The sequence below is a fragment of the Lolium perenne genome, chromosome 3 (assembly GCF_019359855.2).
Source record: "Lolium perenne isolate Kyuss_39 chromosome 3, Kyuss_2.0, whole genome shotgun sequence".
Lineage (NCBI taxonomy): Eukaryota > Viridiplantae > Streptophyta > Magnoliopsida > Poales > Poaceae > Lolium > Lolium perenne.
In genome coordinates, this window is record NC_067246.2 from 19,041,338 (window position 1) to 19,113,426 (window position 72,089).

The 72,089-nt window shown below is 46.4% G+C and overlaps 3 protein-coding genes and 1 long non-coding RNA gene across 4 annotated transcripts; all 4 read left to right on the forward strand.

Annotated features, from left to right (window-relative positions):
* The first annotated feature begins 4,118 nt into the window (after positions 1-4,118).
* On the forward strand, positions 4,119-5,544 carry LOC127338122 (uncharacterized). Its single transcript, XR_007874204.2, has 3 exons — positions 4,119-4,333; positions 4,436-4,576; positions 5,316-5,544. It is a non-coding gene; the product is annotated as an uncharacterized lncRNA (long non-coding RNA).
* Positions 5,545-10,873: 5,329 nt separating this feature from the next.
* LOC127341082 (endo-1,4-beta-xylanase 1) lies at positions 10,874-13,741 on the forward strand. The gene is made up of 2 exons (XM_051366856.2): positions 10,874-10,995; positions 11,663-13,741. The coding sequence occupies exons 1-2, from the start codon at positions 10,981-10,983 to the stop codon at positions 13,487-13,489; spliced, it is 1,842 nt and encodes a 613-aa protein (XP_051222816.1). The 5' UTR covers positions 10,874-10,980; the 3' UTR covers positions 13,490-13,741.
* A 10,107-nt stretch (positions 13,742-23,848) lies between these two features.
* On the forward strand, positions 23,849-24,340 carry LOC139837808 (aspartyl protease 37-like). Its single transcript, XM_071827093.1, has one exon. The coding sequence runs from the start codon at positions 23,849-23,851 to the stop codon at positions 24,338-24,340; it is 492 nt and encodes a 163-aa protein (XP_071683194.1).
* A 5,787-nt stretch (positions 24,341-30,127) lies between these two features.
* Positions 30,128-32,079, forward strand: LOC127339196 (aspartic proteinase nepenthesin-1). Its single transcript, XM_071827095.1, has 2 exons — positions 30,128-30,208; positions 31,171-32,079. Exons 1-2 carry the CDS (start codon positions 30,128-30,130, stop codon positions 32,077-32,079), a joined length of 990 nt encoding a protein of 329 aa, XP_071683196.1.
* Positions 32,080-72,089: the final 40,010 nt, after the last annotated feature.

The following is a 72,089-nucleotide window of genomic DNA, read 5'->3' on the forward strand; positions in this document are numbered from 1 at the left end:
CGAATTTGAACAATTTTATGTTTGAACATTTTTCATTTTGAGCATTTTTAAATCTGAACATTTTTTAGTTTGAACTATTTTCAGATTTGATCTTTTTTGAAATTTGAACAATTATCACTCTGAATATTTTTCAATTTGAAATTTTTAATATTTTGAAAACATTTCCATTTGAAAATTTTCATTTGTTCAACGTTTTTTGAAATTGAATTTTTTTAAATTTTCAATTTGGGAAATTGTTTTCATTGAAAATCATTCGATTTTGAATTTTTTCATTTTAGATTTTGTATAGATTTTTTTATTTTTGTTTTAGGTTTTTAGGTGTTTTCATTGAAAATCATTCGAGTGGTTTTCATTGAAAATCACTCGGTTGTTTAGGTTTTTCCCGAGATCGTGAATAAATAGGCAGAAGGACGAGGTCGGTGGAGGCCAGGGGACCCCACACCTGCCCTAGGCGCGACCAGGGCCTGGGCCGCACCTAGGGCTGGTTTGGCCGCCCTGTGGCACCTCCTCGACTCTCCTCTAGACTCCAGCTTCGTTACAGTAAAATATTGACTTCGGCTTTTGTTTCATCCAATTCCGAGAATATTTTTCTGTACAACTTTTCTGAAACCAAAAATAGCAGAAAACAGGGAACTGGCACTCTGGTATCTTGTCAATAGGTTAGTGCCGGAAAATATATAAAAGTGCAACGAAGTGTAAGCCAAATATATAAAAATTGGTGTAAAATAAGCATGGAGCATCAAAATTTATAGATACGTTTGAGACGTATCAGGCCCCACCGGAATATCTGGGGCCACACAAAATATCCGACCAAATATCTGGGTGCTATCCAGTGGCCTCGGAAGCTAAATCCTTAGCCGATTTTCATGGGCCGGATATTCTGCAAATATCCAGCGCCGGATTATCTGGCCTAGGGCTGATTTTCTGCTCCCCTTCTCTTGCTTTTCAACATGAGTTCGATCACACTTAAGCTCTGCACCATTTCAACGCACATCAATATATCACACATGTCGTCGTCAAAGACAGAAAACCATAAAATTAGAGAGATGTCTTTCATTCGCCGCTCAAAGCGGGTGCTATCTGGCGCGCCGATCAGAGCGGGATAGAGCTGGGCCATCCTAATAGCGAGGGTAAGGGTTTCCTTCGTTTTTTCTTCTTTAGTTTTGTTTGATTTCTATCGGTTTTTTCTTTCGTTTTGCTGGTTTTTTTCCTTCCCGTTTATGGTTTTTGCTGGTCCGTTTTGCCTGAACTTTTTAGAATTCTTTCTAATATTTTTTTAGATTTGAACTTTTTTCGAATTTGAACAATTTTATGTTTGAACATTTTTAAATCTGAACATTTTTTGAGTTTGAACTATTTTTAGATTTGATCTTTTTTGAAATCTGAACATTTTTCAATTTGAAATTTTTAATATTTTGAACATTTTTCCATTTGAAATTTTCATATTTTTTATATTTTTGAAATTTGAATTTTTTTAAAATTTTGTTTGATTTGGAAAATTGTTTTCATTGAAAATCCTTCTATTTTGAAATTGTTTGGTTTAGATTTTTTATAGATTTTTTTTATTTTGGTTGGTTCTGAATTTGTATAAATTTTGAAACCTAAACAATTGTGCAAGTGCGACTCCCGCTATCACCCCTGAGACAAAAAAAAAAGAGAAGAGCGATAGAGAAATGGGACTGGCCCAGCTTAGGTTTCTTGAAGCGGAGCGCCGATCGCTCCTGCTTAAAGCGGATAATAGGGACATGTGCAGCTTTTTTTTTTGATCGAGGCCCTCCTGCTGCAACTCGGTCGATGGAGAGGACATGGCGAAATCATATACGCCGCCCGCAGCGGCGCGGACATGTTTCTGGGCCTGGCATGTTTATTCACTCTGGCCGTTCGTTCAGGTTTTCTTTTTTTGAACTGGTCGTTCATTCAAGAACAAAGGACGCGTTTGGTTGGCTGGCCTCGCCCTTGCCTCGCATCAGCCTAGTAATTTTCGGCCTGCTTGGTTGCCTGGGCTGAGTCGCGTTGTTGCACGAATCAGGTATCAAAACACCCTTGGGTTAGGCCCTGGAGGAACGCCAGTTCGGCTGTTTCTAGCGATGCAGGAAAATCTCGTATGCAGCTGTTGCAAAAGGGGATCTTCGGCGCACGCGCGGAGACGAGCAGGGAGATGGCGGGAGCTACGGCGCGCATCGGCCAAAAGCGAAAAGGAGGCGGGAAGGATTCTGTCACCTCCCACCGCGCCCCATCACCTATTTCTACCCCCTACTCCTGTAACATTCCAAATTTACAAAATTTTAAAACATGCATTGCATTTTTCCCTAGGAAAATTTGAAGGAAATTCAAATTTTATAAAGAAACCTAAAACCCGAAGTAATGCAAATAAAAACATATAGGCCTTTGTGCCAAATTTGAATTTATCAAAACGTTTTAAAAGTGTTTCCAAAATGTTTTGTTTATATTTTTCTGACTTGTTTTGAACTAGTTTTGACTCAAATTGATTTCAAGTATTAAAGAGAAAAAAAGAGAGAGAGAGAGAGAGCGGGGCAGTAGCCAGACCCACACAGCCAAGAACAGCGTCCGCATTTGTTGTTTCTCTTTCCTCACTAGTAATATTGCACGTGCAATGCACGTGTTTCCAAAATACCCCATTCACATATCTCATGACTTTTAGTATACATCCTAAAACAATAAAAGTTATGAATCCCAAAAAAAATAGACTAACAATTATTATCATCCATACCATTCAAGTTCAATGAGATATAATAATAGGCTACTTATAGCACAAATGAAATTTCTCTTGAATTAGTGCACTGCAGTCCATCTAATCCTAAAGAAAAGAGGTATTTGGACACGACCATGGCCCCGAACATATAATTTGGTACAACAATTTTTTTCATGTGCTAGTACATCAAAATTATATTATTATGGTAAGATGAAATTATTTTTCATGACAATATAACCAATTGGAATTTCCCGGTGAGATAATCTTGGTACTCATTTGTAAGATATGAACCAAATTTGACTTCACGCTATCTAATCTTCCATCTGCTTCAGAAATGTGCAATACGGCAATACCTGGTAGCATTGGGCTCCTGCATTACGACTGTATGGGCACAACAAAACATTCACGCAAGAAGTAACGGCGCCAAGAAAAGCCATCTCTGCTCCCTCCTAAGAATTCCATACAACTACCCTGAATATATTGTAGGCCATCTCTGAAACTGCTCCCTCCTAAGCATTCCAAACACTATCCTGAATATATATGATATCTCATATCTGAAACTGCTCCCTCCTAAGAATTCCATTAACTACCTTGAATATATGGTACGTCAACTGGATCACATTCGGTTCCAGCGGATAGGGCATCTGATTGGAGGATAAATTCCCCAAAGCAACTGCAGTTTAAGATGATTTTCAAAGAGAGGACCAAAACTTGTTTCAGAGAAAATCATCTCCATCTCCACCTTCCCATCAATAGAGGTTGATCCCGACCGAGATTAAATTAGTACAAGACATACCAATGAAGCCTAATCAAGATTAAATTAACATACCAATGACGACTCAGTACATGGAGTGGGCTGGCTGTGACGGCAATGGATAAGGGAGAGTAGGGACACCGAGACCGGCCAGATCGGAACCTGCTGGCCGCGACGACCATGTCTAGTGTGTCCTGCGGCCGCGAAGACGGGAACGTGGCGGCTGTCCTGCTGGATCTGGGGACTGATGGGGAGAGAAGGACGGTGCGACGGCGGCGTCAACTACACGTCGATCTCGGGGAGCGGATAACAGCGTGCCATCGCCGACGACAAACGGGGGAGGAGTGCGGGGGCATGCGGGCTGCCAAGGGTGACGGCCGAGGACGATGCTATTGGCGGCGGAGGCGTGGACATGGACACAGGGTGCGGTTGGTCGATGAGATTATCGTGGGGCAAAACAGTTTGCATGACGTGCGATTTGCGGGGCGTCTGACACTGTTTTACCGCAAATCACGGGCTAATCTTTTAGCGTTGATGCAAGGTTGTGCGGTCACGATGTATTGGATCTGCCTCCTCTCGCTCTTTTTATATTGGTATAGATGAACGGGCCCCACTGCCACGTCAGCGTCTTCAAGGCTCAGCCCAGGAATTACAAGCACGAACGTATACGTTTTGCAGTTTCGTGACGTTTTCTTCTCCAATTGATTCAGAGCAAATTAACCGTCATTTAACGAGCCGTTTGTTCCTACTTAATCCTCACACCCTCCTCTCCATTTCCCCTCAAACCACACAGATCGAGAGTCCCCAGGCTGCTCAAATTCGAGGTCGCAATTCTGCGGTACCGCTGCAGTATATCGTCGATTCCGGTGAGCTCGGTCCGCCGTTTTATCTCTTGTTTTTCTCCAAACTTCCTATTTCTTCATTGCGCATCTCTGAGGCTTTGTTTCGCAATTTTTGGTGCACCACAGCGACGGCTGCAATTTCATCTATGAGCGCCGTCCGCGGAAAGAATTTTTGGCGAGCGATTCCGGCGAGAAACTCCGGCGAACCAGTGCGCCTCGATGTCCACGTTTTCTTCACCATCTCTTCCCGACGACGCACTTCATCTGGTATAACCCACCGCGATCAAATCTTTTCTATAGAGCCTAGAATTGCTAATACCATGTCGCAGCTACGTTCTTGTTCTTTTTATTTTTATTTTTTTTCTCACCTTTGTTCAATTCACTTGCAACCACGGGATGTTGACCCTAAGACCAGAATCTGATCACTTAAACGAAGGGGTATCCCCAAATAGAAACATGCCACTTGTCATATGTGTTCTAATTTTCGAATTTTCTGGACAAGATTTACTCCAATCTTTAGAAAATCATAACTTTAGTTCTGTTTATCAAAATTTAACAAATGAGATGTCCTTAGATTCACAAAAATGTGTAGAATACAGTAGACACATAATATTGCACTTTTGCATCATATTTATACACAGTTTTTGCAGAAACTCAAATAGAGTATTTTGGATACAAATAATTCTACAAATTATTTTTGAGTAATTCCTTTTGCTATTAGCAGAGAATTGAACCCTCTGTACAGTAGCATTAGAAAATAAAAACGTGACCTATACAATTCTCTTGTAGTATTTTGTTTAAGTGTTGTAGATCTTTTCTAACAATAGAAAATGTTTTTAATTATTAATTCAACACTAAAATTTTGCCATGGCATCATGCATATAGTTGAAAACCAGAGAACATGTTAAGTGTGTTGTTCATGTTTAATCCACATATCGCATCCATATTTTATTTGTGGTTGTCTATATGTTGCTATGTGTTTATGGAGTGAAATTTTTGTTTGTAGATTGTGGTTGTGCTGATTGCAACGAGTGTTTCTGCGAAGAGTGTACCAACTCCTCCTCTCACCAAGGCAAGTGACACACCAATCACAAATGTCCCAGTTTTATAAATGCACTGTAGTATTTTTTTGTAGTATACATGTGTAGGGTTTTATGCTTGCTATGCAATCCCAGTAGTCTAGATACCCCTACTTGACTTTCTCTGTTGCCATTAAATTTAGTTGTAGCTCAGCTATGCTATAAAAAGATTTTGTTAGTGAGTTATGAAAAAACAAACTAAGTTTAATGAACTACCTGGGATGGAATTTGTATTGCTTGGTTTATGTTGAGTGGTTGCAACGGAGTCATGTCTATGAACCGCCGTGTGCATCGCACTTGTGGACAGCCACCCAGGAACAAAGAGATATTAGACAAACTTGCTCATTAGCTTACCGTACAACCAGATGCTAATATGGGCTCTGACTTGACAGAGTATGTTGTGTGAACCTGGGCCCTACGTGACATGATGATGTAGGGGAATGTAGGTTGGAGCGGGTCCGTAGAGGATGGTCTGGGTGATCACTTCGGAAAAGTCTCGTCCTAGTCGACATCTGTCCATTTGAGAAAATGTGCATCATGGAAGAAGAACATACTAGGTCATATGGGTAAATTTGTACAACCTCTGCAGAGTGTTAAATCTAAGTACTTAGCCGTGTCCCCGGTTACGGACAATTTGAGCGAACTGACAAGGATCTTGTTCGAAAGTCTCCTCATCCCAACTTCTTAAATTAAAATTTGATGGGTGAACAAGAGTAGGAGGAATTCGCTAGTTTCCATCGGTGGTATTCCAGGTTCAGAGTTCCCCTAGAACTAGCTTTGCAGATTGATCCCTCCTTTTTTTCCCCGTGCCCTCCTGCGTCGCTCCCGTGGGCGACGGGGAGGGAACCCTAGCCTCCCCCACCTCCAGCCCCCCTCCTCCTCCCCTCCCCTCTCCTCGCCGCCGCCGGACGGCGTCGCCGGGCAAAGCCTGGGCGCTGGCGGCGGCGGGGCTCTCCTTCCCCCTCGCGCGGAGAAACGGCACGGGTCGTGGCGGCCGTCGAGGCGGCGTGCTGGCGAGGCGCGGCGGCGCGGCCGGATCTCCGGTGGTGTGGTGACCTCGTGCTCGGGCGGGCGTGCTCGGGAGGGCGTGCTGCCGGCTGCAGCCGCGGCGGCGGTGGCTTCTCTCGAGCGGCGCGGGCTCGGCCCCATTCTCTGGCGGCGGGGGTCGGCCTAGCAGCAGTGGCGGCGGAGCTGCGGGGTCTGGTTGGGACGGCGGCGCGGTGCGGCAGTAGGGCGACGCGGGTGAGATCTGGGCCCGATCTGGGCCAGGCGGGCAAGATCTGGGCCCGATCTGGGCCTCGCGGGCCCCTGCTGTGTGCGCTGGTCGGCATCTCGCGGTGGCGCCGGGAGTCTGGGAGGTGGCAGTGCCTCTCCTCCGACTGCCGCGCGACCGGAGGCCATACCGGGGCCAGGCGAGCCTTCGGTTGGCAGCCACAGCGTGTCGGGTTGGGTTGCTCTCTGTTCCCTGTCCGGTCACTGCCGCTCTTGCCCTCACTACTCGTCTGGCTGGAGGTTGCTGCCGGCAGATGGGATGAGCTTGGATGCCGGGGCGGCGGCCCTGGAAACTGCACGGTCGGCTTTACGACGGGCAACGTAGCGGTGGTGGTGGCTTTACTCCTAGGTCATGGGGATGGCGTGGAGTGGGCGGCGGGGTTTCCGGGCGTTGGTGCTGCTTCGGCAGTGGCAGCTCCCAGACCATGTCTCGGAGGCTTTGTTTGGTGTCGGCGGGCTGCCCATGGTTCCTTTGGTGTGGTGGGAGTTGATTTCGGGCGAAAGCCCATCGCTTTTGCGCCAACGGTGACGGCGCCTGTGGGTGTCGTGTCCCTCTTGGGGGCACCGTTGTGGTCGCTCCCCCAGGCTAGAGCTCCGGGTGAAAACCTTTGACTGTTCTCGGTCTCGACGGCGGCGGCGCCTAGCGTCGTCACCCTCTTGGGGGCGTCGTCGTGGAGCTTGGGTACCTTTGGCTTGCCCTCGTCGTCATCGGCGGGCAAGCTCAGATCCTCTTTTGGTGCTCCCCATCCCGGCGTAGGGCGGACTCGGCGGCCTCTTATCTTTTACACGTGACATTGTGGTCTTCGTTCTCGGTACTTGTTGGCTGCTGGCAGGATCGGCGCTCCACGGCCCGGAGCGGGACCGCAGGCGGCCCTTCCCAGCAGCAACTTGGTGGTACGAGATGACGATGTCCGGTGGCTTCACAAGGAGGCGGGGTCTCAACTGTAGTCGGTTGTTTCGGTTGTATTGTGGAGGGTGTGGCATCTCCTGTACTTTCTTTTTATTTTTGTGGTATGCTTTGTAAGAGGTTTCCCTCTCTACCTTGTATCGGTTTGGCCGTGTGTGGCTTTATTTATAAAGCGGGGCGAAAGCCTATTTCGATGAGGTATTCCAGGTTCATTGATTTCTATCAATGGTACCGCCTAATTAGTAAGGAAGAAAATGATTTGACAAATGATAGGAGAAAACTGGCTTTATGCAAATCATACCTGAGCTCTACCAGCCAAATGATCACGTATATGTTAGGTTGCCACTTGTGTCCACCAAAGTGTCATCTTGCCAATACAATTCCAAATATATTGACCATTCGTGGCTGCAACATTTTATGTTGCAAGTTACAACTCTGATTGAAGAACGTTGGATTAGGGTTACGAGTCTTCGCTCAACATGTCTGCATGTGGCATCATGAAGAAAGATGGCTCCATGCTTTATGTTTTACTTTCCGCTGTGAACTCTGAATAAGTGCTAGCCTGAGAGCTATGCAAGTTGTAATGAACAATTTTATTTTCGCTGGATCATACGTTGTAATAATGACCTTTGCTATTTAATATTACATCTTAAATTGTGTGTGCTAGCAGTTCGATCCGGGACTAGCACTATTGCACAGGGATCGGCACCCTACCGGGTGAGGTCACTTCAACTCCACTCTCCCAACGAATTTCGAGCTCCTCCTCCCGTTGGCAGGCAGGTAGGCGCACACATCTTCGGTCGGCGACGGTGGTAGCGGCGACGACTTCATTTGGGCGGCTTCATCTTCTTCCTGGTGCAGCACTTCGTCACCTCCGGCGATGATGGTAAGGATTTCCTTTCCCCGGTACCTCGGTTATGTTTAGATCTAGGTTAAGAGTTATCAGATCTTGGCTAATAAGTTTCAATCTTGTAGCAGGGGTTTTCTGGATTGTGCTGAGCTATCATGATCTTGCTAGGGTGCCACATTTATGGTTCCTTGTTTGTCCCAAAAAGGGCGCCTTCACAAAGGGAACGGCGTGCGAGCACCGCTACGATCCACACAAGCACGCCGAACCAATACCCTCCAAGAGGTTTTTATTTTCCTTCTAGTAGTAATTCTTAATCGCCCGAGAATTTCTTAAATCCAAGTTGACGGTGAGAACCGTCTCTCTAACCTTGACAGCCGTGTAAGAATTCATTTTTGTATTTTTTTGAACTCAAGGAAAACAAGCATCGTATTTTATTGCACTATATGAATAAAAAAATTACATCATACTCTTTGACATGTATATTTTTCTAAAAAATTTGACCGAGACCTAGTGAAATATCAGACATAGACACCCTCGTTTCTTTTCTAAAGGCACTAGCTCAGAGAAGATACTTGATGTGATAGCTAGCCACTATTGAATCGTCTTTTCGGACATAGAGATACACGTTTGTCAGCGCACGGAAACGATTTATTGTGGAAGATACAAAGTTATTGCAATTTGCAGATTGCATGATCCTTCGTTAGGCGCATTAACTAATTTCTCGTGGACGTGTTTCCATGCTTTTTTTTTTTTGACGTGACGTGTTTCCATGCTTTTGAAGCGACTAAGGATGCCCATGCATTCTGGTCCTCCATATCTTTGGGTCGGCATGCATGCTGATGAGCTTGCTTGTGCCGTCAAGATTCACGAATGGACGTCACGGATCACTCGATAGTCCAAGATTGATATGCATGCCTGCCTCGGCCGATTTCTGTAGCTTCACGCCATGGCCGGCCTTGCGACTTATACATCGTTTATTTTTCGAGCTGAACAGCAAGATCAAAGTGGAGATGCCCATCACGTACGTCATGGGACGGCTGCGAGTAGCCCCTCCAATGGCGAAACACTCCATGCAAGATCTGGAAACATATTGTATCTTCTAGCTAGCTAGTGCCTGTAGATGTACCACCATGGGCTAAAAGCACATTTGTACTTCCAAAAGCTTTCAAAAAGTACATGTGTACGGCTACTGGCTATGTTGTTAACTAGCTTATCGGCCATCATATTCACATATCTATAAATATAATACTACGTACTAGCACGCACTAGCGTACCGACGAGCGAAGGAAGGATTGACCAAAATTTACTCCTCCGAAAGCAAAGAAAAAGATCCAGGTTGGGAGATGCTGCAAATGATGATTAACGTCGTCATAACAAGAGTAATTATGAAGCTAATCAAGAGAGGCTGAGCACCGATCAATCTAAGAGTATCTCCGGCGGCTTTCTTCTATGGGCACCGGAGCCTAGCCGCACCCCCCAAACAACCGATTTGCCTAGAGTTTTTCAAAAAAGAAATTGGAATTTGAACCATGATTCTAAATAATTGAATAAATTTGATGCAAACATGAATAGCTTAACACACAAATATATAGTTTTACAATAACTAAAATGGAAATAAAACAAAGTTTAACTTAATCAAACAGTGTCTTCTCTTTAAGCCTCCAGAGATGCACCGGTGCACCATGAGATCATTTTGCAATTGCGCTTCCACTTGAACCTCCACATTTGACAGCGGCGTTCTCATCCGCTTGTAATTGAAGAAGAGCAGCCAGAACATAAAGTCTCCTCTTGGTAACGGCTTCCTCATCCATAAACTGATGCATCATCATTTCATCATCGCTATTCATATTTTATAAATCAAAAAATGGAGAAAATCAATCAACAAAATGACAGCGATAGAGGCAAATGCCGTCACAAGTAAACAGCCAAACACCTTGCTAGCTAGTCATCCGATGTTGTTAATTACCTTATTGGCCATCGATCACATTCACATGTATTGCAAATATAATAGTAGAACGCAATGGCGTACCAACGACCGAAGAAGGATTGATCAACTTTTACTCCTCCGAAAGCCAAGAAAAGGACCGTAGTTGGGAGATGCTTCGGATCGATGCTGCAAATGATGATTAACGTCATAACAAAACTAATTATGAAGCTAATCAACCGGCTGATCCTCTTGATATCACAGTATAGGTCCGGAATGTCGGCGAACCGATCCGGGCGGCTCGGGCTGATTGACTAATCCTGCGTTGCCCAAACTTGAGTGTTGCACAAAAGATAGGGAGAAAGATACGAGTTTGGTAGCCCAGATTGGCCGTGGCATGGAGCACCTAAGGTTTGCTTTCCTACAGCTAGCTAGCAACGGGTTTCTGCCACCTTTTCCCCCTCTGTCGCCATGGAAGTGGATGGCCGGCCAAACTGCCTATAAATTGCACCCACTGCATGCCCATCATCCCTCACTCACAACCCAAACAACAACAACATCATCATCATCTTCAGCACCAGAGCGATCGACAACGCGTTTCGCCTCCTAGCTACGACGTTGTCCTTTGGCTTCATCGACATGGCATTTGCTGAGGTATGTGACCTGCCCTTGTCATGGCTATCTTCTGATCTCAGGATTACAATCTATGAGTACGTTTCAAATTATAAGATGTTTTAGCTTTTTGTGTAGCATATGTATCTAGATTTCCAGGCACATTCAACTATGTATGCTTGCTCGTTTCAGTTCGTATATATGTAGTTCACGTTGAAATATCCGATACAATCTTATAACTGGGAACCGAGGGAACATGCACATGGTGTTTTCCATGGATGAAAGCTTGGATAAAATGTCCTTATATGTATGTCCAGTGCTGCATGTGGTGTACGCAGCTCGTGCAATAGTAGTGGTGCAAATTTGAAGGTTGGTCGAAAAGTTCCACCAGTTCCGCTGTGGACGAAATGTGGGTTCCAAGTAATATTCATCATAGATTCATGCTCTGTCGTTCTGCCGCCGCCCATTGTTTTCCCAGATCGATTCTCATCTTCAAAGCCAAGCAACTGGTCGAACAAGCTAAGGATATATGTCTCGTTACACTTGTCGTGCTTGCATTGCATGGCTGTCCGATCCCAACAAGAACAGGGCTAGGACTTCTCCAACCACACATCTCGGCATTGCAACATTTTCTTAATTTTTCTTTCTTCCCCAAAAGCCAACGTGCACGACATGCTTCAACGATGTATGAACGTGCGTACATGTGCAGGAGGAGGTGGCACTGGCGATGAAGCTAATGGCGGACGGTGGCAACAGCACCGACGAACAGGCGGCGGCCAGCACCGTGAACGTGATAGAGGACGGCAGCAGCTCGGAGGAGGAGGACGCGGCGGCCCACGCCGTGAACCTTCTCTGGTTCGGCTGCTCGGAGGAGGCCGAGGGCGACCTGGCCGGCTGGGCGCCGGCCGGCTCGAGCAAGCTGTCCACGCACAGCGACCCGGCGCCGCCCCCGCTCTCGGCCACGGCGGAGGACGTGCCTGGCGAGTGCAAGCAGAAGCCGAGCGGCCGGTACGTACTCGCCGCGCACCGCACCGACGAGAAGGACGGGCTCTCCCGGGAGATCACGCAGGCGCCGAAGCCCAAGATCACGTACCGGGTGTCCGGGTGGGTGTCCATACAGGGCGCCGCCGCCTGCACGGACGGCGGCCACGCCGTGCATGTGGAAGTCCGCACTGGGGATGGCTCCGCGGCCGGTGGCGGCGTGGTTCTGGCGGAGGCGGGGAAGTGGGCCGAGATCAAGGGCGCATTCCGGGTTGACGAGCATCCGCGCCGTGCCCAGGTCTACGTGCACGGTCCGCCGGCCGGGGTGGACATCAAGGTCATGGACCTGCGCGTGTGCGCCGTGGACAGGATTGCCAGGCTGAGGCACCTCAGGAAGAAGACGGACAAGGTTCGGAAGCGCGACGTGGTGCTCAAGTTCAAGCCGCGGTCGGAGGACGGCGCGAACGACCACGAGGCGGCGGTGAGCGTGAATGGGGCGTCCATCCGGGTGGTCCAGGTAGACAACGCCGTGCCGATCGGCGCGTGCATCAGCAAGTCGGCCGTCCAGAACCCGGCCTTCGTGGACTTCTTCGCCAAGCACTTCGACTGGGCGGTGCTGGAGAACGAGCTCAAGTGGTACTACACGGAGGCGATCCAGGGCCAGGTGAGCTACGCAGACGCCGACGAGCTCATCGCCCTCTGCGACCGGCACAAGAAGCCGGTGCGCGGGCACTGCATCTTCTGGGCGGTGGAGAACTCCGTCCAGCCGTGGGTGCGCGCCCTGAACCCCGGCCAGCTCAAGGCCGCCGTGGAGTCCCGGATCAAGAGCCTCGTGTCCCGCTACAACGGCCGCTTCCCGTGCTACGAGGTGAACAACGAGATGCTCCACGGCAGCTTCTTCCGGCAGCGGCTCGGCGACGACATCGACGCGCACATGTTCCGGGAGACGGCGGCGATCGACCCGGCGCCGGCGCTGTTCGTGAACGACTACAACGTGGAGAACGCCAACGACCCCAACGCGACGCCGGAGAAGTACGTCGCGCTGATCACCGACCTGCAGAAGCGGGGCGCGTCGGTGGGCGGGATCGGGGTGCAGGGCCACGTGACGCACCCCGTCGGCGACGTGATCTGCGACGCGCTCGACAAGCTGGCGGCCACGGAGCTCCCCGTGTGGATCACGGAGCTGGACGTGTCGGCGGCGGACGAGGCCGTGCGCGCCGACGACCTGGAGACGGTGCTGCGGGAGGCGTTCGCGCACCCGGCCGTGGAGGGGATCATGCTCTGGGGGTTCATGCAGGGCCACATGTGGCGCGCCAACGGCCAGCTGCTCAACGCCGACGGCTCGCTCAGCGAGGCCGGCCGGAGGTACGTCGGGCTCAGGACGGAGTGGACGTCGCATGCGCGCGGGACGGTGGATGCCAACGGCAACTTCAAGTTCAGGGGCTTCCACGGCAAGTACGTGCTGGAGCTGGCCGCCGGCGCCGGCGGGAAGGTCCGGCGCGCCTTCGACGTGCAGAAGGGTGACGCCCCGCTTGTGCTCGACATGAACCTCTGAGCAGTGACCGACTCGACGCACTTACACGTGTACGTGCGTGCGATACAGAATACCACTATTATTGGCTACTATTGGGATTGGGATTGGGATGATTTATGACGTAAGCTAGCGATAGAAGAGATGGGGTTATGTTTTGCCATTAGGCATATCATATGATTTATATTTATTAAGAGTGTGTGCAAAAGGGAAGGTATTGTAGCATTTGTTACATATACATGGATTGTGGTAAATAAAGAACAGATTTATACTGTACATTAATTTGATATAGTTATGAACAATTATTTTTACAAGATTCTATAAAAAAAATCATTAAGCAAGACATGATGTGTTAGTGATTTTTATCCTTGTGACCATCTTATTATGTAAATTAAGTGGTCTCGGGACTAAGTCAAAACTCACGCACGTCAAAACAGGAGTCAATTTATGTCATAATCTCTACTACTTAAAAGGAGAAACTTCCTTTGTTTTCTCCGGTCGATGTGTTTCGTCGAACGTGAGAGAAACACGTATGCGTCGCTCTGTAGGGGTACGGCCTGGGTGGGAACCGCAGCTACCGCCGCCCCCGGACCATTCTCGCTCGTCTCGTCTCCCCACTGCCACTGGAGGACGCCGACGGCAAAGCCCTTCGTTCGACGGCGGCGTTAGGGTGGTCTCCTAACACATACATGGATTGGGGTAAATAATGAACGGATTTATACTGTATAACAATTTACTATAGTTATGAACAATTAAGTTAACAATTATAGGACTTCCTTACGTAGATTCTCAAGGACTACTCTTCAATCCAGGGGAACCCACTGGCCGACCACACCATGTGGTGGCGCGAGGCACACCCTGACCGCGCTAAGGCCAGGTGTGGGGCCCCCCTGGCGCTCCACTTGCTTCCTCCTCTGCCATTTCACTCACTCACCCCAGAAAACACTCCACCATTGTTCAAACCCGTGCTCTTGCTGTTCTTCGTCGCGAATTTTCGATCTCCTTACTCAGCCCATATTTTCTGCTGAAATTTGAAGCATTTGCTCTCCGGTATGTGACTCCTCCGATTATCCAAATAGAATTTTGATTAGTGGAGTATATCTTGAATATTTTGCTGCTGTAGATGATATGATAAGTGAGCTTGCATGCTTGTATTATGATGAGATAATTTGTTTTGATGCATGTTTAGTCCTCTTATAAGTCTCCATAGTGTTCTCCTTCATTTGTTTGTCTTAAAAACATTTTTTATGAGGTTTGTTAAAAATTTCAGAGAACAAGGATGGACAACCACACATATGGAGAAATCTTTGAGAGGGAAGCACCTGGACCAAGGAGGTCTTCAAGATCATCTACCCAATATAGGCAAACTTACAATGAAGATCTCATTGCTCAAGACTTTGGTGAAAGGGATGATGGAGATGCACATCCATCCACTTTTAATTGCGCTAACTTCATGATAGATGCAGGGATTCATGATGATTTCTTGTTCCTTGTTGACAGTGTTGGCTTAACCACTTACATGAATGATGGGAGTGAACAATATGCTTCGCTCACTAAAACATTTATTGAGAGTTTCCACTTTAGCAACACTAACCTCAATCCGACTGTTGCATTTAAAATCTATAACAAGTCTATCACTTTGCCTTTGTCAAAATTTTGTGCAATCCTAGGTATTCCTACTACAGGGACAGCGAGGAAGATTAAGGACAACCCCGCGGATTTGTTGGAGCTTTACAGGGAGGTGACGAATGATGATGACCGCAAGGCCCAGCGTTGCAAGATAAGAAACATTCAACTCCCAGCTATTAGATATTTTACTTATTACCTTGCCACTAGTATTCTTGGTAGGAAAAATACTAGTAACATTTCCCATTATCACTTGGCTTTTCTAGCTACTGCACTCAATGATAGTACTAAGTATAATCTTGGTGCTCTTATTGCTCGTCGCTTGTCTGCTAAAGGACTCATTTATGGGGGAATTGTTGCTGCACGTGTTGTAGCTGCCTTGGATCTTACTATTGATCCAAATGATGTGTTGTTGAAACCATAAAGACTTGATCTTGCTGCTATGAAACACCATCAATTTGTTACTGCTAACTCTTGTGCAGGAAGTTTAGTATATAGAATGTTATTTGTTGATGGGGAAGAAAGGAAGGTTCCCCTACCACAACCTAGTTTGTTTAGTGTTCACAGGAAGCCGTGGTCTCGCTCAAAGGAGGAGTTGGACGAGCAGCTTCGACTGCTTGGATTCCATGGCCAGCAGCAGGAGGAAGAGGAGGCGGCCACTGAGAACTACACCACGCACTACACCGAGCCGTCCTCGAGTTCATACTAGGACGAAGGTGCCTCTTCGTCGTATTACAAGGGCAACATTTTTTTCCATGCTTGGTCACCATGGGGTTGATCTCCACTTAGGCCAAAAGCCTAAACTTGGGGGGAGGTATACCGACATCTCGCTCATCTACATATCATATTCCGTCGGAACTTTGTATATCCATGTTTCGCTTTTTTTTTGTTTTTGTTAATTTATTTCTGTAATTTATCTTTATTTGAATCTTGGAAGTTGTTACTACTGTAATAACCTCTCCTTAGCTTATTTATTTTGTTTTTATACCAAGAATAGCCTCTAATGGGAAGGAGGTAAGAATTTGGGGAGTTGCTGTCTAAAAACAGATTCTGTGCTGTCACTATAAAAATTCGTATAAATAGCCAGAATGGAATTGTGAGCTGCCAATTTTTGGGCATATGCCCCAGGTTGTTATCTAACTTTCGTTAGTTGAGAACTTTTCGTGATGAGCTACAGAAAATTTTCAGAAAAATCGAACTTTGCCTGCTGTTCTAGGTTGGCGGATTTCTGTCACTTGTTGCATTTGTGTGCTTTTGTTAGTTTTCTTTCTTTTTGTCGTTCTTGCTTTTGTTTCTACTTTCCAAAACACAAAAAGATCAAAATTATTTTTGTTGTTTCTCTTCATTTTCTTCTTTAGTTTGCTTCATTTTCCCTTTATGGTTTGCTATTCGAAAATCCAAAAAGATTTTGCTTTGTGTGTTGATTAAAAATCGAAAAACCAAAAATATTTGTTGTTCTTCTTTGGTTTTGTAAAGTTGCTGCAGGGTCAACGGTCTTCCGTGACTTCATTGGAGCTTGGTTATCATTTTATATTATTCAAGTCACATAAGTGAAGAGCAATAATGACGGTCACGACAATTCGAGTTGTGGTGAGAGGCAGGTATGAACTCTATTTGTTTTCATTTTTGTACATATACTCATTTATGTGGACATGCTTAGTTTTTTTGTGTAAGGTGTATGCTACTTAATGATGCTCAGTAGTTTATGCTCTCTCATGATTAGTTCCAATTTACTAATATTAGGTAACATGTCATATAGATGTTTGCTTGCATTGCTCTATTCATATAACGGTATGACATTGTGGTATCCTCCTCTGAATGCTTCATCTGAATCGACTTGCCACATGCTCAAGCATGCATAAGACTAAAACAAAAGTCATTTAAGCCTCGATGATTTATCTTGCCTCGGAGTTCTTGTATTACTTTTATGCTTCCGTTAATTTTATCTGTCGCAAGCATGATTATGATAGCTACTGCTTTCTTGATTGTCACTTCCTAGTCTATTGCTAGCCTTCGCTTGCACTGAGCTCTACTCGTGCATCCAACCACTAAAAATCAAAGTGCCAGTTGTGTCCACCATACATACCTATATGTGGTATTTTGCTGCCACTCCAAAGTGAATTGCTTGTGTGCTACCTTTAAACCTTCAAAAAAATTATCACTTGCCAATTGACGAGGGGGCTCCTCGGCAACGCCCACCATGAGGGGTTTAGGGTTGACGAAATCCTGCAAGTTAGCACGAGCCATCGGATACCAAACGAACAGAAGGAGAGATTTTACCCAGGTTCGGGGCCCTCAATGAGGTAAAACCCTTACTCCTGCTTGTCTGATCTTGATTTATCAATGAAAAAGGATACAATGGGGCAGCCGATAGACTGCGTTGTGGTGAACTCGCCGGAAGGCAAGGTTTCTAGGGTTTGGTGCATGCGGGATTGTGTAGGATGATTCGATGTCCTCCGGCAGGCCCTCTCCTGGCCTTTATATAGGAGGGCAGGTCCCGAGAGTCCTGCTCGGATTCGACTATGTTACAATGAGATCTAATTTAATCTTCCTTTATTCGATGTTTCCTCACCTTTTCCATCAAGAATCCGTCTCCTTCTACCTTTCCTTTATCGCCACCGATGTATTGGTCCATCATGGGCTGCAATGACCTTCATGGATCCCTTGTTGGGCCGAAGGAGGTAGGCCAATGCTGGGTACCCGAGGGGTAATATGCCCACGTCACCAAGTACACCCGAAGTACAGATGTGATAGTTTTGAAAGTACACCCAAAAAATCACTAAACCTATCAACATGGGGTATAGTTTTGAAGATCTCGCGTCGAGGTCTCAAAAGTGAAGACATTCTGTGATTTGGACAAATGTATTCCCAAGATGTTTAGTTTTGAAAAATTGTATGCCTGAAATAGGGGAAAAAGTGAAACAAAACCACCCCTTTCTTGTGAACTAAATATATTAATATCAAGAAGATGTCACTCACACCCAGCCTCTGCACCAACAAGATGCCCGAAGACATCAAGAATGCACATGGCCAAAAAAAGAAGTGAAAAAATGCCCCATCATGGTGAAGAAACACTCAAAACAACACCACTCAAAACACCACCGAATACAACACCACCACTACAAAAGATATTTTTCAAAAGCAACGTCTTCATGAAGAAAAGCAGTGCACAACATTATCGTCACCCGATCGAAGATCTTAGATTTTTACCGTGGAGAAAACTCACCCCTTTCTCTCGTTCCCATTTTAGTTTCACTTACGACAAGTGGCGAGTAGAAATACTACTTTCCAAGAGTTTCTTAGCACCACAGTTAACAGCGTGCCAGGCTGAAAACACGTTGCTGAACCTTCCAAAAGGTTGGCATTTTTTAAACTATAGCTGCGTATATCAGGCTATAAATTACTTGTCACCCCCAATTGATGGCCAACAAGTTATCTGCCCAGCCGAGACTATTTGTCATCGGCCGGCTTTGTCCTCTCCTCCGTGATGCCCATACCAGTGTATTATTACTCGACAGCTAGTTTTTCGAATTGAAAATATGATGTTTTGCTTGTTCTGTGACTTTTTCTACATAAGTCCACTTGTTTCTAGTAGCCGGTCATGTGCCGGAGAAAAAGCGGAGGATGGAAAAACCGGCCGAGCACGGTACAAGTAAGGAAGTAGCTCATGAGTAATTTTTTCGTATATATACATATATATATCCTAAGGATGTACGCCTAACAACATCCATGCATGTGCAGATACTTATTAGTAACACTTTCGTTAATTGTTGCATGGGTGGGCAGTGCCGTAGTAGTACTATTGTTTTGCCAAATGCTAAGACGGCATCGATCGACGTTGGATACGAGTACGACTGGGTCGTCGAACCAAAACCAGGCCGGAAAGCGCGCGTTCAGTACGAGGACGTACCAATGTAGCGTGGTTTAGGGTTTGGTCCTTGAGAGGCAGAGAAATGGCAACAATGTAACCGATCGCGTGTTCGGTAATACTCCACGTACCCGTGTCCACTAAAAAATGTTTCAATTTATTAAAATGTAGATGTAGATGTGTACATATGTACTAAATCGACTCTATATATATTTAAATTTAGACGATCTTAAGATATCATTTTATGGACGGAGCAGTAGATGAGTTTCTACCTTAGCCCACCTTAGATAATGAAACATCGATTAGTTTTTGTATACTTGTCACGAAGCAGTTTTAGCAGTAGATGAGTTTCTACCTTAGCCCACCTTAGATAATGAAACATGGATTAGTTTTCCCCGGGAAAAAAACTCTTCCCAATATATACTTACATTAAGCCTAGAAGAAATTTGTTGACATTTGCCATTCTCTTCCATTCTTTCGTCACGCGGATCATTCCGCGTGACTTTACACCATAGATTAAAATAGCAGGCTATTGCATTTAGCCGCGATACTTTTAGAGGCTAAGAAAGGCAATATTATAGTTATAGTAGGCTAAACCATTTAGGAGTTTTTAAAAAAAGTAAATTTCAGTTATATCTTGTAAGAAAGGGGGAATGAGTTAATATGTTTTGAGCTGCAACTCATTCAACTGTTTAGCACAAACAAGTACTCAACCTTTATTTATTTCAAATTACAAGTTTCATCAAAATTTGAAATTAACCTCTAGAGTTAGCCATTGAACATTCAACCTAAGAGGTTTTAGCCAATAAAATTAAACGAAAATTTCATTCAACTGCTCAATGCCTACCTGTTTTTTTTTCGAAAGGGGGAAAAAGTCTCAGCCTCTGCATCAAAGTGATGCATACGGCATTTATTTCATTATTGAAAAATCCAGTCACGAACCCTACAACCAAGAGTGCTTATTACAAATCATGGATCACACAAAGTCTCAATGTGGATCAGCCAACTAAAGAGAGATGACTTGGCTAAGCTTATTGGAGATATCAACAAGTGAGCCGGCGATCAAGCTGCCAGCCGCACCGGCTGAATAAATCCCGAGCGACCATCTCCAAACGGTTGCACCCAATATACATGTCCTGGCGCCGTGCCACCGGCTGGAGACATAACCACGAACGGGTCCAATGGGTAGCAAGAGGAATAACCTGCAAAAATGAAACATTCTTTTTTTTGTTAAAAGTAAGATCATTTCTCACATGCCACATGGCCCATAAAAGAGCAGATATGCCAACTCTCAGCTGACTCTTCACTCTCTTGTCAACCCCTTGCAACCAATTCCCAAAAAGATTGGTGATATTTTTAGGGGCCGAAACACCAAAGGCCATATGCACAATGCGCCAAATAACTTTTGCAAATGGACATTGGAAGAAAAGATGCTGAATTGTTTCATCCTGATCACAAAAACAACACGTTTTAGGGCCCTGACAATTTCTTCTAGCGAGGTTATCTTTTGTTAGAATGACTTTTCTATGAAGAAACCACAAAAAAATCCTAATTTTCAGTGGCACTTTAATTTTCCAAATATATTTGCGAAGGAACCTCGTGTAGCCATTCATATAATCAAGATACATGGATTTAACAGTAAACTCCTTTGATGCCGTTATGTTCCAAACAAAATTATCTTTAGTGTTCGTTAAATTTACTTCAATTAACCTATGCACTAAATGCATCCATCTTGTCCATTTATACTCATCAAGATTTCTCCTAAATGCTATATTCAGATGAAAACCTTGCAGCACATTAGCAACTAGCACATCTTTATGTTGCACAATGCGATATAGAGAGGGATATTGTTCAGCAAGTGGTCTGTCCCTAACCAACAATCCTCCCAAAATCGAGTATCCAACCCATTACCTAATTCAAAAGAACCTTTTGAAAAGAATTCATCTTTCACTTTCATTAACCCCTTCCAAAAAGGTGAGTCATTAGGTTTAACTTTAACCTGGGACATCGTTTTAGAATGTAGGTATTTATTTTGAATGAGTTCTTGCCAAACCCCTTCCTCATTTAACAATTTGAACAACCATTTACTAAGCAAGCACTTATTCTTTAACTCAAGGACCTCAACCCCAAGACCCCCTTGATCTTTCGGGCGGCAAATAATACTCCACTTAGTTACCCTATGATGGGATTCGTAGCATAGAAAACAAAAATTTTCCTACCGCAAGAACGAAAACCAAGCCAAGATGCAATCTAGAAGATGGTAGCAACGAGGGGATCACGAGACTAACCCTTGAAGATTTCCAAAGCCTACGAGATTAGATCTCGTTGTTGCAGAAGATGATCACTTGCCGCTTTCAAAAGCGCGTAGAAGATCTTGACGGTGCCACAATCGGGTAGCACCTCCGTACTCGGTCACACGTTCGGTGTTGATGATGACGTCCTTCTCCCCGTTCCAGCGGGCAGCGGAAGTAGTAGATCCTCCTCAGAATCCCGACAGCACGACGGCGTGGTGGCGGTGGTGGTGGAGATCTCCGGCAGGGCTTCGCCGTAAGCACTGCGGGAGAAGAAGGAGGAGGGAGAAGCTAGGGTTTGGGAGAGAGGGGATGGCTAGGGGCGCCGGCCAGGGGGCCCGTTTGGTGGTGCGGCCAGGTGTGTCCAGCCCCCTCCCTCTCCTCCTCATTATATAGGTGGAATCCCTAGGGTTTGCCCAAAAGATCTGAATAAGACCCCAATTCAAAAACTGCCATATGGACGAAACCTAGAGGGACAGGGACTCTCCCTTTCCCCCTTTAGTTGGCCGGCCAAGGAGGTGGAGTCCACCATGGACTCCACCTTCCCACTTGGTTGGCTGGTTAGGGTTGGTGGAGTCCTTCCGGGACTCCACCTTCCATGGTGATTTCTTCTGGAAGGTTCTAGAACATTCTAGCGCCTTCCATAAATGCACCGAATCATTTTCCAAACTTGGAAAGTGACTTCCTATATATGAATCTTATTCTCCGGACCATTCCGGACCTCCTCGTGATGTCCTGGATCCCATCCGAGACTCCGAACAACATTCGAACTCCATTCCATATTCCATATCTACTTAAAACGACATCAAACCTTAAGTGTGTCACCCTACGGTTCGTGAACTATGCAGACATGGTTTAGACTCCTCTCCGACCAATAACCAATAGCAGGATCTGGAGATCCATAATGGCTCCCACACATTCAACGATAACTTAGTGATCGATTGAACCAATTACATACAATACCGATTCCCTTTGTCACGCGATACTTTACTTGTCCGAGGTTCGATCATCGGTATCTCCATACCTTGTTCAACCTCGTTACCGACAAGTACTCTTTACTCATACCGTGGTATGTCATCTCTTGTGAACTATTCACATGCTTGCAAGCTAATTAGATGACATTCCACCGAGAGGGCCCAGAGTATATCTATCCGTCATCGGGATGGACAAATCCCACTCTTGATCCATATGCTTCAACTCACACTTTCCGAATAACTTAATCCCATCTTTATAACCACCCATTTACGCAGTGGCGTTTGATGTAATCAAAGCATCCTTCCGGTGTAAGTGATTTACATGATCTCATGGTCGAAGGATTTAGGGAACTATGTATCGAAAGCTTATAGCAAGTTGAACTTAATGACTTGATCTTATGCTATGCTTACTATGGGTGTGTCAATCACATCATTCACCTAATGATATGATCTTGTTATTAATAACATCCGATGTTCATGATCAGGAAACCATGATCATCTATTAATCAACAAGCTAGTTAAATGAGAGGCTTACTAGGGACTCTGGTTGTTTACACAACACAGATGTATCAATGTTTCCGGTTAATACAATTATAGCATGGAGTGTAAACATTTATCATGAACACTAAGATATAACAATAACTATTTTATTATTGCCTCTCGGGCATATCTCCAACACCCTATGCTTCTTTTTGTGGTTATCATATTGCCAAAAGAAACGAGATCTAAAGAAGTCCAGCCTTTTACATACCCCTTTAGGTATTTCAAAGAAAGACAACATAAACATAGGTAAACTAGTAAGAACAGAGTTGATGAGAACTAAACGATCACCGTAAGACAGAAGCTTGCCTATCCAACAACTTAACTTTTTCTCAAATCTATCCTCCACCGACTTCCATTCACCATTTGTTAATTTTCTGTAATGTATAGGTAACCCGAGATATCTAAAAGGGAGTGACCCTGCCTCGCACCCAAAAAGATCCCTATATTGATCTTCAACTTCTTTGGCCTTACCAAAACAGAAAATTTCACTTTTATGAAAATTGATCTTTAATCCAGAAAGCTGCTCGAAGATACATAAAACTAACTTCATATTTAAAGCCTTCTCCAAATTGTGATCCATAAAAATAATAGTGTCGTCCGCATACTGCAAGATGGAAATACCCCCATCCACTAGGTGAGGTATAAGTCCGTCAACCTGACCATCTTCTTTAGCTGTATACCTGTAGAGTTTTATTTCAAAATTTTATAAAACTTTGAAATATGAATTCCGAGCGTTTAAAAAAATAAAAGGCTACATGTACCTCGGCCTCAGTTTTGAGTTTTCCGGCAAAGTTCAAACATATAAAGATAATAATGTCGCTATTTATTACTCCAAATCGTAAAACATTTCGGATTTCGCTCATTCAAATTTTGAAAATTTTGAACAAATTCAGATATAAATTTTAACCTAGTTTAAATGTGATCCAATAGGGAAAAATTCGCACCGAACTTTCAGGAATTGCGTTTGTTTTTCCCCTGAGTACTCCTATATATAGGGTTAACTAGGGCCTCTTGCTGATACGGAAGCTAGCTACCTCTATAACACTCCTAGTCTAGTATGGCAGTGGCATTGACGATAGCAATGACAGCCTCACTTGTTATTCTTCTTCTTCTACCTCTGGCTCAGGCGACCGTGTCCTCGGCTGTCATCCCAGCGAATCCAAAGACCATTAAGTTCATGGCCAAAGACATGCGTGCATTCATCAAGGAGTCCGCCAAGAATTACATGGAACAGAACGCGGAGCAGGGCGGCTCCGGCGCCCTAGTCTTCGACCTCTCCATGGGGACCTCGCCGCAGACCCTCCCCGTGGTCATGGACATCACCAGCGAGCTCGTCTGGGCGCAGTGCGTGCCCTGCGCCACGTGCACCAGGCTGACGCCGCCCGGGACGCCAACTTTCCTTCCCAACAACTCCGACTCCGTCGACAGGGTCCACTGCGCTTCCAAGACCTGCGGGCTTATGATCCCCGGTGACCACGGCTGCGACCATGACAGCGACCTGTGCAGGTACGCTGCGGACTTCTACGGCGCCGCCAACACGTCGGGCTTGTTAGACCTAATACCTCAGCAGTGACACAAGATCGACATGATAGCAATCTAGAACACCTATTGCACATGAAGAATAGAGATGTATTACGCATTGCAGGAGTTGCCATCGTCGCCTGCTCGTTGCAGGCGTGAAGCAGAGAGGTCGTTGATGATCTGGGGATCCTCCTGATCCCCTCAGGCCTCCAGCGGCACTGCCCTGGCACCGCCGGGGTGTAGGCTGGTCTTCCCGTCGTTCTGCGCTTCCCTAGATCGGTAGGGCTTTAGGAGTTGTGGGGAAAGCAGCGAGCTGATCGTAAAACTGGCCGTGATCGATAGCAGCCAGGCTCCCCCCCTTTTATATGGCGCAGGCGACAGGGGACCAAACCATCGAGTTGGTTTTGGTGCCCCCGATCAGGGCGCGTGAGATGCGAACGAGGTGGTCACGAACGTTGGTTCGTGGGCCTCCTCCTTAACGTTATTTGACTAGAACGTTTTTGTCAATGTTTATCTCTTAAACCTGACGTTATTTGACTAGAACGTTTTTGTCTCTTAAACCTGACAGGTCAACCAACATTCTCCCCCTTGATCGTTAGGTTTAACATCATTTGCCCATTCTCCATAGGAATAATAAACCAAAGTGAGGTGTTACAACAACCAATGAAATGCTATTGAACCTCAACACTTATGGCATACCCGCCTATCTTGAAATGGATAACATAATACTTATTGGGAGTGGTTCTTATTATGGTCCCTTTATTCCAGAATCATAAGGCTTCCAGTAATCCCATGCCGGCAACATGCTCACGAAAGATTCTGGGTGGTAAGCCTTTCGTTAGCGGATCCGCAAGCATACGAGTCGTACTTATATGCTTAACCTTAGTTGTTTGATCCTGGATCCTATGCATCACAACATGATACTTAATGTCAATGTGTTTAGCAGCATCACTTGACTTGTTGTTATTCGCATAGAAAACTGCGGGTTCATTATCGCAGTACAATAGAAGTGGGTTCGAAATGCTTTGTCGACCACTTTAAGTCCGGAATGAAATTCTTTAGCCATACAGCCTGCCCGGTGGCCTCGTAACATGCTATAAACTCTGCTTGCATCGTAGATGAAGCAACTATAGTTTGTTTGGAGCTTTTCCACGATATAGCTCCTCGGCAAGTGTGAATACATAACTTTGACGTGGATTTCTTACTATCCACACAACCGGCATGATCAGAATCTGAATAACCAACAACTTGTAGGTTATCGGACCTTACGTACGTAAGCATGTACCCTTTTGTCTCTTGCATATAACGCAAGACTTTCTTTGCGGCCTTCAGGTGGTCTAGTCCTGGATTTGATTGGAATACGCCAAGCATCCCGGTTATAAAAGCCAAATCAGGGCGTGTACAAACTTGTGCATACATGATGCTTCCGACAACTGAAGCATAAGGAACCGACTTCATCTGATCAGTTTCAATTTGGTTCCTCGGACATTGAAAAGTCCCAAACTTATCGCCCTTGACTACTGGGGCAGGTGAGCGAGCACTTATGCATATTGAATTTCTTTAGTACTCGCTCAAAGTATGCCTTTTGTGATAGTCCCAACACACCTTTAGACCTATCTCGATGAATCTCAATGCCGAGGACATATGAAGCTTCACCGAGATCTTTCATATCAAAATTGGAAGACAGAAAATTCTTGGTCTCGTGCAGCATATCCTTATCACTGCAGGCCAATAATATGTCATCCACATACAGGACTAATATTGTGAACCTACTGCCCTTAAACTTAACATAAATGCAGTTGTCCTTAACATTTTCAGTAAAACCAAAAGTTCTAATAATCTTATCGAACTTGAGGTACCACTGTCTTGAAGCTTGCTTCAAGCCATAGATGGATTTCTTCAGACGACATGCTAAATGTTCCTTTCCTTCCACAACAAAACCTTCCGGCTGAGTCATGTACACGTCTTCATCAAGGTCGCCATTTAGAAATGCCGTCTTAACGTCCATTTGATGCAATTCTAGGTCGAAATGAGCTACCAGAGCCATGACGATCCTAAAAGAATCTTTAGATGACACAGGAGAGAAAGTCTCATTATAATCGATTCCTTCTCTCTGTGTGAAACCTTTTGCCACAAGTCTAGCTTTGAACCTTTCGATGTTCCCTTTGGGGTCGTACTTAGTTTTGTAGATCCATTTGGAGCCTACTCTTTTGGCGTCATTAGGAACTTCTACTAGGTCCCAAACATCATTTGAGCTCATAGATTTCAACTCGTCTTCCATGGCGATTTGCCACTTAGACGAATTCAAACTCTTAATGGCCTCCTTGTATGAGGTTGGATCCTCCACCTTTCCTATATCGTCTACATCCTCACTCATGTAGGTGATATAATCATCTGAGATGGCTTTTCTTCTTTCTCGATGTGATCTTCTCACAGGCGATGGTGGTGGAGGGGCATTATTATTTTGAGGATCTTCTTCATTATCCGACTGGTGATTTTCTTCACCTTACGGATTTGCGTTATCATTAGTTTCAGGATCACCATCAGGTTGAGGACCAGCACTGTGAGGTTCAGTCTCAACATTAGAAGTGATTCTCCTCTGCATTGGTAGAACGACCTTTTGGATAATCGGGGATGGAGCACACACCCTCTTTTCCTCAAGATCGATCTTCCTTATTTCATTAACTTCATTATCCTCAAAAAATACCGCTTGCCGGGTCTCCACGTACTTGGTGGTATGACCTGGGCAATAGAAACGATATCCCTTTCCCCTGTGCGGGTATCCGACGAAGAAACAACTAACCGTTTTTGGGTCTAACTTCTTAAGTTGTGGATTGAAAATTCTAGCTTCAGCAGGACAGCCCCACACACGTAAATAGTTCAAGCTCGGTTTCTTTCCCGTCCACATCTCGTGAGGTGTGTTCGGTGCTGACTTAGTGGGAGCAAGATTTAAAATATGTGCAGCCGTCTTCAATGCCTCCATCCATAGGCTTACCGGCAAACTTGCATGACTGAGCATGCTACGCACCATATCCAAAAGCGTGCGATTGCGGCGCTCAGCCACACCATTTTGTTGAGGTTCACCAGGCATTGAATAATGGGCAACAATTCCATTCTCAGCTAGGAACTTAGCAAAAGGTCCTGGAATTTGCCCATAAGGAGCGTGCCTACCGTAATACTCTCCCCCGCGATCAGATCGTACAACTTTAATTTTTGCATTCAGTTGGTTCTCAACTTCGGCTTTGAACACTTTAAATTTGTCCAAAGCTTCCGATCGATCACGTATAGGGTAAATGTACCCATAACGGGAAAAGTCGTCTGTGAAGGTGATGAACGAATCAAAACCATCTATAGACTTAACATTAAGAGGTCCGCATATGTCAGTATGTATGAGTTCGAGGACACTCGTGGCTCTTACCGCTCCTTTCTTAATTGTTTTTGCATATTTACCTTTGATGCAATCAACACATTTGTCCGCATCAGAGAAGTCTAATGGGAGGAGTACATCATTTTTAATAAGTCTATCCATTCTCCCCCTCGAAATGTGGCCTAAACGACAGTGCCACAATTTCGAAGAAGTGCTAGTACCCTTCCATTTCTTCTCAACATTTGAAACATTACTCACATGCAAAACATAATCATTCATAGATAACATATATAGTTTGCCTCGTCTGACACCGAGGCCAACATCTTTATTACAATAATTTAAAACAAATTGTTTGTTGCCAAACTTGCACTCAAACATGTTATCATCGAGACAAGAAACTGAAATCAAATTCCTACTTAAAGTAGGTACATAAAGAACATTATTTAAATGAAGGTGAAAGCCGGTGTGGAGCTCCAAGGTGAGTGACCCAACAGCTTCAACATCAACTTCAACTCCATTTGCAACTCTAAGTCGTCTTGCCCCGCTTGTTACGGTTTGGATCAAATTTAATCCCTGCATAGAATTAGCAACGTGAGCAGTTGCACCTGAATCAATCCACCATGATGTACAAGAGAAAACAGTATATAACATTTCATCAACAAAAGTGATTTCATCTGTACCTTTCTTCATCATCCACTTGAGGTATTCATGACAGTCCTTCCTGTAATGGCCTTCCTTCTTACAAAAGAAACACACATTATCAGTAGGCTCTGAAGACTGTCCATTATCCTTTTCCTTTTCCTTTCCTTTAAACTTTGGCATTTCCTTCTTGAAGGTTTTCTTTGGCGACTTTGAAGGGCCTGACCCGTCATGCTTTCTCTTTGAGGAGCCAACATGAAAAGCCTGATCCTTGTTCTGCCTCATCATCCTTTCTTCTTCCTGGACAATCCGAGGGGATATCTCAGCAAGTGTCCACTTCTCCTTCATGGAATTGTAGTTGATCTTGAGCGATCGAACTCTTCGGGGAGGGACTCCAAGATCATGATGATAAGGAGGTTGTCCGAGCACACACTTTAGGTGCTTCAGTTTATTTGAAGCATTTATCATTCTCAGTATGTGTCCCCTAACATCACCATCATTTTTATACTTGCCAAGTAGCTTGTGAAAAAGCTCATGAGCATAAACCTTTTCAGAGCCTTTGAATTGCTCCTCCAAGGCTTCCATAAATTCCTTAGCAGTATCTTTCTTGGGGAGAGCCCCAATAATCTCAGGTGAAATGGAAGAATTCATCACGAGCATTGCAACGTGATTGGATTTGTCCCACTTCTCCATCTTGGAGTCATAAGTTTTCTTTAGTTCATCATACCCCGTAGCACCAGCAACTGGCGCCACGGGCTTATCCTCCCTTAAGGCATAATCAAACTCGTTGAAAGCCAAACATAGCTCAATGGAGTTCTTCCAACGAGGAAAGTTGCTGCCGGTCAACTGCTCGACAGCATCATAACGCATCGCAGCGGAAGCTGAAATTTGACATGGACATTCATTAGTAAAATTGCATGCATATAAAATAAACATGCCATAAATTTCTTATTCTATGTCAAACACCGTTGGGCAGAAATGACATGAATTAGAACAACATTAGGGGTTGACTTGCAGAAATAACACAACGTTGGTCAGAATTATTTTTGCAGTCATGACATTCTCAAAATTAAACATCAACATTAAGCATTTAAGGAACAACATATTTGGTGTTTAATTTGAGTATTCAACATTAAAACATATTAAATATTCTAGACAAGAAAATCTCGTTGGTTCATTTCTTTCCAGAAAAATAACATGTTTCTGATCATATTTTATAGGCAATGATTTTTCTGTATATAATAGTGCAAAAAAACATAAGGAAAAGCATTTAGAATGCACAAAAATACAGAAAACAGACAAGGAAAATCGGCAGCCCAGAAAACTTACTGGACTGCCGACAACCTGGGCCGAAACCCATCCTTAGATATGGCCCAAAAAGGACCCCCGGCCCGGCTGCTGCTCCGCCTCGATCTCGGCCGTCCGATCCACTGGACGGTCCGGATCATTGAAGGCGGATCAAAAGGGCAGCCGGAGCCCTAACCCTAAAAATTTCCTTTCTCCCCCGATTTTCCGCGTACGAGGCGGAGGGCCGACGCCGGCGGCGGCGCCCTCCTCCCTTGCTCCATGCCGGCGCGGTGGCGGTGCTCGCCGAGAAGCGTGCGGCTGGACCAAGTCCCGCGCGCTCCTCCGTCGAGCATGGCTGCCGGTGCCGTTTCCGTGCGGGCGCGTGGAGGAAACCCTCCCCTTGCCGCACCGACGCGGCCAAGTCCGGCGGCGCGAGACGCGCGAGGCGTCCACGCCCGGCGGCCCGAGCGCGCGAGGCGGCCACGCCCGGCGGCCCGCGGCGCGCGAGGCGGCCACGCCGGCGGCCCGCGGCGCGCGTTGGCGACCATGCCGGCGGCGCGAGGCGCGCCCTTCCCTGCATCATTCCGGCGCGGTGGCGGCGCTCGCCAGCAGCGTGCGACGGACCATGTCCGGCGCGCTCCTCCGTCGAGCGTGGCTGCGGCGCCGTCTCCTTGAGGGTCGGCGAGGCGGTGCTCACCGGCGAGGCCGGCAGCCGTTGGGTGTCCGTTCCGCGCGTTACCGCGCGTCCACCCGCGCACTCCTCCGTCGGGAGAGAGTGGCGGCGCGGGATCTCTGCCCTCGCCGGAAAGCAGCTTTGCTCAGACGGGCCCCGAGAGGAAAGGCAAACACCGGCGGCATCGGGTATGTCTCCAATCGGCGGGGGCTAAAAACATCATGAGATCGCTTGCAGATGGAATAATCTGAGAGCCTAAACATGCATACAGGGGCTAAAACATCTCGACATTATTGCCTAATAACATGATCTACAACATAATTAGGATCATTAGATCGCATTAGAGTTCTAGTGCTAACCATGACCAGCGTCTGATACCATTGTTAGACCTAATACCTCAGCAGTGACACAAGATCGACATGATAGCAATCTAGAACACCTATTGCACATGAAGAATAGAGATGTATTACGCATTGCAGGAGTTGCCATCGTCGCTTTGCTCGTTGCGGCGTGAAGCGAGAGGTCGTTGATGATGCGGGGATCCTCTGATCCCCTCGAGGCCTCAGCCTTTGCCCTGGCACCGCCGGGGTGTAGGCTGGTCTTCCCGTCGTTCTGCGCTTCCCTAGATCGGTAGGGCTTTAGGAGTTGTGGGGAAAGCGGCGAGCTGATCGTAAAGCTGGCCGTGATCGATAGCGGCCGGGCTCCCCTTTTATATGGCGCAGGCGACAGGGGACCAAACCATCGAGTTGGTTTTGGTGCCCCCGATCAGGGCGCGTGAGATGCGAACGAGGTGGTCACGAACGTTGGTTCGTGGGCCTCCTCCTTAACGTTATTTGACTAGAACGTTTTTGTCAATGTTTATCTCTTAAACCTGACGTTATTTGACTAGAACGTTTTTGTCTCTTAAACCTGACAGGTCAACCAACAGGGCTTCCTCATCACCGACACGTTCAGCTTCGGGACGAGCCAAGTCCCCGACGTGGTGTTCGGCTGCAGCATCGACATCATGGAGAAGGACCTCGCCGGCGCCTCTGGCTTCGCCGGCTTCAGCAGGGGGGCCCTCTCCCTCGTGTCGCAGCTGGACATCTCCAGCTTCACCTACTTCATCGCGCCTCTCGACGAACCAGCCGGCGAGAGCTTCGTTAGCTGGAGCTGGGGCGCCGACGACGGCCTCGACAACGCCGGCGCGCAGATGAGTACTGCAGGGGGCAGCACGCCCCTGCAGGCGGCCAAAGAGAACCAGAACCCCGACTTGTACTACGTGAAGCTTACCGGCGTGATGGTTGATGGCCAGCTCCTGACGTCCATCCCGGCGGGGACCTTCGACGTCCAGGCGGACGGCTCCGGCGGGGTGTTCCTCAGCACCACGCTGCATGTCACCTACCTCGAGGTGGCAGGATACAGAGCCTTAAGGAGGGAGCTTGTGAGCAGGTTCCGGTCGGAGGGCATGGCGCCGGTGAACGTCGCCGGCGACCTCGGCCACCTGTGCTTCCTCACCGAGGACTTCACCAGCGCCAAGGTTCCCAGGATCGCGCTTGTGTTCGACGGCGACGCTGCGATGGAGCTCAATGTGGAGAACTACTTCTTGGCTGTCACCGGCGGGCAGACGTGCCTCACCATACTGCCGTCAAGATTTGGGTCTGTACTAGGCGTCCTGCTTCAGACGGGCAGGAACATGACCTACGACATCCACGGCGGGCAGCTGAAGTTCCAGGCAACGACGGCCATGGTCTCGGCGGGTGCTCCGGCGCCGAAGCCGGTGTCGCTCATGATAACGGCCACTCTACTAGTGCTATTATTGTTCGGCCCAAGAAGCCCTTTCTAACGTGCACGGGATCACCGTCCAGTCCTGTTTGACATTTGTTTGAGATTCGTGCGTGCGCCCTCCATGCCATGTTTCGCTCATTTCTATTTTAATTTTAATTTTTACTTATTTGGCATACACAGAGGGATGAATCTCTCAAGTTATAGGCTCCTATTGTTCAAGTATTATAGATTTAGTGAATCATTGTGTACTGGTCGATATTGTTAAATCTCTGTACCTAGTAGCCAGCCGTGCCGGACGGGTAACAGGAACATTTTTTTGCTAAAAAAAGGATCACAACTTCCCTTCTGTAGACCACAGGGAATCTCATTTCAGGAAACACCAGCTGATATACTTACTTAAGCCTTGTTTATTTCTCTCGTATTTTCTTCCCCGGTAGGTATGAGGATGAGTGGGGATTTAGTGTTCACCCAATCCCTTCACTTTCCCACAAATACTCTTTCCAAAAAATACACTAGTATGATGAAGAGTTTATAATCTAGTCAAACATGTGAGAATAGGAGGGGATATCTCTGAATTATTTGGTTTAAACCCGGAGAAGTAAACAAACAAGTGGGAATTTTCCGGGAGTCAAAATAATCCCCTTCGATCCCCACAAATACACTAGCAGTAAACAAGGCCTTATAGATACATATCAACCAACTAGACGGCGTAGGAATATGTGATGTCGCTCACAATGTAGTTAATGTCTGAACGACTGAACAGCGTAGAATGGACGGTGGATTTTAATGCAGACTTGAGAGTCCATTCTGCATTTTAGTCACAAACAATCATCCACCACTTATGACAATGCTATGATTCATTACAGATAACTGTTATGCGATCGAACAAACAATATATGAACAAAGACAAGGGATTCCAAAAAACGGCACATCACTGACAATGTGGAGCCTTATGACACTAAATTCAGAATTCAGAGACTGCAAGCATAGAAGTGGTGGAACTTTCTACAAATTTGAGTTCACTCTGAATTCTAGTAACATGGACTTATCAAGCGTGTGCAATGGTGTGCGTTTTAGGTTTCCTGGACCGGTTTGTGCTCCCGATTCGCTGTTGGGTGTTTTTGGTGAGGCCTCCGGTTTTTCGATGATGTTCATTGGTGTCCGGGCATGAGAGCCCGACATGGTCACCCCCTTCATTAAACTTGTAAGTGTTGCGACATCTATCGTTTGTGAGACGGCTTCAGTTTGATCTTTGTATTTTCCTTGAAAGACTCCAGTGAAAAATCTTAATGAAAAAGGTTGTGTGTTTGATGCAGAGGCTAGGAGTATAGCCTCCATTTCAGAAGAAAAAAAAATCACCAATGGCACCACAGTTCAAGCAAAAGAAAGTCTAGTTTGAATTGACTAGAAATCACCATGGATGACGATATAGAAACAATGAAGGCGGGTGATCGTGTGGTTGGAATTTACATGCCTTTGTTGGACAAGGTGCAGAGGCTAGCATCAGGCAGGTAGTGACGGAATGGCAAGTGAAACATTTTTTCGCTGAAAAAAAGTTCTTACCCTCCCTTACGTTCCAAAACTAACATTAATCTGAATTTTCGAAAACCGCAAGCTGAGATACTGATGAGACTAAAGTTGTGCTCAGAACTGACATCATGGAATGGTGGGTGGATTTTCGTGCTGACTAATTTGAGTCCATGCTGAATTTAGGTCACAAGCAATCATCCTCGGACGTCCCACTCTGAAAAGCAATAACATGATAGAACCATGATCCATTACACCTAATAGACAAGGTATTCCAAGAGAATGTGAAGCTGAAGAGGGCAGAAACTAGAGCTAGCCTTTTGTTTCGTTTCTCTGTTACCCTGTAAATACTCAGCTTTAAGCTTTAATCTGATCGAATGGCAGAACGCCTGCCTTATTACTCAAGAAACCGTATGCAGCAAACCGCAAGCGTAGAAGGGCTGGGACTTGCGCTAACTTGAACGCTCTCTGAATTACAGTCAGACAAAGTCACCATGGTCACACAGCTCGAAGCCACGACGCTACTATGCTCTAAGTACAAAAACTGTGTACAGAGAAGGGATTGCAAGGCCTTGTATTGTATGCTTCAGAGCAGAGGAACACCAAACGTTCTTTGTCCCACTATGTAGCTATATTGTTTGCTGAATTCTGAACCACGATGTAGCTTTTTTTTCTGATAATGATTGATGGATTATCCTGAACCTAACGTTTTATGTTAAGTCGTTGAAGTTATAATATGACCAGCCCTATTAAGCCATAATTTTCAGTTTATGATGACAATAACACAGTGGCACTGATTAAAAGCTGGAAGAGTTTATCTACTGTAAAAGACAAAAATGGAGAAGATTTTGCAGCTACGGTACCCAGAAAAATAATCAGAATTCGGAAATCTGCAGGCTGAGTCATCGGATATAACAATCTGAAGCAGAGTTCAGAAAACGGCAAGATGACACAATGGATAACAATCTGAAGAATAGAGTTCACAAAACTGCAAGACGAGACAACCTGAAACCTGAAGAGACTAAAGTTCAGTATGTCAAAAAGTTTCAGGCACGTGCATGCTAACTTGAGTACCTCCAAAATTTCAGTTGTAGACAGATCACCAGGTTCAGAAGTCACTAACTCGACAATGGTACGCTCTAACAGAGATGGGTCGTACAAAAACTAAATCCAGAAAGGGGATTCAAGGGACTTGTGTGCTTCTGAAGAACCTTGAACCATTTAGCTGAACCTTGAACAATTCAGATTGCTAACTGTCACTGAAGAACAGAAATATTTCACATCAGAAGAACTCTACCGACGAAAAATGCATCAGAATTCAGACAATCACCTCGTGCTGCTTCTGTAAGGACGAAACAGCTAGCACGCACGAGAGCCTCCCTCTCCCGTCGGGCTCGCCCGGGGGACACGCTAGCTAGCGCCGCCGCCGGCGCGGAGGAGAGCGGGCCGCCGCATCAGGCTCCGAAACGGGTGATCGCGGCCCGCAGCCCGCGGGCACGGGAGGCGTGGCGGCTCGTGTCCGTGATCCCGAAGCCCCCGACGCCGTGTTGCCCGCCGTGACGTTCCTCGCCCACTCAGAGTCAGAGGCCGATGAGCCGACGACGACATAAGTGATGAACCTGTTGAGGGCGATGCCGCTCCGGCGAGCCTTGGCGCTGGTCGTAGCTTCTGATCCCTCGGGATTGAAGTGCTCGGGGCGGGGCTGCTTCCTGCCTCGAGAAGGTGGGCGGCGGCCGGAGGAGGAGCCCTCTGCGCCGTCGGAAGCTGACGAAATTCAGAGTGTGATCAGATGAACGAAAACGGAACTAATCCAAGAACAAGGCTCCCGGGACACAAGAACGTACCAGCGGTGCCAGAGCGAGGTGGGTCGCCTCCGGCTGCGACGGAGCGCGTCGGGGAGTACTGCTTCCTGCTCCTCGACGGCCGGCGATAGGAGTCAGGCGGCGAGGCGTGCGCGATCGCGACCGTGGCGCCGGGCGCTGTCAGCCACATTGCTCTGATTAGCCGCCGTGTCCGCCATGAATCGAAATCAAGAACGTAACCAAGAACAGGGTGCTTCGGGTTGGCGATCTTACCGGCGCAATCCCGTTTGTTCAGCTTCTTGTCATCTCCCGGCGCGGCGCCCTGATCGCCGTCCGCCATTGCAGGGACGTCCTTCTGCGTACTTGTCGCCGGTGCTTGCGCGGAAGACGACGACGCGCCAAGAACAGGAACGTCGGCTCGGAACTCTGACAAATTCTCGCCCAAAACGAATCAAGAATGTAAGATTCAAGAACGGAGGAGTGGAGCCTTCGTGTCACCGCGAAACGCATGCCATTGGTTGGAATTCTCACCGAAGCTCGCCGCGGTAGTGTTCTTGAACGCCCCACGGTCCTCGCTCTCGACCTCGTCGTGCAACTCCGGCGAAGGCACCTGCGAGGGAAGGGACGAACCAAGAAGCACGTCAAGATTCAAGAACAGAGCATTTCGGCGTTTCGTCCCGGCCAACGCTCTGAATCGTCGTCATTGACCTCAAGATCCTGTTTCTTGGTGACCTCCAACGAGGAGACGCGGACGGAGCTGTCCACCTCGGAGATGCGCTCGTCGGCCCCGGCCACCTCGCCGGCGAGAACCGGAGCAGGAGCCTCGCCGCCCTGCCCCGTGCTCACCCCGGACGGATCGACAACCGCGCGCTCGTCTTGCTCCATGGGGAATCGCGGGTCGATCGAGTTCTGGGCGTTGGAGCGTTCTGGAAGAGGAGGGAAGCTGGTTCTTTGAAAGAAGGAAGACGGGGCTGGTGGGGGCGAGGGGTTTCCGTATCCTTCGCGTATGGGCCGATGCGGTTGCCGCATGGCCTGGGTTACTAACTAGGCCGCGGCCCAACATCAGGTAAGACGTTTTTTCTTTTTCGTTTCTTTTTTTTCTGCTGTTTCTTTTCTTTTTTTCAGATTTAAATATTTTTCAAATTTGAACATTTTTTAAAAAGTCATTTTTAAAAATCTGAACATTTTAAAAATTTGAACAATTTTAGATTTGAACAAATTTAAAATTTGAAAATTTTCCAAATTTGAACATTTTTTAAAAATCATTTTTAGAAAAATCTGACCATTTTTCATATTTGAACGAATTTCAAATTTGAACATTTTTCAGATTTGAACACTTTTTAAATCTGAACATTTTTAAAAAAATCTAAACATTTTTGAATTTGATTTTTTTTTCAAATTCGAATATTTTAGATTTGAACAATTTTCAAATTCGAATATTTTTTAAATTTGAACAATTTCTAAAAAAGAAACAGACAAAAAAATAACAGAACAGACAAAACGATTCAAAAAAACGGGCAACACCCGAACTGGGCCGGCCCGTACCACGCGCGGGGTGTGCGGCGCGCGGTACGCGCCGACCTGGTCGGTGTATAGCATTTTCCCCTGGTCAGTGTATAGCATTTGCCGAAGGAGATTGCGCTAACGCGTCGACGATAGTCGCGCATGGGCCAGGCCAGTTCCGTCGCATCTCCTTTCCGCTCGGTCTGGTATGGTAAGTTCTTCGGTTTATATTTTTTATTTTGAAGTATGTATATTGTTTCCAGATTTGAAAACAAAATTCAAAACTAAAAATTTTTAAATATGAAAAATGTTCGCATTTGAAAAAAAATAGATTACAAAATCCCTTCATCTTGGTGATAAACTTGTCGGCTTTCATGTCCAATATTTTTGTGTTTGCGAGAGAACCACGAGATCTGAGCCTTTGACTGCGATGCAAAAAAGCTGCACCATAGAAGCCCAGCAGCAGCATAGTGTTCTACGCCGAGAATGTCAGGACTTGCTGATCTTTAACAACCCACAAACCATAGTCGGGATTGGGGATCGTCACCGTTTTCTTTTCTTCATCTTGAGCCTCCAGGGTTTTGCACGGCGTGGCGTCGGAGCCGTCAACTAGTTCCATGACGAGCGCACTGCGAACGGCTGGCAAGAAGTGTATCTTCCACGAAAGGATGTTTGCCCGTGTTAGGGCATGTACAATGGGCTGATGTCAGCCTTCTCTTACGCCTGCCACGTATGATTTTTGCTTAGTTGGAGGAGAGAGAAAAAAGAAAGAGAAGGTTGTCTTCCCTTAGCTAAGGGATGATCTCTTATGAAATAAGAGGAGACTATTTTCCCCATTGTACGACTTGTCTTCCCTTAGCCACATAATTTCCTACTAAAAATAATTAATTCTCATTTATTGTAAGAGATGACAATAAGGAATAATGCATTGTACCTCTAATATTTATCGTTTTTTCTAGATGACGTGAACTACTAAGAGAAGGTATGTCTTCCCTACCATTGTACATGCCCTTAATGAGCCTAGATCTCAGCCGACTAAGATTTATTAAATCCCAGTTGGCTGACGTCATGACCGACCGATCAGCGTATCCATTGTCTTTTTTGCATCTACGTTTGATTCACCTAGACTTGAGCTGGTACCTCGTGCGGATGTCTTTGTCATGGGCTATCTCGATTTAGTTGGCTTGGCTAACCATACAACTAGCTCACAAATAAGGAATAAGGCCCCATGGTAACGATGACAAACAAGAGGTCCATTCATTTCTTTACTTGTAAATAATAATCACGTGGGGTCTATGATGTTTTCGTGCATCTAAACAAAAAAAACAAAAAGGAGAAATATTGCGCATGAATATAACATCTTTTTTACATCTTCATGTTATTGTTGTACACGTTAAACTAGAAAAATCCCAGTTGCAAACCTAGGTGTAATTAGAGAATTTTAAGTCAAACAAAATCATAGTAACAACCCATGTGTAACTGAAAAATATCAGTTGCAACCCATGTGCAACAAGAGAAAATCTTAGTTGGAGCTCATGTGCAACTGGAAAATCTCAGTTGCAGCCCATATGCAACTGAAAAAAATTTAGTTGCAACTCATGTGCAATTAGAAAATATTTGTTGCAATTCATGAGCAAGTAGAGAAAATCTTAGTCGCAACCCATATGCAATTGGAAAAATTCTTAGTTGTAACCCATATGCAACTGAAAAATTTCTAGTTGCAACTCCTATGCAACTACAAATCTCAATTTGCAACTCGTTTGCAACTAGAACACAGTTACAACACAACTGCAACTACAAATCTCAATTGTAGCTCATGTGGAACAAGAACACAGTTACAATGTGTATCACTTAATGCGCAAGTGTGCACGTGTGACTTTTTTATTGTGAAACTTGGATACAATATAAACACATGGAACTAAAAAAAAGACCAACTATAGAGATACAATTTTGTACTCTTAGCTGCTTGAACACGCTGCATTAGAGAAGAGAGAAAAAAATACGGGAGCAAGGACAGAATGCTCACACCACCTAAATTCCCGAACGAATGGAAAGTGTGAAACTAACGGCTGGTCTGGCAAAGAAATAAAATCCCACACCTCCGATCCCGTATACTACTGCTAGCCAGACAACGCTTCACTGGGAAAAAGAGTCACCCAACGGGAATCGCCAAGCTACAAATCAAACGGTAAAGGAAACGACTGAGATTTATTCAGTCTCACGCAACTGATTTTCAGCAAAACCATAAGTTTTACGTAGGGGGAGACCTGAGGCTAACCACCATGGCAATCGATGATGATGAGGACACCATCGGAGGGAGGAGGGCGGGTTGTTGAGGACGCCGATCGGAACCAGTGTCCACATTTTCTTCCCCAATCGGAATCAACGAGCCATTTCTTCTCTGCACGCCAGCTGGGAATAAACGAGGAAACTTTTCTTCTTCTTAGATCGGTCGGGGGTAGCGAATCAATCTCGATTTGCTGGGAATCAGAAGCTAGATGATAGGAAATTAAAAGGTAGGCTCGATACCATGTCAATGCTTGAGAGAAGGATGTCCCAAACAGGTTACGTGTTAGGAAAAGCCCGTGCAGTGGCTTACAGAGAGAGTCCGTGTAGGATTGGTATAATATATCATACCCTATACGGATCCGTATTGCAATGTCTAACACGCAGGACATGTGGTGTCGGACTGTCTGTACTTGTGTCAGACCGAGGTGGTGCATGTTTTTTTTTGAACAGGAAAGGTCCCGAAGGACAGAGAGCTACATTAATTCAACGCGGTTATAGACCAAGATACAAGAAGGACCTCCAAAGAACAGAAAATAACAGACCAGCCCTTGAAGTTTGCATACAGGACCCTAGAAAAGAAACTGAAAACGCGATCAGGTCCCTAGTCACCGTTGAAGAACAGGCTCCGCCATCGACTGCCTTCCATGCCACCGGGGAGCGAGCCACTTGGGTCGAGGGCGGCAAGAGCTGTCGACGACGAGCCGGAAAGAAGCCTCCCTGTGGAGGTAGAACTCCTGGAGAAGGGCTGCCTTTCGGCCATACGATGCAGGGGCAGGGCCATGACGCCGGCGAGAGTCCCCTGCTGAAGAGCTTCCTAGGAAGAACGCCGCATCAACGGCGGTGGAGATGAAGCAGGCACAACTCCATAGCACCTCTTGGGCAGAGACTCGCTTCGATAGGCGCGAGATGCGGCGCCGCCAGCAACTCCCTCCTCACCACCACGGCAGGCCAGGGAGAAGCACGACGGAGGGCTTCTCAACTCCGAGCAATTCCAGCGAACGAACCAGGATCTGCTGACCTAAGCCAAGGACGACGCTCAATTGCTTCCCTACCCCTCGCCACCGAGGCCGGCCAGGATAGAAGCCAAAGAGCACCTTTCCACCGTGCAGAGAAATTCCCCCATGCCTCCACGGCCGGACGGGAACACCCGCATCTCGTGACGCCCTTGCAGGCAGAGCAGATCCTTCACTACCGATTTATTCAAGGAGACTGTGCTGCTCCTCCACTCTCTCAACTCCAACAAGAGGAGCTCAAGGAGGGTAGGCAGCAGCCCTAAGCCATGGACCCGGCGGCCAGGATCCAGAGCATCGCTCCTACTACCGGGCAGACGCCCCACAGACGAAACAGAAGGAAAACTAGACCTACTATCTACACTAGAAACACCGGCGCCTCGCCTCCACCATTTTCCGACGGCAGCGCCGCCAAGGCTTCGGTCCGGCCCGGACAAGGGAGAGAGGAGCTCAGGTACTGTAGAGGGGGAGAGGAGAGGTGGGGGAAAGTGTGTCCCTTCCGGCTTCCTAGGTGGTGCATGTTGGATTCTTATGCATGGCGACATGTTGATTTGATGTTACCGATCGCGGTATGTCGGTTTCTGTCGTGACCGTGAGCGCTCTTTGTCTTTGGACTGAGAAGCTTCACTCTAAAGAGTCTTCAGAGAGTGAAATTCGTGACACGTACAGTAGGAATGGTGCAACTTCGCAGTGTTTTGTGCGTACTACTGAACTAAGCTCAAGCATAACGTTAATCGTACCTCAACCACATGTTTCTCGAATCGATCCACAGCAAAGCTATCTCTGAGTAGAAGGATTATGAAATTATGATAAATCTATGTATTTGTTAGAGAAGCATTAACCGGTACCATGACCAATCTTATCCGCACGTCGCCATTCAAACCAGGATTCAATAGTCAAAAGTGCCCCAGCAATATTGGGATGGTCATGTAAGCAATGGTTTTTGGCAATCAGGAAAGTTCACTCGGCGCGTGCACAATAGCTCAAGACCAAGAACTACAGGGTCATTGCAGATCTGGTGTTAACAGCTCTGTGTCATTGCCAGTTGTTAATGTTAGCTTGAAATGACTCTGGGTTCCTTTGCACACTTGATTAATTTTACCAACGGCATGACAAATTGAATGGACAATCCTAGGATAAGTCATGCTATACACACGACAAATTTGGTACGATTCTTGTACGACACAGCACATCAGACTGTCTCTTGGTTGCACCAGACTCAGGGGCCGAGACAGGGGGGCGAGCAGGGGCTAGACTAGCCCAGCGAACAAAAGCCCACTAGTCCATGTCCCTACCGTGGCGTGGCTGTGTTTTCCTGGATCGAAACTTCAAAAGTCGCTCTACATTGGCTAGCCATACAGTTTCACTGGGAATTATAGATCGACCGATCGGCGACAGATAAACTGTTTTAGGGCATCGCCCCTGCCGCCGCCCGCAGCTCTCTGCCTGACCACACCGGGAGATCAGAGCAGGATATATATATGTTCTAGCGCTTGCCGCTCAGGCGCCGCGCCGCGTTCTGGGTGCAATCTGTGATACTATATGTCTATACCTAAGGTATGGCGTGTATTAATATTACAGTTCAATCCATACATACTACTAGCTAATTTTCTTGTTCTGTTGAATAGGAATCGTACATCAATTTGTATATTGCCACACAGTTGAAAGACAAGCGAGAGAAAACCTGAAGTAAAATTTACTTTTTTTTTAATTGTTTAAAAATGAACAGAAAGACAATCCTATGAAAAAATGAACAGAAAGCCACCACCTATTTGTCAAATTGTCATTTTTATATTGATGTTACATGTACTATTGAAAAAAAATCCTCTTATGTCGTTTTGTGGTTGTGGTCTTCCTCGCCCCCCCCCCCCTATGGCCAAATCATGGCTCCGCCCCTGACTAGACTACAGCGCACGGCTAGATATTGCATCGTACGGTACCATGGTCGGACACAAATGTGTCGTATGTGAAGTACTTCCATTCTTCGATTATACTTCAAGGACCGCTCGATTTAAATCTAAGGTGCAAACGAGAGAGCTCTCCATAAGCCGGATAGTGCCTCGGCACATGATAGAAATTGGGTTTATAATTTGTATGCCTTGTAAAAAAAACCATAACAAAGAAAATATATGAGTTTTAAAAAAAATCTGTTTTACAACATAGTGGTCGGGAGCAAACGTGTACTTGCTAGCCGCCGTGGCTCCTTCGGTCCCAATTGGAACGAACCTACCTGACAAATGCTGCTACATATGTTCTTAACTAAGTTGACAAACAAAGCCTCTGCTGGATTTTCTTAAAATAAAAGCAAGTGATACTGACTTGTACTAACACCCTCACTACGGTGACAGTTGGTTTGATTGCAACCCTCTTGAGTCACGGCAGGCAGGGCTTGAATGGGACTGAGGTGGTGCGTGTAGGAATTTTTTGCACGGCGACATGTTGATTTTGATGTTACCGATGGTCGTATGTCGGTTCCTGCCGTGAGCACTCTTTGTCTTTAACTGAGAATCTTCACTGTAATACAGTATTCAGCATCAATTCTTCTAGACAAAGTCCTCAGAAAGTGAAATTCGTGACAAGTACAGTACAGTAGGAGTGGGGTAACTTCCTAGTATGCCGAGAACATATCTAGTGATACCGTGTGCTACTACTGAAGCTGAGCTAAAGCATAACGCTAACACAGTATCTCAATCCTCAGCCACATGTTTCTCAAATCGATCCACTACAAAAGCTAGTATATCTGAGTGACAATTGAGTTAACTTTTTTCCCCGAAACCCGGGCGACCTCTAGTGGCATAATGTAATGCTCACATGGTCTGGTGACGAATTTCACTCTCTCCATTTCTTGTTTGCTGATCTTGTCTAACAATTGAACTGTTATCGATATGCGTCGAGCTATTACATCATAGGTTGTGTTGTTACTGTTTCATTTCAACTACTGGTTGTACTACATGTTGCGGCGTGATACACTGTACGTCCTTGTATCTCAAAAATTGCATCTATCCCATTACTGCATGTTTGCTCGTCTATGTCAGTGTGATCATTCAGTGGTTAGTCTAGATTCAGTTTGCTTGCAATGTGGTTACCCAGCTTGAGCCAAGCGCAATCATCGTCGCCTACCAACTGTGGAGAATAGGACATCGCTGTTTTGTGGGCTAATATTTGCACTATATTTACAGTTGTGAGTTGACAATGATACCCACGCTCCTCCCGCACGACCCCCAACCCTAGCGGTGGCGTGGCGGCGGGGGGTCCTCTTCTGCTGCGCGGGGTAGCGCCCGGCCTAGACTTCGCTTGGTGTGCTGGGACGGCGTCGAAATGGTGGAGGCGACGTCGCGTCGGAATAAGGATGCTGGAGCTCGATCCCCATCTCGGCAAGGCCACTTGTGGCGGCGCCGGCGAGCTGCTAGCCTGGTTTCCTCTCAGATCTGCGGATCGGGGTAGGGTGGATTCCCCGGGCACGGTCGATTTTCGACCCTGCCGTGGAGTTTGCGGAGTCTGTTCTGGAGTCGGAGGAGTGCTGATGTTGTTGCCTTCTCCTCGGCCGGCCGCGGTGGCGAGGGAGAGGAAGGAGATGGCACCACTGTCTTCCTTTTTAGGGTTTGTGTTCTTCTGGTGGTTTGGGGCTTTCACGTCTTGGAGTTTCTTCCGGCCGGCCTTGGTGGCGAGGGGAGGAGGCGGTTCGACGTGTCGACGCCAAAATCGGCCAGATGGTCGAGCGTTCTGCTGGTGGGAGGAAGACCCTTCTTCCTCCTTGTCGGTATGATTTGCTGTTGCTGTTCTTCTTCTTCCTCTACGCTGATGCTGGAGGGAGTTCCTGGTTTGCCCGGGCGGATGGCCCGGCTGCGGTGCTGGACCGGTCGGTTGACTCGAGTTCCCTTCCTTCCGGAAGGTACACTTTTCGCGGTACTCAGAGCCAAAGATGGCGACGGCTGCTACATGCGTGTTGTATTGGTGTCCATGCCTTCTCGGCGCTAGTGTCAAGGAAGGAGGAAGCAGTGTGGTGGTAATTGTACCGTGGTCGAAGATGATGACCTGCTTGCGCTTGGTTGCAGTTCTTTCTGCTGCAGGGGTCTTCTCTCAAGTTTATGGGATGATGACACAGGGCTCCGGAGATCTTCATGGGTTATGGTTGTCTTAGGATGTTCTAGGTGTTCTTGGTCCTTTGTGTTTGTGTTTCTCTGTGCTTGTAAGGGTCAACAACTTTATATCTTTCCGTGATATGAATGCAGAGAAATTCACGTCAAAAAGAGTTGACAGTGCACTGCACACGAGCGTAGATGTGTACTTGCGTACTGTACTTGCTGGCCACCGTGGCTCCTTCCACGAATCTACCTCACTTATGCTACTTGCAGTAGCAAATATAATTCTTAATTGGGTATAATCTGGAGAAGAAACCTGCACTTAAAAATGTTACTACTTCTCCAGGCGCTTACACATACTGGGGGAGCTCCTTTGGGGCAGAACTGGGCTATGGCCTGCCCAGCTTTTTTGAAAAAAAATTATAGCCCCTATGCATCTAAGCCCAGCCCACCAGAGCGCATTGCCTCTCCTTGTACTTTGTGTAGTTAACAGTCCTCTCAGTGCCGAGCCTGGACGGAAGCTATTGCCATTGAAGCTCCCCACTAGGTTTTGCAATTGGAAAACAATAGAGGGGAATCAGGGGGAAGTGTCTAAGGATCGTGCTAAAATTCCACTTACAGTTTATTTGAAGATTTTAAAATTTTTAATTACTTTTAACTAGGAACCTCTAAATTGGATATAAGTGGGATTTTGGTGGCACCCGAGGTTTTGGGAGTTATTAGCGTAAAACCACCACATTTCTCGCTAAATGTTGATTTTGGTACCACTTTATGTTTCGGGAGCAAAAAAAAAACTACCACATTTTTCGTCGGTTTTCTCAAAAAACACTAATTCTACATTGATCCCGAATTGACAACGTTTCTGACATGTGGGGTTCAGTTGTTAAGACCAATTTGCTGAGCTGGACAGGGGTCCACCAGCCAGTCCACTATGAAAAATCAAAATATTTGCAGAAATCTAAAAAAGAAGTGGAAATCTAAAAAAAAAATAAAGGGGAGTGGGAGGTTCGTCTCCCCACCCTACCGCCGCCGCACGCAGGGAGCAGGTAAAGAAGCTGCAGGCCATCTTTCCCTGCTCGTCGTCGTGGCCGAGCGCAGCCGCCACCACGTCTATGCTGGTGTCCGAGCTCCGCCGCCGTGCCCCAAATCACAGTCGAGCGCCGCCGCCGTGCACCCTGTTGGCCACTGCTGCTGCCTATGCTCGCGGCCAAGCGCCATGGCCGCGCACGCGCCACCGCCGCTGCCCATGCTCGCGGCCAAGCACCGATGTCGCGCCGCCTGCTCGCGGCCGAGAGATGTCGCCGCGCATCCTACGCACTCTAGCCCGTCCCCATCCCCACCGACAAACCCTGCAGCGGCGCGGGCCACGGCGAGGCGACGACAGAGTATGAACGGCGAGTACGGGCTCATACCGTCTAAGCGAGGGCAGCGCCCCGTGGTCCCCGGCGAAGGGCCATACCGCTCCGGCGAAATGCGGACGACCTGGCGGCGGATGCGTTGAACGCCGGGTCGGAGAACGGCGTGGCGCAGAGGAGTTACCGCGCCGGCTTCGAGGTCGACGACGAGCACGTGGGACCCTCCACAGTAGCGGACGATGGCCATGACGAGGCGCGGTGGGAGCGCCTCTCCGGCACCCTTGCACGGCCAGGTTGGACGGCGGCATGGCTTGGTGGGCGGCACGACCTTCCTCACCGGCGTGCGGCGGCGGACTTCCTCGCCAGCATGTCGCGGCGGCCCGCCTTGCTGGTGGCGGCGGAGTACGGCGGCGGTGGATTGAACCGGTGGTGGTGGTGCCGTGGAGGTCGGGTACGGAGGATACGGTTGGGGACTCATCTTTTTTTTTTTGGTTATTTATTTATTTTTGTGTTGTTTTAACTTTTCTAACTGGACTGACAGGTGGGCTCTAGTCCACCTCAGGAAATTGGGCCTACCAAATGGGCTCCACACGTCAGAAACGGTGTCAATTTGTTATCAATGATGGATTAGTGTTTTTTGCGAAAACATCGTCAAAATGTGGTAGTTTTTTGCTTCGCAAACACAAAGTGGTACCAAAATCAACATTTAGTTAGAAATATGGTGGTTCTATGCTAACAACTCGAGGTTTTGGTAGCTGGGACACGGCGGCATTGATGTATCGCTATCGACCTTAAATACCTGATGGTGACAAAAGAAGCGGTGTACTTTTGGTAACAGAAGGCCAACCCAACCTACTTTTGTACTCCCTTTATTTCATGAAATATATCTTAAATTTATCTAAATTTAGATGCATTTCAATAGTGTGTAGATACATCTAAATATAAATAAAAGTAGATATATTTAATGGAAGGAAGGGAGTACCTTGTCTATCGTTGTCAATACAAGCTGTGAAAGTACAAGTGCAAGTGCGTGTTATCTTCCCGGATCCTTTTATTCAGTTCGGAATGAACTAGTATACCGAGTAGGCGAGTACTCCCTTCGTCCTAAAATAAATGTTTTAATTTTTTTGTAGATATATAATCATCTAGATGCGTACACTTATTTTGAAACAGGGTAGCATATGATTAAAATTTCTAATTGTTGTGCCAAAAAATATATAACTTCAAAAAGGAGGTCCCATTAACACACATCAGAGCCATGGTCCAGATCAGGCCCAGACCAAGAAGATCATGCAGAACACGCCCGTAAACGAAGCGTGTCGAGCCTCCCCTTTTCGATTTGATCATATCCTCCTAAGAGCAACTCCAGCAGAACCCCTATCTAGCGATACCGCATAATGCAGATGCTGCATCGAGTTTTTACACTACGAAAAGTGAGACGTCGGAACAGATCCCCAATAGTGGTACTGTAAAATGGCATATTCTTGATAAAAAAATACTCGCTTTTTTTTTTCAATTCCTTCTTCCCAAACGCCCGTACAAGCCCACTCCCGCACCGGCCGGCCCTCTCCCGCTACTCAGCATCCCGTCGCCTCCATAAACGGCCGGCCGCCTCCTCCAGCTCGGGCCACGGCCCGCCGCCTCCACACCGGCCTCCCACCCTCTAGCACCGACCTCCTGCTCGCCGCCATCGGCCGCCCGCCCGGCCGTCGCTCCGCCCCGAGCGGAGGTCTCCCGGCTCGGCCCCAAGATCGGCCACGAGCGGTTCCAACGCCCCATGCTGGCACGCAGTTCCGTGGTGTTATATTGTGATCCAAATTCATTCTAAAGGGAGGCTAACTTCTGACAAGCGAACTGAGGCTCGTCGCCGGCAGGCTTGGGCCGAAGCGTAGCGTTGTCTGAAGGTTATGTTGTGCCTGGTAAGGAAAAGGTTTGATTCATTTATTCCTGCACATGATTTCAAGAGATCTCAGTATGATAGATGTGTTTACATCAAGTTTATTAATGGATCACCTATATACTTGTTGTTATATGTTGATGATATTTTGATTGATGCGAAGAGCAATAAAGAGATCACTACTTTGAAAGAATAATTAAGTAGTGAATTTGAGATGAAGGATCTTGGTGCTGCTAAGAAAATACTAGGTATCAAAATTACAAGAGAAAGAAAATGTAGTGTATTATTTCTTAACCAACAAAATTACATTAAGAAAGTCCTTCAACGTTTTAATATGCATGATGCACAGTCTGTTAGTACACCTATTGCTCCTCACTTCAAATTGTCAGCATTGCAAGGTTCTAGTACTGATGGAGATATTGAGTACATGTCACGAGTTCCATATTCTAGTGCTGTTGGTTCCTTGATGTATGCCATGGTTTGTTCTCACCCCGATTTGTCATATGCTATGAGTTTGGTCAGTCGATGCATGGCTAATTCTGTAAAACAACATTGGAAAGCTATTCAGTGAATTTTCAGGTACCTTCGTGACACATCAAAAGCTTGCTTGAAGTTTGGCAAGACCGGTGAGGGACTCGCTGGCTATGTGGATTCAGATTTTGCTGCCGACTTGGATAAGAGTAGGTCCCTCATAGGTTATGTGTTCACTGTTGGTGGATGTGCTGTGAGTTGGAAGGCAACGTTACAACCTACTGTTGCCCAATCTACAACCGAATCAGAATATATGACTATTACTGAAGCTTGCAAAGAGTCGGTTTGGTTGAAAGGTTTGTATGCTGAGCTTTGTGGAGATGATTCTTGCATTAACTTGTTTTGTGACTGTCAAAGTGCCATATACCTTACTAAAGATCAAATGTTCCATGAGTGGACAAAGCACATTGATGTCAAATACGATTATGTTAGCGACATTGTTGCTCAAAGTAAAATGAAGGTATGCAAGATAAGTACTCACGATAATGTTCCTGATATGATGACAAAGCCAGTTCCTGTTGCCAAGTTTGAGCTTTTCTTGAGTTTGGTTGGTATAACTGTTTGGCCCCAAGTGGCTGTTGGCGTTAACAAGTGTTTTCTTTGTTGTTCAGGAGATTGTTAAATTTCATGCTACAAGATGGAATTTGTCTCAATGTAGAGTTTGTTATATTGTGATCCAAATTCATTCTAAAGGGAGGCTAACTTATGATGAGCGGGGCGACGCCTGTCGCCGGTAGGCTTAGGCCGAAGCGTATCGGAGTCTGAAGGTTTTATCGTGCCTAGTAAAGAGGATCTTGTTTGCAAATTAAAGATGTCCCTTTATGGTCTGAAACAATCCCAGGACAGTGGTACAAAAGGTTTGAATCATTTTGCTTGCACATGATTTTAAGAGATATCAGTATGATAGCTGTGTTTACATCAAGTTTGTTAATGGATCACCTATATACTTGTTGTTATATGTTGATGATATGTTGATTGCTGCCAAGAGCAAGAAATAGATCACTACTTTGAAAGCACAATTAAGTAGCGAATTTCAGATGAAGGATCTTGGTACTGCTAAGAAAATACTAGGTATGGAAATTGGAAGAGAAAGAGAATCTAGTGTGTTATAACACTCCCTGATATAATGAAGTTTTGCTGGCTGGCGCCCGTGGTTTTTCTCCCTCTGTGTTGGAGGGGTTTTCCACGTTAAAATCTTGTGTTTCCGTTGCGTTCTCTTTTCATTCTTCATTATTTGCTTGTCGCGTTTATAACATGTGGTACTCCTGTTGCGGAAGATTCGCCAAAATTTGACCGGTTCGTCGGAATTCCTGAAATTTGACCGGTTCTCGAAGAAAACTAACTACCTGAAATTTCCCTCGCGCCAACGATGCAGCGAACTGAATAGCTCGGCCAAAAATCCATGTATATGCAGTATTTCGCGAAACGACGGGGGTTTGCTGCAAAACAAATCTGGTCACCTAGGCCTCCGATCTACGCTTGGTACCGCATATTGGCCGTTATTTTTCAGGTCCGGATGGGATGAGAGGTCTGCTAGAGTTTCTCTAAGCGGCAGAGACAAAACCAGAGGCAAGTCGTTGTTTCCGTTGGTCCGAGCAATCTGGACGTCGTTGGTCTGATACTCAGGTTCAAATCCCCCAACGTTTTCTTTCGCAGATGCTACCTGGTCGTTTATTTGTTTCTTGTAGCATGATCGCCATTCAATTCAATTCAACCTTCAAATGACAAATCACATTCAAACCGTCGATTATCGAAGTCTTGGAGACCGATCGACGGAGAGGGGTCCGCAAATGCTACCTGCATCCACAAAGTATCTATCACCAGAATGGACAATTGGATCTATCCCAAGCCATGGGTCACACTCGGTAGGTAGGTGTTGTCTGAGGCAGAAAATTCAACACGGTGACTCATGTCGATTTGTACGCCTCTGATCTGTGGCTCTGTGCATGTTATGATCAAACGAGAGGGCACAACACCTGATGGCTAATGCACGTATTTTTGGCCCAAACCTGTGATCATCGGATCTTACAAGGCTCTATCGAGTACTACGTCTATTTCATTATAAGTGTGTTATTTTAGCATATATCTAGGCTGCGTTACCCTTGGCGTGTTAGTGTTAGCCAGAGGAAGTGGAGCTCAAGTAAGGGCATCTCCAACGGCTTCACATAAAACGAGTAAAAAGAGTCTGTTTGCGTTAGGGTAGACAAAAAATAGGTTTGGCTCCAGCTGAGCAGCCTAACGTATAGTGATCAATTAATCTGTCCACCCCAACACATTTCTGGATCAAATTTAGGTCACATTTGTGGCCCATTGCTGGACACGAAAGGAATGTTATATTCTTTTCTCCGTCCTTAATTAATGCATAGCCCCCGTTGACATGCCATTTGCGGTAAAAAAGAAAGGACAGTATCACCTGAGCAGGGCGGACATATACAACAAGTAAAAAAAAGTTAAATTCATGTTCTGTTGGACAATTAGACACAATTTCCATGATTAATTCCAGAATATAAAACATGATGACAGTAACTACTAACATGTGAAACTCGAACATACTAGATGCATTAATCAACATGAGTAGCAGCAGCGCAAAAGGTAAAGCATCCATCGCTAAACAGATCGAGATATGTCGCACGTACCGATCTGGTGGAGGTGCCGGTGGAGGTGTAGCAGATGATGTCGCAGCAGTAACGTTGTTGATGACAACGTTGTTGACGACAGGGACGACGGGTCGAAGTAGACGGCGTTGAAGACGACGGTAGGCAGCACCGCCCGACTTGAACGGAAGGCGACCCGTGATGAAGAACTTGAGCAGTCGCGCAGAGCGCTTCCCAAAAACCTAATTCGCCCTCTCCCGTACAGGATTGCAAGGACGAGCGGTTCCGGAGACCTGCTCTCCCGTTCGCCGATGCACGTCGGCGCGCGGGATGGGGTAGGCTACGATGGCGGCGCAAGCAGAGAGAGGTGGCAAAACCCTAACTCGTGTAGTAGATGTATTTCTGCGGTAGCCGGGCAAAAGATTATATAGGCTCAGGAAACCCTAGGCAACGTAGGCCACGCCCACGTCGCACAAACGTTTCGAGTCGGTTACAGATAGCCCACGGTCCGGGAGCGACCCGAACCGACTAACTGCGACGTGTCCGTCTAGGACTCTGTTCGTTTTCCTGAGCTGCAAAAAGTAAGGAAAATCTTGGCTCGAGGCTCAATCCACTCACCACGAGCGCGGCGCGCGTCGTGTCGTGTCGTGTCGAGTCAAGTCGAGTCGAGACGAGCGAGCGAGGAGGAGGAGCGTGCGTGAACCACTCCTATTCTTACTCACTTACTAATGGTGGAACAACCCACCTTATAAGGTGGTCTAACTTCCTCCCAACTTTCCATGTGGGACTAAACTTCCCACCTCTTGCCACTCCCTAGTGAGCTGCCACCCACTTAGGCTCAAACTCACATGGGCTGCCACAATGTGGGCTTTGAGATTTATAGGGAAATCTGAAATCTAATGTGGGCCACTAAAAGTGGACCCAATATTTCAACAATCCCCCACCATATCTCAAATGCCCATTTAGAGATTTACCAATACTCGCTGCTTGTTTATATACCAGTGTTTCAGTGGAGACTGTTAAGTTGAACTTCCACCTAGAACCTTAAGCTACATCCATTCACACTTGAACAGTGGACTAAGCCTTGAATTGCAAGTTTTGCGTGAACAGAGTTTCACTCAAAGTCATAACCAGTACATGGCTGCCAGTAGCCTACCTCGCGGGTGAAGCATATGCGTCATACTTCGTGGTCTCTTCATGAGTTTACTAGAGATTACCCAAATCTCATAGATTGCGACGTTTAACAATCGGACTCATATAGGTGTGTTATTTCAAGAATGCTCTGTAGGACAGCATCTTTGCTAAAATAGCCAACATAAACACATTAAGGCTTGTTGCCAACCTGTCTTACAGTAATTGAGAGTTGTGCATCTTCACATAGAGATGGTTACATAATACTTTCCTCAATTAAACCACTAGTTTGTTTTTCCCAGGTCCTAATTCACGGGATCTCCGATCACAAAGGTTGGGTTACCACTATGGTGTAACATCAACGGGTCTCAAACCCATCTCCCTCGATGCACTTTCTATCACATTACGTGATAGTCCCTTTGTAAAGGGATCTGCCAGGTTTTTGTCTGTTTGAATATATGTAACAGTTATTACTCCGGAGTTTCGCAATTTCCTGACAGATTTCAAACGTCTCTTGACATGTCTTGATGACTTCGCGTTATTCTTAGAATTGTTCACTTTGACAATTACAGTTTGATTGTCACAATTCAAAATGATTGCAGGTACAGGTTTTTCAACCACATGCAAGTCCATCAAGAGCTCACGCAACCATTCTGATTCAACAGTGGTTGTGTCCAAAGCAGTAAGTTCTGCTTCCATAGTTGACCTCGTCAATATGGTTTGCTTGCAAGATCTCCATGACACTGCGCCACCTCCAAAGGTAAATACATACCCGCTAGTGGCGTAGAGATCAGCTACATCAGAGATCCAATTTGAATCACTATATCCTTCAAGCACAGCTGGATGCCCTGAATAGTGAATCTCATAACTCATTGTACCACATAGATAGCGCATGACCCTATCAAGTGCATGCCAATGATCAGTACCCGGGTTTGACATGAACCTACTCAACTTGCTAACAGCAAAATAGATGTCAGGTCTAGTCGCGCTCGCTAAGTACATGAGTGAGCCAACGATCTGAGAATATCTCAATTGATCTATGGAAATCCTCCGGTTCTTGCGTAATGTCACACTGGGATCATAAGGTGTTGGAGAAGACTTGCTATCAATATAGCCGAACCGGCTCAAGATCTTCTCAACATAATGGGATTGCGTTAGAGTAATCCCACTCTCGTTCTTAATAAGCTTGATGTTCAGAATCACATCAGCTTCTCCCAGATCTTTCATATCAAAACACTTTGACAAGAAAGACTTGACCTCGTGTATTACTTTCATGTTTGTACCAAATATCAGAATATCATCTACATACAAACACAGTATAACACATTCGCCTCCACCATGGCGATAGTAAACGCACTTGTCAGCCTCATTGACAACAAAGCCTACAGAAGTTAGAGTTCTGTCAAACTTCTCATGCCATTGCTTAGATGCTTGTTTCAGGCCATATAAAGATTTCAGCAACTTGCACACCTTTCTTTCTTCACCTTTTACTACAAACCCATCAGGCTGATCCATATAGATTTCCTCTTCCAACTCTCCATTAAGAAAAGCTGTCTTTACGTCCATTTGATGAACGATAAGACCATAGGAGGCAGCCATGGACAGTAGTACTCGAATGGTGGTAAGTCTAGCGACAAGTGAATAGGTGTCGAAGTAATCTTTGCCTTCTCTCTGTGTGTAGCCTTTAGCTACAAGCCGTGCCTTGTACTTCTCAATAGTACCATCAGGTCTTAGCTTTCTCTTGAACACCCATTTGCAGCCCACAGGCTTGCATCCATGGGGTCGTTCTGATAGCTCCCAAGTTCCATTAGAAAGAATCGAGTCCATCTCATTATGGACAGCTTCTTTTCAGTCATCTGCTTCTGGAGATGCATATGCCTCTGCAATGGACGTGGGAGTATCATCCACAAGGTACACAATGAAATCATCACCAAAGGATTTTTCAATCCTCCGTCTCTTGCTCCGTTTAGGAGCTTCATTGTCATCCTTCTCAGTAACATTCTCATGTGATTGTTCAAAATACTCATTAGATGGGTGGACTCGGGGAATTATCTCAGTAGAAATTCTAGCAATGCTATGCATATCTTTCATAGGAAACATATTCTCAAAAAATGTTGCATCACGAGATTCCATAATAGTATCAACATGCATATCAGGTACCTCAGATTGAACTACTAAAAATCTATAGCCTACACTCCGCGGAGCATAACCTTGAAAGATACAATCCACTGTCTTTGGTCCGAGTTTGCGCTTCTTAGTAATTGGAATATTGACTTTCGCCAAACATCCCCATGTGCGCAAATACGAAAGTGATGGTTTTCTCCCAGCCCACTCCTCGTAAGGGGTTTTATCTTTATTCTTGTTAGGAACTCTATTCAGGACATGACATGAAGTCAACAAAGCCTCCCCCCACCATGCCTTTGATAAACCAGCAGTGGCTAACATGGAATTCACCAAGTCAGTCAGCGTGCGGTTTTTCCTCTCGGCAACCCCGTTTGATTGGGGCGAATAGGGAGGCGTCCTCTCATCAATAATGCCATGTTCCTCACAGAATTCATCAAAGATCTTAGGAAAATATTTACCACCACGATCCGACCTAAGACGCTTGATCTTTCTCTCTAGTTGATTTTCAACTTCGGCCTTATAAATTTTAAAGTAGCTAGTCTAAAGCTTCATCTTTAGTTCGCAACAAATAAACATAGCAAAATCTAGTCGCATCATCAATCAATGTCATGAAATATCTCTTTCCACCTTTTGTCAACACACCATTCATCTCGCATAGATCAGAATGTATGAGTTCTAGAGGTGCCAAGTTTCTCTCCTCGGCCGCCTTGTGAGGCTTCCGAGGTTGCTTTGATTGCACACAACTATGGCACTTAGAACCTTTGGCAATGGTGAAATTCAGAATTAAACTCAAACTGGATAGCCGAGACATTAAACCAAAATTAATGTGACATAAACGAGAATGCCAAACACTGGTATCATCACTAACATTGCCACAAATATGGTTCACAGACTTATTACTGAAATCCGAAAGCGAAAAGCGGAACAAGCCTCCGCACTCATAGCCTTTACCAATAAATTGTCCAAACTTGGAAACAACTACTTTATTCGACTCTAAAACAATCTTAAACCCATCTCTGCATAGAAGGGAGTCGCTAACGAGATTCTTGTTCATAGTAGGGACATGCTGCATGTTCCTCAGCTGCACGATCTTTCCCGAAGTAAACTTCAGATCTACCGTGCCAACACCACGAACAGAAGCATGTGACCCATTCCCCATCAAGACGGAAGAATCCCGGGCGACCTGGTAAGAAGTGAACATGGATATGTCAGCACACACATGAACATTAGCACATGTATCAATCCACCAACATGGAGATTGAAACACCGAAAGAACAGTAAAAAGATTACCGTACCCATCAGCATTGCTAGCGGTCACCGTGTTGACTTGCCTCGCCTTTTTCTTGCGGTCTGCCCTCTCTGGATAGTCCTTAGAAAAGTGGTCAGTCTCTCCACAGGTAAAGCAGCTCAGATCTGCTTTGTTTATCATCATCTTCTTCTTGAAGGTTATAGTCTTCATAGGCTTATTGAAGGAGGGCTTGTTATTCCCTTTGTTCTTGCTGTAGGGTTTCTTCTGCACCATGTTGGCGCTAGACTGACCCTCTCCTTTCTCAGTTGTATCCTTAGCCCGAGCTTTCTCCTCAACATCAAGAGACGCTATCAGATTTTCAACTGATATCTCCTGTCTCTTGTGTTTGAGAGTTGTGGCAAAGTTCCTCCATGAAGGGGGCAACTTAGCGATGATGCATCCAGCCACAAACTTGTCAGGTAAGGCACACTTGAGGAGTTCAAGCTCTTTCGCAATGCACTGTATCTCATGAGCTTGTTCGACTACAGAACGGTTGTTCACCATCCTGATGTCATGGAAGCTCTCCATGATGTACAGTTCACTGCCTGCATCGGTTGCACTGAATTTAGCATTCAGTGCATCCCAGAGCTCTTTACCATCTGTTATGTGCATGTACACATCACACAGACGATCAGCAAGAATACTCAGAACGCATCCGATGAAGAGAGTATTGTTTTCCTTGAACTTGTTCTGATCTTGGTCAGATATAGTTCCTTCAGGTAAACCATTACTAACTTCAAATACAATCAGATGAGTAAGCCAGAGCGTGGCCTTAACCTGCCACCTCTTAAAGTGCACACCGGTAAACTTATCCGGCCTCAGTGCATTAGCAAAACCAGCCATTGTTAACTCAGGAAATTGCCTATAATTAGGTTTTTGGATTGTTGGACAATTAGGCACAATTTCCATGATTAATTCCAGAATATAAAATATGATGACAGTAACTACTAACATGTGAAACTCGAACATACTAGATGCATTAATCAACATGAGTAGCATCAGCGCAAAAGGTAAAGCATCATCGCTAAAAAGATCGAGATATGTCGCACGTACCGATCTGGTGGAGGTGGCGGTGGAGGTGTAGCAGATGATGTCGCAGCAGTAACGTTGTTGATGACAACGTTGTTGACGACAGGGACGACGGGTCGAAGTAGACGACGTTGAAGACGACGGTAGGTAGCACCGCCCGACTTGGACGGAAGGCAACCCGTGATGAAGAACTTGAGCAGTCGCGCAGAGCGCTTCCCAAAAACCTAATTCGCCCTCTCCCGTACAGGATCGCAAGGACGAGCGGTTCCGGAGACCTGCTCTCCCGTTCGCCGATGCACGTCGACGCGCGGGGATGGGGTAGGCTACGATGGTGGCGCAAGCAGAGAGAGGTGGCAAAACCCTAACTCGTGTAGTAGATGTATTTCTGCGGTAGCCGGGCAAGAGATTATATAGGCTCAGGAAACCTTAGGCAACGTGGGCCACGCCCACGTCGCACAAACGTTTCGAGTTGGTTACAGATAGCCCACGGTCCGGGAGCGACCCGAACCGACTAACTGCGACGCGTCCGTCTAGGACTCTGTTCGTTTTCCTGAGCTGCAAAAAGTAAGGAAAATCTCGGCTCGAGGCTCAATCCACTCACCACGAGCGCAGCGCGCGTCGTGTCGTGTCGAGTCGAGTCAAGTCGAGTCGAGTCGAGTTGAGACAAGCGAGCGAGGAGGAGGAGGAGCGTGCGTGAACCACTCCTATTCTTACTCACTTACTAGTGGTGGAACAACCCATCTTATAAGGTGGTCTAACTTCCTCCCAACTTTCTATGTGGGACTAAACTTCCCACCTCTCGCCACTCCCTAGTGAGCTGCCACCCACTTGGGCTCAAACTCACATGGGCTACCACAATGTGGGCTTTGAGATTTATAGGGAAATCTGAAATCTAATGTGGGCCACTAAAAGTGGACCCAGTATTTCAACATGTTCACAATCTAACGCATACGGACGTAAACGATAACCGAAATGCACCGAGCCGCTGAAAATGTTGGGTACGCCGCCGATCATCACAGGATCGATAACGAATTGTGCTATCAGGTCCTCTTGGTCGAGTAAGTTTTGACAATGAATTCACACTGATTGATGCAGATAGTGTATCTACTCTCTACGAACGCTGAATAACGACTTTGGGACATCGAGTCGGTCTCGATCAGACCAGAAGCACCGAGATCAAGCTGGCTAGATTGGATCCGTCCGCGGTTCGTACCGTACGCGCTTTGTGGAACCAGGCCTCAAACACGGCTAGATACGCGCTTGCTAAATTGATTCTGCTCTGTGTGTTCGATGGTTATACGGATATTCTATATCTTTGGTCAAGTGGGTCTAACCTGACTTGACTTCCTTATCCTCTTCCTTATCCTCTCCCTTCCTCTACAGTAGATCGAAGAGAAGCTCGTCCCTGTGACGTTAAATTCGGCCGCTCCTCTTCTTCTTCCCTCTGCCGGCATTGCCGGCCGGAGTGGAGGAGGAAGGGGAGTGTGTCCGCCTAGTCTTTTAGGGTTTGTTTTGGTTGTTTTGTTTTGTAGGAGCTCTTTCTTGTCGTCGGCGGGCGACGGCTTGAAGCAGACTTCCGTTCCGCTTTCTTGGCGCTCAAGGTGGGCGGTGGATGCTGGGATTTGGAGGTCTAGCTCCGAAATAAGCTCGCTTTTTGCCTTGTCCCGTGCTTGCGGGGCCTCTATCTGCTTCAACCTTGCTGTGGATGCCACCGTGAGGTAGAAAGATGGTGCGGTAGAAGTGGTAGGAGGTGGCTAGCGCATCGCGGTGAGCTTATCAACGGTGGTTCTTGCGACGGACCTACGGTGCTCGTGTGGGCGAGATAAATCCGGAATCCGTTGGCCGATCTCCGTTTCTTCTGGTTGAAGGGCAACCAAATCACTTCCTCCTTGAGTTGAAGTTTCAAGGGAGGCACTGCGGTATCTTGCTGGAGGTCGTGGTCTTTGACTGCGGCGGCTTCGTCGACCCAAGTGGTACCGTCCCCGGCGTCGGCGATGTGGATCTGGCGGAGATGCTGAGGACCGGATGGCGTTTCTACATCCTTCTTCGAGGTCCTTTCTGCAAAATGCAGGGACTTGCTTGTAATATCTGGTTTTATGTGTACCTGCTTGTAAGGTCTGTTCTGTCTATCATATTTAAATAAAATCGGGATTCTTTATCAAAAAAAAGTGGGTCTAACCGTCTAAGTCGGTCCAGCACTTGCCTAGCATCGCAGTCCAATAGTTTTGGGGCGACAATAATGGTCGATTCAAACATGGAACGATCTTCCCGCTCATCCAGGTACGTACGTGACCGTACTAGCTATAGATCGCGACTAAGATGCGCGATGTGACCTGCCCGCATGGTTGCAAAGTTTGATTTCGATGACTACAAGTGGACCGGACTCATCAGTGATCACCGAGGCGCTAGCACAACTTTGCTGATCATGGCTCTCTGAGACGAAACAAGATAAAGTTCAATTAAGGATAGAGAAAACATGCTTATTTTTGCTAGCAAAAAAGGGTTCGATCATGAAATAAAATAAAAGACTGATCTCGCTTGGGACCCCAGCGGAGACTTGCCGAAGGCCACGTAACAAAAAAAAGTTATGCTATTGTAGCAAAATAAAATATCATTCGAGATAGCGACGAGACTTCGCCGGAAACCCCGTAGCAAACCTATTGTGTAATTCTAGAAAAACTGCATACAAAGTTGTAGCACAAAAAAAATCCTATATTACAAATCCACATGATAGAGACCTCGTCAAAGACAAGAACTCCCATGCAGCAGCGCCGCCCAAGGTTGCAGCAACTCCGTCCACATAACGCAACAACGTCTTAGACTGCCAGTAGCAACGTCGGACACCTAAGGTAGCAAATCCACCCTCCATCGGCAGCAAAACCAGACGCCCAAGGTAGCAACACAAGGTGCCCAAGGTAGGAACACCCTGAAACGCCAGCAGTAACCCCGGGTGTGTGTTTGCTGCTACCCAGCATTGTGTTTCGTTCCGAGACTCGTAGTTGTACGTATCTGGTGGTTGCTATATTAATAGTATTAATATAGTGGGGCGGAAGCCTGTTTCGAGGAGGAGGAGGAAGATGGGCGTGCAGTGCTTGTTGTGGACTCGGAGTGTTAGCATCAGCAACTCTAAATCCGGATAATTTGACGCCAACAACTTGTTGTGGACTCGGAGTGCTAGCATCAGCAACTCCGAATCCGGATAATTTGACGCCCCTACACACAACGCCGCTGCGGACAAGAAGTCTAGCTAGCGCGAATGCCAGTGTACCATGGCTCCACCCAGGACTTGCCCGACGCAATGTCTCTGCTACGCCCCAAACCTCTACACATGCCGCTCCCTGGCTCCGCCCAAGACATCCCTGCATGTGCGCCACAACTCTGCGACAGATTTAGTTGTGGAGCTCTTCGGGACGATGAGCTGGGATAGGAGATATATTTCTAGAAAGGGGAAAGGGGATAGGCAAGAGCTCGCCCCAGTTGTACTGGGCGTTTGGCCCAGTCAAGATTTTTCAGCTGAGTTCCAGCCAGGCTTGGAACAATACTATGCTTAGCCAATGCTGCATGCTCGTAGTCGTAGTATCACTACTATCAGGAGAATATATGGCCAGATCGATCTCCATACTTACAGATCGCATTTTGCTGCATGTTCTTGCGGCTGAAAAATTCAACACGGTGCCTCGTGATGATGTGGGCAGGCGTCTGTCTTAGTGTCTGTGTGCCTACAAGTTTTGATGAAAACAAGAGAGGAGAGGTACTAAATAAATGTGCAGTGCATCAACTTAATTTTACCAATGAGTAATCGTCCACTACTGAATCGTAAAAGTACATACTACATAGCAGATCTCTCGAGTTGACCGGCCGGCCTCATGCTTTCGTGTTACCATATCAGTCGTGTCGTTACTTTTGCTGACCTAACCTACAATATTTTGTACGGTGGCTGGTGGAAACTTTTTGAGAAACACGGATCAAAGACAGACCCTTGAATACACAATCATACACTTCTTCCTATGAATAGACGAACACGTAACCTACCTCCAGTGGCGGAGCCAAACAAGAACTACTGGGGCGAAAATTAAAATCTGCAAGTTTGGATGCACAAAAGGCTTTAAAAAATTGCATCTAAGACCATTTCTAAAACTTATTTTTGCAAAGATTGGTCAAAAGGTGGGGGCGGTGGCCCCAATAATATACACATAGCACCCTCCGTGTCTACCTTCACGTCTTTGAAAGACTAGCCGGGTCTCAAGATTGACAAATTCATCACAGGCTTTTCGCTATTGACGAGAAGCTTGTTTTGAAAAAAAAATACAACTTTACTTATATAAGTCACAGAGGTGGCATGCCAACCTCCTAACCATTCAACCTCAACAGCCTTTGATCGAACTCGAGCTCAAGTCTATCTACAAGCAAGCGGTGATCAAGAGGTAAAACAAAGCTGCTGCTGCCTAACCTCGAGTGGAGGAGATTCGTTAGCCTTGTGATCATCTAGTCCTCTTGGTGGTCTGTTCTTACAAGGATATATGACAATGACTGATGCAGATTATATATATGGCCTCTCGTTTCTATTCTTGGTCCTAGTATCGCACGCTGAATAACGACACGACTCTGATATTGGATCGGTCGGTGGTACGTTCCGTACGTACGCGTTTTGTGGAACAATGTAACTAGATATCCGCCTGGATACGGCGAGATCCGTACTAGTTTAACTCTTGTCCATCTGATGATACTAGGACGGCTCTGTCGTGTCGAGCGCGTCGTTTTGGGTCCATCTGCAAAAAAAAAAAAAAAAACAGGATGTATTTGGAGCTACGCAAAAATGACAAAAAGGGGGAAAAGTCTTGTATTTTATCGTCACATTTTTTTTTTTTTTTTTTTTTTGAGAAACACAGTACAACGCAGACGCTCACATACACGCGCATACACTCACCCCTATGAACGCACACACGCACACCCTACCCCTATGAGCACCTCCGAAAGACTGAGCCGGCAGATTGGATTTTGAAATTGACGAAGTCACCACAGGCGCCTCGCTGTCGACGGGAACGTCGCCTCCCACTGAATGAATATTCCGCCTTTATGAGACACACAGATGTCAAACCTGGTGTTTGAACTCTGGTGGGCTGGGGGTACAACCACCCTCCTAACCACCCAACCCGAGGTTGGTTCTCATTTTATCGTCACATTTGTTTCTTTCCTTTTGCATATCACCGTTAATATAAAGTAAACTTCGATGAAACTTGTGTCATTTATACAGTGTGTAGATGTACTCATATGACTGCTTTAGTTTTTCAGGACTAGAAGTAGTGGTATTTTTTTCCCAGTTATGCAGATCATATCAGCATATATCCACATAACGACACGATCGGAGATCAAGGACCAGATCGGGCACATCCTGCAGTTCCCCAGGCGGTGGGGGATGGCGTCGGGCGGGCTAGGTGGTGCTGCGACGGAGCGGTGGAGGGGCGTTGGACGTATGACTCACGCAGGTGCCTTCATGGCCACCGCCGGCGCACTGTGCCCAGATCGGCGGTGGCGCGGGCTAGATCTGGGCACGATCTAGGTCCAGCGGGTTCTGGCCTCTCCCGTCTTGTTGGGACACGGCCTTGGTCGCTCGTTGTGCTCCGGTTTGTGCCTGGCGGCCGCGAGTGGCTTCGCCAGTTTCCTGTTCGGCAACCCGACATTTCATCGTCTTACCCGCTGTCGGCTGGTGGTGTGGGGGCTACTGGGACGACTTTTTAATTAATGGGGCGGTCCTATGGTTTCTCTTATGCGAAGATGAAGACCTTCCTGAGGCATGTCCTTCTTCATGTGGCCGGAGTGTTGAGTTTCGCAAGGCTCCGCCGGCGAATAACAGTTCACCTATTTCCTGGATCGGGTGGTATTCGATTGTACGCACACCCGTGCTTTTATTCCGACCGTTTGGTTCTGGAGGGAGTGGCGTGAAGCTCTTCTCTATGTTGTCATCTGGTGACATTTTAGTCCATGGTAAAGTCAGAGGCGGAGAATACCATGAAGGCTAGATTAGAGGACTAGCAATGGACGTTCAATTTTTTGCGCTGTTGAGGGGTTTGCTCGGTGTTCCGGCCTTCACATCAGCAGTATGAAAGTGGGGGCGACAGCACATGTGATGGTCAAAGTCTTACCTTTCATCGTGAAAATCCAAGGTCTGACATTAATTGGTTGTGTGTGGCAATGACTTTGTTGAAGGCATTGTTTTGAGAGTGAGGACTATCTTCAGGCTGAAAACCTAAGACCTTTGATCGGGCGACGATGGCGCTTGTGCACTATTCCCTTCTTGGAGGCGTCGCTTTTGAAGAACCTGCAATTTAGGTGTTATCTTGGTGGTGATTATATTGTTATTCCTAGGGCTGGAATACTGTAGGAGGACATTTATTTCTTAGTTTATTTCTCTTTTTGGCGTGTGTTTATATTCTCTTTATCGAAAAAATATATCCACATAAGAAAAAACAGAATTTTTGGGAAACTCCAGATAAATAATACTTAAAGTACCAAAACTAGGAGCTAATTAAGTTCCGTGGATATGTGCAGGCAAGGTGGTCGTCTAAAATACTTAGTGAAACCTAGGTACTCATAAACCCTATAACTTGATGGCCCCAAAATACATAATTTTAGACCTCCAAGAATGTACTTTTTTTTTTCATTTAGAGGATGCACGTGCCATTTTTCATAACCAAAATAAAAAAAAATATAGCCTAGGCAAAAGTGATAAGTTTTAATGAACAGTCTGAAGAAAATTCCTCCTCACGACTTGTCTATAGCTTAGAGATCCGTGTAGTATATAAATTAATGCCGAACTAACTAATATCAGATGTAGGAGTACCCATATATGGGTAGCAGGTTTCTTCCTTCAATGTTATCACAATTTATATCTTGATTTTCAACTATGAACACTCTTTTCAAAGATTCGTCGCTATAATATGCATTGTGGTTTCTCTCAATAAAATCTTCCGGCACACTAGGTGTTTGTCGATTGAAAAGGAGAATTTTTCATCCCCTCCTAGAGTCGTTCGATCGAACTTAAAGTCGTGATCCTGAGCCATCCGATCCCTTCTACATATAATCCCTGCATGCAATTTTTTTTTCATGTGTTTGCCACATCGTTCTAACATTTCCTCATGTATCCAAACATAGATTATGAAACTCGTGGAACATTCAGATATTCTGATGCGATAGAAAATTGTGGGGTTGCAACATACCACTATTGGTTTAAATAAGTACTTGACATTACAACAAGTACTCCATCCGTTTCTAAATAATCGATCTTCATGGTTTTTCCTATGATAGACTATTTAAAGTTTAACCAAGTTTTTTAGAAAAATATGTCAACATCAACAGAAATCTATTTAGCTTTATTAGTGTCATCATACAATATATTTTCGTTATATAAAGATTTGATCTTATAAAGATTGACATATTTTAGACATTTGGTCAAACTCTTATAAAATTAATTAGCAATAAAATACTTCATTTACTTTAGAATGCAGAGAGTAGACAACACCCGACATTAGCTAGGAGGCATAGGTTCCTTGTACAGCACGGGTACAAGGCTGGGGCAACGTGCTTTGAATCTTTGATTGGCCGGTGATGACGGTTGGTTACATCGATGCATCGCTGTCGATCCTACACCTGATCGTGACTAAAGATGCAATGCCACGTACTTTAGGTCACGCAAGTCCAAACCACCCTAGTTTTGTATCTTATCTCTCGTTGTGAATACAAGGTCTCGAGGGTACAGGTGTATGTTCGTACTTTATGGCCGCCGTGGATCCTTCTGTGCAAGTCGGAAAGAACCTACCTGACAAATGCTAGCACACTGCTAGTACTAAGTACATGTTGAAAAAACTCACCTCTTAATGCAAAACAAAATGGTGCTGACTAATTACTCATACTTAATTACAGTCACTCACAGGTACTCATAAGGCAAACAAAATGGTTTGGTTGCCAATGTGACTTGCACTAATTTTGTTCTCATGCACGACAAACAAACAAGTGGGCTCACGGCATTGGCGTGCAGCCGGGTGGTGTCTGTACTTGCGTGGTACTGAGGTGGAGCATGTTGGAATTTTATGCATGGCGACAATGCTGATTTTGATGTTAGGGTATCTCCAACGAGGCCACGTATTTCGGACGTTCAAATTGTCCACGGGCGTCCGTTTGCGTCGCCAGGTGGACACGAAAATAACCGCGAGGCGCGAATTGTCCATTTGCATCGGGGGCCATCCACAGCGGTCCGACACATTTTGGATATCCCAGTGTGTTGTTTCCTTGCTCATTCTTTTCCTTTTTGTTGAAGGACTCCCCAATTTGTATGATTAGTTGAATGATTACTCGAAAACAAGTTCAAACGCGAAAACAACTAGCGCGAAAACAACTAGTACTGATTACTCGAATCGATTCGAACAAGTTTAAACATATTTAACATACAAACTAGAGAATAAATTTAAAAACAAAGAAACTACAAGCTAATTCTTGGCCTTCTTGTTAGAAGGCCCTGCTTCGTCGTCCTCACTCCTGTGCCTCTTGCTTGTCACCTCCTCATCGGAAAGAGGAACTGCCGGACGACGCGTCCGTGGAGGAGTTCGAGTCGGACGAAGTGGCGTCTTCGTCGTCGGTGAACGGACGACGACGCGCCGCCCGCGCCTGCGCCCTTGCCCGGGCCCTGGCCTCCTTCCTTGCCGCCGCCTTCTCGTCCGCCGCCTCCTGCGCCTCCAGCCGGGTGAACCTGGCGTCGGAGTCCTCCTCCTCCTCCTCCTCCGCCTCCTCCTCCTCCTCCTCCTCCTCCTCCTCCTCCTCCTCGCCGTCGCTGCCAACGGCGCCTCCGTCCTCCTCCTCCTGGCTATCGCTGGCAACGGCGCCTCCGTCCTCCTCCTCCTCCTCCTGGCTGTCGCCGGCAACGGCGCCTCCGTCCTCCTCCTCCTCACTCGGCGTGGAGGCAGGGTCGTTGGGCGTGCAGCCAGGGTCGCTTGGCGTCGCAGGGGTTTCCCACCAATGCCGCCATCCCGGCGGCTTGCCCTCGCTCTCCGAGTCCGACGGCAAGGTGTAGTCGCTCATGGCGCCTGGCTAGCCGGTGTTGGAGAAGAAGAGGAAGAAGAAGAAGCATGCGGTTCAACGTGAATTATAGTAGGCGCAAGGGTTATAATCTGCGGGGATTAATGGCGGCGCGTATAACGAAGAGCCCTGCGGTTGCTCTTCCGTGGAGGTTCGGCGCTCCATTCCGGCGGTTGGCGGGTTGATCGGCGCGGTTGCCACTCCGGCGGTTGACATCGGCGCGCTTGCTGTGCTTTAATTCAAGGCCAATCGAGCCAGAGTCGCTGCCAGGCGGGCCCGTGGGAAAGCGAGCGGACGCTCGGCGCGACCGCGTAGCGTCCGCGGAGACGCAAACGTGCCGCATATTTGCGCCGCGTTTGCGTCGCTGCGGATGCCCCGGACACGATGCGTCGCCCCGCTAGAGCAGGGTGCAGACGCATTTCCGGTCCGCGCGGAGGCAAACCTCGGACGCACACACCCCGTTGGAGATGCCCTTACCGATCGATGTACTGCGTAGTATGTGTCGGCATCTGCCGTGAGTACTGTCTGTCTTCTGACTGAGAAGCTTCGCCGAAATGTTCAGAACAGATCTTCCAAAAAGTTTTCACAAAGTACAACTATTCCCGACAAGTCCAGTAGGGTAATTTCGGGCTGTTTCCTATACTCCTGAGCTTTATTCACAACGTTAGCTAGCCGTATCGCAACTGAGAGCATCTCCAGTAGCGTCCTCCAAACCACTAAAGGAATTTGAGGCGCGCCGAATAAAAAAATGTTTCCAGCCCCGTCTTCCAAACCCGATTTTTGTCCGGCGCGTCCTGATACGGTGTCCGGCGTCCCGAGCCCGTCCTCGCTACACAGGGGACGCTCCGGGGACGCCGGACACACCGAAAAGCGAGGCGGGGAGTGGCGGGACCGACGCGTCAGCGGCACATTGAATTTTAACCTAACCGTCGCCTACCTCGCGATGGAAGTTATTGGCGCGCAGCGACGGTGCAGTTCCCGCAGAGGTGCAGCGAAGCGTCTCGTCGCGCCTAGCTCTGCGTGCCGGCGTTAATGAGCGCCACCGCTCCCCGCCTCCCTCCGGCCTATAAAAAGGGCCGTCTCTCATCGTCCCTCTCACACACAAACCCTAGCGCCTCTCTCCCCAACCCTAGCCGCCATCATCTCAAGAGTCGACGACATGGCTGGTAGAGGCAGAGGCCGAGCTCGCGGCCGTGGTCGTGGTCGTGGCCGCGGCCGCGGAAGAGCTGCACGCTCGCCGTCGCCTGCGACGCCGTCGTCGTCCTTATCATCGGACATGTAGGACGAGGAGGGGCCCGTGCTGTTCGAGTTCATCGTCGTCCTCAAGGGCGACCCACACGGCATCCAGAGGCTGCCGGACACCTTCGCCGACTTCGTTGCCGGCGACGAGCGTCCGCGCTCGCTGCATCTGCGGGAGGATGACTGCGGCTGCTACCGGTGTATCGTCGACGTGATCTACGACGCGCGCGGCAAGATGTACCTCCACATCGGCTGAGAGAAGTTCGCGCACTACCACCGCCTCGAAGCCGGCTTCGTGCTCGTGTTCTCCTACTTTGGCGACAAGGACATGAGCGTCAAGGTGTTCGACGAGACGTGTTGCCGCCGGAACTACCACGGCGACAACAGCGACGAGGACGACGACTGATGAGTGTTGTTTCTTCGCAGCGAATATATGTACGAAGGTTTCTGGTTGTTCTTCCTCGGAAGAACAAACAGGGACACCCTCACCAGCTGGATTTTCCAGTTTGGGTGACTGGGTGTACCCTCGAGTGTTCTTTCTTGGCAGCGAACACACGAAACCTTCGATGCACGGCCTAGTTAGGTTTAGTTATTTTGCAATATTTTATATTTGTGTCAACCATGGTTCAAACTATGTATTAGTTTGTGAAAAACCATGTTCTAAATTATGTCTTCGTGTAAACCACGTTCCCAATTATATATTAGTTTGTGGAATATTTCTTTTTTTTTATTGAATAAAAATGCAAAAACATAAGAAAAAGTATTTTAATGTTTGGGGGCGGCGTTTGGGAGATGCGGCTGGGGAGCGACGTCCCCCAAACGTGGCACGAACGACACACGTCCCACAAACGCTCAATCCGGCGCCGTTTAGGGGACAATTTGGGAGACGCGACTAGAGATGCTCTAAGTACTCCCCAACATTCCACAACAAAAGTAGAAAGCTTACAAAATGATTATTAATTATAAATCTATATCTGCACATCGGTATTCAAAACCCAATGTCAATAGTCAAAGTGATATGTTGGTCACCCCTTAGCAATATTCAACTGGTCATGTATACCATATACAAAAGCAATGGCTCTTGGTAATCGGGAAAGGTCACTCAATGTGCACTAGGTCGAGACCAAGAACTACAAGGTCAATGATTCGGTGTTAACAACTCTGTGGTCCTTCTCATTGCTAATGCTAGCTTGACATGATTTCGCATCTCCACCATTCTTTGTGCTTGTTTAATTTGATGTGTGATACGATAAATTGAATGGAAAACTCTAGAATAATATGTAGTTTCCTGTGCAGTTATTTTATTGTGAGATGCCCCTTGAAGATTCTTGGTGCACTGTTTTGATATGAAGTTTTTAGCATGGTTACATAATTTGGGAATGATTTGTAAATGTCTGATTATATTGTGTATATTTCTGCAATAGCTTGAGCTTCTAGCGTTCGGTGTCTGCAACTCAATATGCTGTACCAGATCCAAGGTATGTGAAGTTCACAACATTAACCAACATATTGTAGACACGGTCTACATGGACCCAGTATATGAGGTCTCTGAGAAGCTGAAAATTCCATTTGAGGCTACAAGGCGGAAGCCGTTTTATTCAAAATTGAAAAACAACATTTATAAGTGTAAAAAATATGTAAAAAAGCTGGAAATTCCATTTGAGGCTACAAGGTTTATTTCTTTGTTTTCTTTTCTCTTTTTTAGCTGTGTGCATCCGTAGTGCCATTAGGGTGTTGCGTTATTGCAGAGGCTGGGTATAATTGGTATCTTCTGATATTAATATATTCCTTTTATCGAAAAAAAGTGTCAAAAATATGTAAAAAAATCTGGATGTAGTGAATGATGTATTCTACTAACATAAAAAATCTCAACGCAGAATACCTTGCTTCACAAAATAATTACAAAATTTGATGGAAGTTATAAAATTGCCTTGTTCACTACTCCATATCCACAATTTTATCAATCTTGCACAACCCAGAATGCAAATTATTTTCACATTGGGGTTCTCACACTAACATAACTGCATCTAGATTTGTTTTTAGTAATTTACAAAATGTCTTGAGATGTCTTTTCTCTAAAAGGGCTCCATGTCCATGTACCTCGGGTTTCATTTGTCCACAATCGAAGAGAAGCCTGCACCTGTGATGTGAGAGAGTATTGAAACATACCACTCCCTCCGTCTAATGAAACAAGTCTCAAATTTGACTAAATTTAGATGTATCCAAAGTTAAACAAAAAATATAAGACATGCTTCATGGGACGGAGGGAGTATATATCTTTCTCCAAGGTCGAAGTTTCAGATTAACCAACCATATCTATGAAGTTGAATGTGACTGTGATTTTTTATTTTAATTTTATTTTATCTTGTGACGTTGCATCATTTCAGAACTTCATTAAAATCTAGTAAGAAGCTTCATACCCTTCTTTTCTTCAAAGATTAAATTTTACAATACAGAAAGATTTTAATACTATTCACTTTTGCTTATTTTCATCTAAAACATACGAAGTCAAAGGAGAAGGATTACTTATTCACTGGACATTCATAAACTTGGATAATTATCCTCTCATTACTTGGCATTCACACGAGTCTCAGCGTTCAAATCTGATTGTTTTTAGCATCCATTTAGAAGCAGTTGTTTCTCGGTCGTCCGAGACAAAATCGCTAGATTCTAGAAGATGGTCTTTTCAGTTATCTTGTCAATTTTATTCCGAGAAACATTTCGACTCCTAGTAGATCTTTGATGGATAATACAACCTGAAATGAAGCTCGGGCTAAATCAAACTAGAAAAAAATTAAACCATGAATATATAAATTATATTTGTAGATATATACATATGATTTTTATTATGTGCGTTCAAATTTTCATCATTATATATTTTCATCTGTGTTCCACAAAGGAAGACAATATTTAAATCTAAATAGAGTTTGCTTTTGGTTCTTTTGGAGCCATAATTTAATTTGTATAGCTCACAACTAAGTGTATTCTTTCACGAAATCTGCCTTTATGTGGAACACATATATATATATTTTTTTGGAAAAAAATGTTTATTAAAATTTATATTTTTTCTAATTTTGGAAATGAATGGCTCCATGTAGCCCGGAGCCAAACCGGCGCACTCTTATACAGGATGAAGTTTTGCAGTTCTCTTCTCATTTTTATACAGAGATATATGCCAACTCCAATTAGGTTTCTGACGCATATATCAGAAATTCAATTCGGCACATGGGAGTATATGCTCCTGCCTCCGGAAAAACATTTTGAAATGTCAAAAAAATTTGAACAAAAATTTCCGCACTTACGTTTCGACATTCTACGGATGTACATCAAGTTTTGCAAAAAAACAACATTTTTGATGACTTGTGTGAAAAAGACAAAAAACGTCACGTACATTGTCATTTTTTTTGCACCAAAATTTGTCTTTTTTTACACGCGACAGTAAAATGTCAGTTTTCCGTGAGACCAATTTGTAAACGTGTAGAACTTCGAGATGTACCTATTAAATTTTATGTCCGAACTTTTCAACATTTTGAAAATGTATTTAAAATAAAATTTTAAAACCGGGAGCATATGCTCCCGGGTGCCAAAACACCACTTATATAGTTTGATATGAATCTAGCGTAGTAAGAAAATAGGTGTTGAAATCATATGTATCCGTGGTTGGGCACTTGGGCTATTAGTTCAGACCGATGTGCATCATGATCTAGCAAGAAGCCGAGATAACCTTATTTTGTTTGCTAAGAGCATCTCTAGCGGAGCCCGTAAAAGGCCCAAAACCGAAAAATAACCGCCAGTTTACGGGTTCGGGCCGAAAAATGGCGCCGATCAGTGACCGAAAAAGGCCCAAAACTGAAAATATTTTTTTGGGCTGCGTTCGGTTCGCTCCGTCGGCCTGTATTTGTAGGGGCCGACGGAGCGAACCGAACGCAGCTCGAACACAATCCCTACTTTGCGCGCGAGGGAACTTTCAGCTCCTCCCAACCGCCGCCGCCGCTGCCGATCTGTGCGCCTCACCTTCCTATGCGCCGCCACCCTCCGATTTCTCCCCGATGAGTCTCGAATCGACCCCGCCGACTGCCGTTGCTACCTCGCAGGCGCCGCCACCATCTCCCATGGTCGCCGGAGCTTCCGCCGCTCCACCAACCACCCTGGCGACCCCTGCCACCCCTGCGACCCCCGCGGACGTAGCAACGACGGTCTTGTCGACGAGCGGGGTGAAGCGGCGGCGCGCGGGAACGCATGTGATCCCGCAACCCGGTGCCGCGGCGGCCACCGGTGATGTCTCGGCGGCGGCAACAAAGCCGAAGGCAACCCGTGCGAGACCGAAGAATTCGGCTCCGAAAAAGACGAAAGTGAAGGCGTCGACGAGCCATGGTGCCGCGCCTCCGTTGCCCTCCCCGCCAACGCCGCCGCCGCCGCCACCGGAAGCCACCGCGAACGTCGCCCAGGACGTGCTCGACGAGGGGTCAACAAGGTACACATGAACTCTTCCTCCGTTTTTTTGATTGCGAGTAGATGCTGAGGCCTGGTCCGATTAGGAACGAGAACAACTCGTACATGGAGATGTTGGAGGAGGTGAACATTAACCCACTCCCTCCGTTCGGCACTGGGATGGGCGGAGATGAGAACGACGGTGGGGACGAAGTGGAAGAATGGGAAGAAGGGGACGAAGGGGACGAAGTGGAAGATGAAGGGGACGAGGGTGTGGTGGAGGTCTCGGCCGATGGAAATAGGAAGAAGAGGCGGCGGGCCAACAACTACACGGAGATTGAAGACGCCACCTTGTGCCGAGCTTGGGCCTCCGTGGGGATGGATGCCGTCTCCGGCACCGATCAAACAGGGAAGCGGTACTGGCAACGCATCCTGTCGATCGCATGTACCGATCCCTCCAAGGTCGTTGGGACGCGATCAAACCGGCATGCAGCAGGTGGGCAACAGCAATGGACCAAGTGGTGTCCAATCCTCCTAGCGACGCAACTGTCGACGAATATGTAAGTGCATATTTGATTTGTATAATTGTAGTGAGTGCTTTGGTGACGTATTGACGATTTCTTGGTTGCTTTTGCAAATGTAGGACCGCATTGCCGATGCGAGGTACAGAGACATGGCCGGAAGCAAGGGCAAGAGCTTCACCATGTGTCATTGCTTTGATGTGCTTTAGCACCTCCCCAAGTGAAAATTGAGGGATGAAGAAGTAGCACCGAAGAAAGTTGCAATGGTTGCGCTCGACGACACCGAGGACGAGAAGGAGGACCGGAACGCTGACAAGCCGGAGGGGAACAAGAAGGCGAAGGAAAGGCTCAGGCTCGTGGGGGGAGGCTGCATTGTTGAGGGACAAGTTTGATCAAATGATGAAGTCGAAGGAGGTGATAGCGTCCAAGACTTTGGAGACCAAGCTTGTCATCATCGAGACGAATAAGGAGGTGAGCCTTGCAAAACTTGAAGCCAGCCGAGAGGAAGCAAGGAACAAGGCCAAGTTGAAGGAGATGGGGATCAATGTGAAGAAAACCAAAGCAATGAAGCAACTTCTGGCCGAAGAGAGGGAGATCATGATGATGAACACGAAGGACATGAATGAGCAACAACTGGAGTGGTGGA

Coding starts and splice junctions, on each gene's coding strand:
- LOC127339196 (XM_071827095.1), top strand. CDS start 30,128: ATGCCGGCGGCGCGAGGCGCGCCCTTCCCTGCATCATTCCGGCGCGGT. Junction 30,209..31,170: donor AGCAGCGTGCGACGGACCAT/GTCCGGCGCGCT, acceptor TAAACCTGACAG/GTCAACCAACAGGGCTTCCT.
- LOC139837808 (XM_071827093.1), top strand. CDS start 23,849: ATGACAGCCTCACTTGTTATTCTTCTTCTTCTACCTCTGGCTCAGGCG.